Source organism: Elaeis guineensis, chromosome 14 (genome assembly GCF_000442705.2).
Source record: "Elaeis guineensis isolate ETL-2024a chromosome 14, EG11, whole genome shotgun sequence".
Taxonomy (NCBI): Eukaryota; Viridiplantae; Streptophyta; class Magnoliopsida; order Arecales; family Arecaceae; genus Elaeis; species Elaeis guineensis.
Genome location: NC_026006.2, coordinates 50,109,577 through 50,181,665, shown reverse-complemented (window position 1 = coordinate 50,181,665; position 72,089 = coordinate 50,109,577). Strand labels below are relative to the sequence as shown.

At 35.2% G+C, this 72,089-nt stretch overlaps 1 protein-coding gene across 1 annotated transcript; it reads left to right on the top strand.

Moving 5' to 3' along the window:
* The first annotated feature begins 28,092 nt into the window (after positions 1 to 28,092).
* On the top strand, positions 28,093 to 40,978 carry LOC105057770 (probable pectinesterase 29). The gene is made up of 7 exons (XM_010940462.3): positions 28,093 to 28,246; positions 29,195 to 33,280; positions 36,330 to 36,496; positions 38,254 to 38,479; positions 39,179 to 39,379; positions 39,607 to 39,842; positions 40,648 to 40,978. Exons 3-7 carry the CDS (start codon positions 36,465 to 36,467, stop codon positions 40,802 to 40,804), a joined length of 852 nt encoding a protein of 283 aa, XP_010938764.1. The 5' UTR covers positions 28,093 to 28,246; positions 29,195 to 33,280; positions 36,330 to 36,464; the 3' UTR covers positions 40,805 to 40,978.
* Positions 40,979 to 72,089: the final 31,111 nt, after the last annotated feature.

Below are 72,089 nucleotides of genomic sequence, written 5' to 3'. Positions count from 1 at the left end.
CTGGCACGAGCAGGAGAATGAGATGAACTGGGTGGCTGAGAATGCTGAGATGCTAGGGCTGATACCATGAGTCTGATAGAATCAAGTACGTTTAGTGCTCTGAAAACAGATTGAAGTAGAGCAGTGAACTGAGTGGTAGCATGCTCACTCGATCCTCGGATTTCTTTCCTCAGTAATTCATATCCACCTTCTAGTGCTCCTCTGAGCCTGCCAGCCTCTGCAGTGAGGTCTGTGACCTCAATAGTAGACTCCTGTGGCTGGGGATGGGCCAATGCAAGGACTTGCCCCTGCAAGTCAAGAACTCTGCCAGTCAGTCTCCAGACTGTGTCCTCAAGCTGCTGTATCCTGATGGACTGATCTGAAATCATCTGAAACACAGAGGAGATGTGGGGAGTAATGGTCTGATCAGAAGAGGTGGCTCCAGGTGCAAAAGAAGTACTGCCCCACTGGCTAGACAGCAAAGAAGCCACACGCTGAGATATATGCTCGATCTGATCGTCAGCCAGTCTGAACTCTGAATGAGGTGCTCTGCTCTCTGGCTGATACACTGGTGTGGGCATCCTAGTAAACTCAGAAGGGCCAGCCTCAGTATCAGGAATAAACTGGGTATCTGGTGATGCTGCCCTGAAGTCATGTACAGGAGAAGATGGACCTTCTTCTTCTACTCTGCCTTCAGTTCTGTCTTCAGCTCTTTCCTCAGCTCTCTCCTCAGCTCTTTCTTCAGAGCCCTTGATCCAACCACCAACAGTCTTTGTAATTCCCATTCGGTGCAGGTTGTGTTGGTTGAAAGTGTCCACATGTGAGAGGCTTGGTAGGTGTCTCCCCCTCACAACTAACTCCAAACCTCCTAAATACTCTAGTAAGGGCCATACCATAAGGCAAGTGTGCCTTGGATCTATTCAAAGTTTCTCTCATGGCCTCTATCATAAGTGCAGGGAGGTTCAGGGGGTCTGAGTGATGATATGAAACATGACACATACATCTCTGCCAGATAGTAGATCATGCCTACCACTCCTAGGAAAGAAGAGTTTTGTTACAATCTGATGCAGGATCCTCATCTCAATGGATAATAGCTTTGCTTCCAATTTGTTTAAATTTCTGAAAAAGCTTCTCCTAAGATAATTCTGATCCCTTCTTCTTTAATTGGGAGTTCCATATATGAGTAACCTTCACTAGGCAACTGAAGTATATCTCCCAATATCTAGAATCCAAGCATATATCAATTCCCTTTACAGTTGAAGTCACTGACCCGTTTCCATAATGTAGGTTCTGGTAGAACTCTCTAACTAGATCAACATAGGTGACTTCCTTAAGGGAGCAGTAAAGTTCCCATCCTTGATTTTGATCTTGTAGCAAAAGTAAAGCCTTCTTTCTCAAAGAACCGAAAATCTATATTTTTCCCGATTTCTACTTTTCTATCAGAAAGAGGATTCACACTGGGGCTTATGGAGGATTGAGAGGGACCTTGAGCAGGTACTGAAACTGGAGTGGGAACACTGGAAGACTGAGCATGCCTTTTCTTTCGGACAAATTTCTCAGGCTCACGGATTGATTTTCTTCTTTGAGGAAGTTTCATCTTTGGAGCCACATCCAATAAAGTAGCAGACAAGAAGACTTGAATTTAGAGGAGGAGGGATCACAAGAGAGTAAAGAGGAATTTTAGTGGAGAAAAGAAGTGGATTTTGGAAGTTCGGTGAAGTGCTAGGGCACGTTCCAACCGCGCCAAGCAATGCGAGAAAGCACGAGAAATCTCTTTTCCAAGGAGGCGATTTTTGGTGGAGAGTAGGAGGGAGAATTGCCTCGAGATAAATCCTTGGATTTGGAGCAAAAAGAGTTGGAAAGAACGGCTTTCGGAAGGAAGGTGATGAGAAGAGTCATCTCACAAACAGGGTCCCGTTTAAAAACAATGAGCCCGTGGAAAGTTTGTGGGATTTACAAGTTTGCCATTGAGTCGACTCATGGGGTCGACTCATGAAGTTCAAAAATTCAGGAAAAATGCAAATAAATTCTAGAAAATTCAAAATTTTGGGAAAAGGAATTTTATTCAATGATAAGTTTTTAGAGTGATAAATCTGAGCTTTTGGGATCAGGATGGATGTTGAAAATTGAGCTCTAATCAATTCTTTGAAAATTGAAAAATTTTAGGCAAATGGATCTAGAATTCCTAGATTTCTCCTAATTTCACAGAATCTATCCTCACTAAGGGCCTTTGTAAAGATATCAGCTAATTGATTCTCAGTGCAAACATATTCAAGAATTATATTTTATTTTGAACATGTTCTCTTATAAAATGATGTCTTATTTCAATATGTTTGGATCTTGAGTGTTGTATTGGATTTTAGATAGATTTATGGCACTTGTATTATCACATTTATTGGTGTTTCATTAAGTTTGATTCCAAAATCTTCGAGTTGTTGCTTAATCCACAAGATTTGAGCACAACAACTTCCGACTGTAATGTATTCGGCCTCAGTCGTAGACAGTGCCACCGAATTTTGTTTCTTGCTAAACCATGAGATTAGGTTTACTCCAAAAAATGGCAAGTTCCACTTGTGCTTTTCTATCTAATTTACATCCAGCAAAATCAGCATCTGAATATCCTAACAAATTAATTTGTGAGTCCTTAGAGTACCATAACCCTATAGTTTGTGTACCATTAAGTATCTAAGGATTCTTTAACAGCATTCAAATGAGATTCCTTAGGATTAGATTGATATCTAGCACATAAGCAAACACTAAACATGATATCAGGCCTACTTGCAGTTAGATATAATAATGAGCCAATCATACCTCTATAGTATTTTAAGTCTACGCTTTTACCTTCATCATCCTTGTCAAGCTTACTTGAGGGACTCATTGGTGTGCCAATTGGTTTGCAGTTCTCCATTCTAAATCTTTTGAGTAGTTCTTTGGTGTACTTGCTTTGGGTGATGGAGATTCCCTCTTTTGATTGTTTGATTTGAAGTCCGAGGAAGAAGGTGAGTTCTCCCATCATGCTCATCTCGAACTCTCCCTGCATAAGCTTAGCAAAGTCTTGACAAAGGGATTCATTAGTAGATCCAAAAATTATGTCATCAACGTAAATTTGTATAATTAGCATATCATTTTGGTTTCTTTTAATAAATAAGTTGTATCTACATTGCCTCTTGAGAAATCATTATTTAGTAGAAATTTGCTTAGCCTTTCATACCATGCTCTAGGTGCTTGTTTAGACCATATAAAGCTTTATTTAATCTAAAGACATGATTGGGAAAAGCATGATTTTCAAATCCAGGGGGTTGTTCTACATATACTTCTTCAGAAATATATCCATTTAAAAATGCACTTTTAACATCCATTTGAAATAGTTTGAATTTCATAAAGCAAGCATAAGCAAGTAAAAGTCTAATGGCTTCTAATCTAGCAACAGGTGCAAAGGTTTCATCAAAATCAATTCCTTCTTCTTGATTATATCCTTTAGCAACCAGTCTTGCTTTATTTCTAATTACATTTTCATGCTCATCTAATTTATTTCTAAAGACCCATTTTGTGCCAATTATTGAATAATCTTTAGGTCTTGTTACTAAGGTCCAAACATTATTTCTTTCAAATTGATTAAGTTCTTCTTGCATAGCATTAATCCAGTTATGATCATTTTCAGCTTCTTCAAAAGTTTTAGGTTCAAGTTGAGATACAAATGCACAATGATTAAGTACATCTCTAAGTGAAGAACGGGTTTTTACCCCATGCATAGGATCACCAATTATTAACTCCTTAGGGTGGTTGTGAACATACCTCCGTTCTTTGGGTAAGTCATTTGTACCTTGAGGTTGTTCTTGAATTTCTTCACCTTTCTCATTTTGTTCGTCTTCTTGATCCTTGTCTTCTGGAGTTGCTGAATCTTTCAGAGTGATCTCCTTTATACCTTCTATTAGTGGATCTGCATCATCAACACCCTCATTCTTCCTTGAAGGAAGATCGTTAGATTCATCAAAGACAACATGTATGGACTCCTCAACTACTAAAGTTCTTTTGTTGAACACTCTAAATGTTTTACTAGTGGAGGAGTAACCTAGAAAGATTGCTTCATCTGATTTTGCATCAAATTTACCAAGTTTTTCTTTGCCATTATTTAATACAAAACATCGGCAACCAAAAACATGAAAATATGCAATATTTGGTTTTCTTCCTTTCCAAAGTTCATAGGGGATTTTTTTTAAAAATTATCTAATTAAAGCACGATTTAAAATGTAACATGCTGTGTTAATAGCTTCTGCCCAAAAATATCTTGGAAGGTTGCTTTCACAAAGCATGGTACGGGCCATTTCTTCTAAGGTTCTGTTTTTTCTTTCAACTACCCCATTCTGTTGGGGTGTCCTAGGAGCAGAGAAGTTATGGCCAATTCCATTTTCATCACAAAAATTTTCAAAGTCATGATTTTCAAATTCTGTTCCATGATCACTTCTAATATTTTGAATTGAAAACCCTTTTTCATTAGTGACTTTTCGATGAAATTTAGTGAAAATTTGAAAAGTTTCATTTTTGTGAGCTAAAAAGAAAACCCAAGTAAAACGAGAGTAATCATCAATTATTACAAATCCATATCGTTTTCCTCCTAGACTAGTGGTTCTAGTTGGTCCAAATAAATCCATATGTAAGAGCTCTAAAGGTCTAGAAGTTGAAACAGTATTTTTGGATTTAAATGATACTCTAGTTTGTTTACCTAATTGGCATGCATCACAAATTCTATCCTTTTCAAAATTCAGTTTTGGCAAACCGAGAACTAAATCCTTTTTAATTAATTTTGAGAGAGAATGCATGCTAATGTGTGCAAGTCTACGATGCCACAGCCAACTAGTCTCATTTATTTTAGCATTTAAGGAAACTAGGCATTGCATGTCTAATTTAGTTAAATCATTCAAGTCTACCATATAAACATTGCCATGCCTATGTCCTATAAATTTAATGCCATCGTTAATAGGACTAGTCACAATGCAAACAGATGATTCAAAAACTACTTTATACCCTTTATCACAGAATTGACTAATGCTAAGCAAGTTATGCTTTAAACCTTTAACCAATAAAATATTCTCAATGTATTTGGAGGAGTGATACCAATGTTACCTATCCCGATGATCTTTCCTTTACCATTATCTCCAAAGGTGACCATCCCTCCATCCTTAGCATCAAGCGTGATGAATTGTGATTCATCACCAGTCATGTGTCTCGAGCATCCGCTGTCAAGATACCATTTCCTGTTTCCTTCTTGGGATGCTAGACACACCTGCAAGCAAAGGTCAAGTTTCTGTCTTAGGTACCCAAGCTTTCTTGGGTCCTTTCAGGTTAGTCAGAATAGTTCCTTTTGGAACCCATATTTTTTTTGTGTTTGCATATTTGTTAATAAGACATGTGTATGATTTATGTCCTATTCTTCCACATTTAAAACAAGTAATATTTGTAGACTTGTTACTTGAATAATTTACATAAATATCTTTCAGAAATTTTTATTTCTTCAGGGGTTTATAGCCAAGTCCAGCCTTATTATATATAGCTTTCTGATTTTCAAGGATCATATTTAGTTTGTTTGAACTTAAGGTGAACTTATCTACTATAGATTTCAGCTTGTTCATTTCATCCTTTAAGTTTTGATTTTCTTGAATCAAGGTGAATTTTTCAATTGAAAGATTTTCAGCTTGTTTCACTAAGGACTGATTTTCTAATTTCAGCTCTTTGTTTTTCTTCCTTAGTTTCTTTAATTTCTCAATTGAATCATAGAGAGCTTCATGCAATTCTTCAAAAGTAAATTCACTAGTGGATTCAGAAGTTACCTCATTTTCGTGTGCCATCAGGCATAGGTTGGCTTGTTCTGTTGAGGTTTCCTCGTCGGAGCTTGAGTCATCACTCGCACTCCAGGTCGCCATCATTGCCTTCTTTTTGAACTTCTTTGGACCTTTCTTCAATTGTGGACATTCGGATCTGAAATGTCCTGGCTTCTTGCACTCGTAGCATATAAGGGGTTGATCTTTCTCCTTTTCTTTGCTTTGATCCCCTTTTGTGAATTTCTTTCTCATCCCCTGTTTTCTTTTTCTTAGAAACTTCTTAAATTTTCGGGTGATGAGAGCCATCTCTTCATCCTGATCTTCATCTTCAGAGTCATCCGTTTCATAATCAGGCGAAGTTGTGGATTTGAGGGCAATGGTTTTTTTCTTTTTGACTTCATCCTCTTGATGTTGCTTCATGCTAAGTTCATGAGTCATCAAGGATCCAAGAAGCTCTTCTAGAGGTAGAGTGTTCAAGTCCTTTGCTTCTTGGATGGCAGTCACCTTGGCTTCCCAAGTTCTTGGCAGTGACATGAGAATCTTCCTTACAAGTTCACTGTTAGTATAAGATTTGCCAAGACTCTTTAAACTATTGATTATATCAGTAAAACGAGTAAACATAGCAGTTATGGACTCATCATGCTCTATTTTGAACAATTCATATTTATGTACAAGCATGTTTATTTTAGACTCTTTTACTTGATTTGTTCCCTCATGGGTTACTTCTAACATATTCCATATTTCTTTAGCAGATGCACAAGTAGAAATGCGATTAAATTCACTTGCATCTAGTGCACAATAAAGAGCATTCATGGCTTTGGCATTTAATTGTGCCAATTTCTTGTCAACCTCATCCCATTCTTTCTCGAGTTTGGTTGATTCCTCACCATCTATAATCTTGGTGGGTGTGTGAGGACCATTCACTATGATACTCCACATATCATAGTCGAGTGCTTGTATGAAAATCTTCATCCGAGCTTTCCAATAGGTGTAATTAGACCCATTGAAAAGTGGAGGTCGGTTTGTTGATTGCCCCTCGGCTAGAGAAGTACCAACATGGGTTGCCATAGATCTTTGGCTCTTTGATTATTAGATCAAAGAAGGGCTAGAGCACCGGCTCTGATACCACTTGTTGCCCAGCTATGCAACCCAAGAGGAGGGGGTGAATTGGGTTTCTAAAAATTTTAAGCCCCAACTGATTACTTATGAAGAACAAAACAAAGACTTTAATTCAATATTAATTACCTAAAGCAGGAATGCAAGAATATAATAAAGAAATAAAGTGAAGCGATAAAGCACACCACAAACACAAGGATTTATAGTGGTTCGGTGCTAACCTTGCACCTACATCCACTCCTCAAGATCCTACTTGGGAATTTCAATCCACTATCCTTTGTATTCAACCCGAATACAAAACGTCGGAAACTCCGACACTAGCTATCCCAAGCTAGATCACTTATTTTCCGGGTACAAGTAAATCCAAAACACTCCGATTTCAGGTTCGGATCAACCTTTCCTTGTTTTGAAAATCCTCCAAAAACAAGAACAAAAACTCACAAAGAGTTAGAAAATTTTGAGCACAGATTAATACAATAACAGCTCCTTTAAATGAGCGAATATAACAATAAAAGCTTTACTCAAATGAAGAACCCCTTTTTCAGATTTTCTCAAAGTGGATGAACGCTTGAATGCTTGAGAAGAGGTTGATTGTTGATTGAAGATCTCTTGAAAGCTTTGAACGATCTCTAGATCAAGGTTGAAACAATAGGCGTGAAGAATTCTCTCCTTGAAAGCTCTTGCTTTTCTCTTTCACACTCTCTCTGGTATATTGTGGATCCTCTCTCTTTTTCTTTTTGGATTTTTCGTTGATCTCAGGCTTTTTCATGCAGATTTCGGATCCTCTCTTCTGTTCTTCTCGTTTGATCTGCCGATCTCTCTCTTTGATTTCACGTTTGATCCGCTATTTAATCTGCAATTTCTTTCACCATTTTAAGCATTTTGTAGCATTAGAAGCAAGAGAAAACAATTTAGGTAGATAAAGAGCCGTTAGAGCAATTTTAGGAAGCATAAATGGCAATTAAAACGGGCAAAAAAATAGCCGTTGCTGACATTTTTCATCGCAGGGGTCGACTCATGAGTCGACTCATGCATCAGGAGTCGACTCATGAGTCAACTTCTGTTGTACAGACCAGAAGGTCTGATTTCTGGATTTTTCGGCTCAAATCAGCAGAGGTCGACTCATGAGTCGACTCATGCCTTGTGGGTCGACTCATGAGTCGACTCACAAGTCGTGCCAAGTCAAAAATCCAGCGTGCCATGGGAATTTTTTGCGTGCCAATCAGCTCATAGTGCCTGAGTTGACTCATGAGTCGACTCATGCACTTCAAACCTTCGTAACTTCAAAAATATAAGTCCAAATACAATGAAATTTTCACCAATAGTTTACAAATCATTTGTTCTATCAAATGATACTATCAAATCAGGATTTTAGTGAAATTATGATTTTATCCTTGAAGAGCATAGGACTTTTTTTATTTTAAAATTATTTGTATCCCTTCAATCTGCTTTGTAATCATCAAAATCAATTTAGGAGCAACATATGAAAATCAAGATAATGAAATGGCGGTCATCATCACAACATTCTTATCTATTGACAAGAGCTTGATAATCATTTTCTAGATATATAAAAAGCTATGGTTATAGATCTGATTTTTTTTTTTCCGAAGGCAGACGACAATAATAATTTGCAGGGGAAAAAGTTAGGAGCCTGATTGCCACGCTCGGAGCGCAAGTGATGTCTTCTTTTATATGCACTTGATAATTAGATCAGAGTAGAATCATTTTTGTTAAACTTTTACATACATCGGTATGTTACTGAATTCGATAATGCTAATGGGTATATGCCCTTGCATGGCCTTTATGCATGTGTTGTATGTAGAATACTACTAAATAAATAATATAGCCAGATATGCCTGTTGATATATATATATATATATATATATATATATATATATATATATATATATATATATATATATATATATATATATATATTCATTGGTAAGTTTTTTAAAAAAAAGTTTCTGGTGCTAACTTGATACTAGCACAGCATTTCACAATAATTTCATCAAACTTTCTAGAGCGGCTCTGTTCCTTTCACGCCAAAAAGATCTAATAGTGTGACTCACTGATACCTTGTAATATTACTTGAAAAAGGAATATGCTAATAGTATAAATGTTAATACAAATGTCACGTAGCAATTAAACAATAGTTGATGTGTTAGCAATAAAACAACTGAGATGCTTTTTTTTTTTTATAGAAAAGAGGTTAAACCTCTGTTATTTATTTAAACTGAGATGCATATATTATCATAGTATTATATACTAGCGTAGATGCATATATTATCATAGGTTTTTTTTTGTGCTAAAGTGAAATAGAGAGAAGGGAAGAGGCACACCAATGGTTATATAGAGCAAACTGAACTATATAGTAACCTGAAACAAATAGACGTCAGCGACCCAAAATCCAAAAGTGCTATGTGTGCAGAACTCCAGCGAGATACCCGGTGTGAAAAAAATCCGAAGTGCCCGGCTTGGCTTACAATGATGACCAAGATCGGAGATGTTCAGGAGATCACCGACGAAGGAAATAGAGAAAAGATCGGTTGCTTGTGCACGGGAGCGATGGTGGAGGGAATAGGAGTTCGACATGGAGGGGATTTCTAGTGATGCGATCTCTGACGATGATCTCCAGTGAAGATGTATCGATGATTACGAACGACAATAGAGTGGGATTAGGGCTTTCACGAAATTTAGGATGCCGGTGAGAGGAACGGGAGCCGAATACGGGAGAAGAGAAAAAAAAAAAGGATCGGATGGCTTCAGTGTACCCGTTAACCCATTAACTAGTTTAGAGATAAAAATATAATTTCACTTTTTTATTAATTTTTAATTTACAAAAAAATATTTTTAGCTAACGGCATTACGATAACCGTTACATGGAGGGTAGTTATGCAAAAATAGAGTTTTCTGAGGGTATATATGCAAATATAAAGTTAAAGAGGGTATTTATGTAAATTTAAATTTTTTTTGGAGGGTATATATGCAGAAATCCCAATTATTTACATTTGGACTATGGAACGGTTACTAATTGAACTGTTATACCGATAGCATTATGCTCAATAAAGAACGGGGTTTATGTAGGATGTGGAACCACTTCAAGGGCGTATACATTTGGATGACAAGAGACTCAGCTCCTTGTATTGACGGTAAATATTTACTGGTTGTCATGCAGATGTTTGGTTACTGGTCTTCATCCTCAGAGCTTATATTGTGGAGATTAACAGCCAGTCTGACAGGGTGTGAAAGAATCATCCAGCTTATAGCCCACGTAGCAGTCTCTACATGCCCGAAGTTTCTCGTAGCCATCTCAGTCCGGTCTTTTCAATTAGAAGATTTGGACTCCAACTATTAGTAAGTTTGAATGGTCCTCCGAAATAACAAAGAACAATCTTAGCTTAGGGGAGTTTCTATCTCTCTACTCTCTATTTTTTCTTTCTCCTTCACTTTTCCTTAGCAAAACCTTTATTGATTTAAGCATCAGAGAACCGGTCAAAGCCAATCCGGCAAGCCTTCATCCATTGTCCATTGTCTTGCAGGTCCCCTGATTGGCAACAATTGATTGGTGTAGTCCCATGGGAAATGAAGGCAGAAAGGACATGAGATGTAGAAGTGACAATGGTGTAGGAGCCATTCAACAGGAGTCTAATGGCTCTCGGAGCGGTGCCCTAAGATCTCCACCACTACGATTAGGCACAAAGGCCACTGACACAAGGCAGCTTGGCCTATTGATTCAGTAGGTACAAGCTCTCATTATAATGGTGAGGGAGCTTTGGCAATGGGTCCCTCCTCTTCCAATAGGTCTACCTAATCACTAGGATGATCCTATCCAAGGCAGCATTCGTCTCCACCCTAAAGAACATGAGAGGATCTAAAAGTAGAACCATCCCCACTCCCCTTTTGAAACCAAATCCGGTTCTGATGATCTCTCTCCACACTGACTAGAGTGGATCTCCAAAAAGAAGATGGATTTGGCCGACAGAATCGAGGAGATGGCAGCTAGATTAGTGCCCTGCAAGAATGGAAGGTTGAAGCCAGAGATGACTTTGAGGTGACGAGTGAGCCCCCTTACGTCGGAGAAATCATGAAAGAACACTTTCCGAGGAAGTTCAAGGCATCTCAACTTGAAATTTATAATGATACCACTGATTAATAGATCATCTCAAGAGCTCCAGAGCTCTCATCTTGCTACAAAGGGCTTCGGAAGCTATGATATACAGTGCCTTCCTAGCTATGCTCTTAAAGGTGGCATGGCTCTAGTACTTGAGCCTCCAACTGCACTTGATCTTCTTTTTCAGTTAGCTTGGTAACTAATTCACCAGTCACTTCGTTAGCCACAGAAGATGAAGGAAGACTTCCACCAGCTTGTTTGCCATCAAGAAGAGGGTAGATTATTTCCTTCAAAGCTATATTAGTCAATTCAATGCAGTGACATTGGAGGTGCACGAGTTGGATCGCCCATCATGATATCTGTGGTGATGAACAGACTAAAAAGCTCATGCTTTAGGTTTTTCCTTGGAGAAAAAAATGTCCGAAGGATCTATCCTAGCTTTTGACTCGGGCAAACAAGTATATCAATGCTGAAAAAGCCATTGCTACTTGGAAAGAGGTACCAGAAAAGATAAGCAGCAGGCACAAAGAGCATGAGGAGGAGTCGCGAAGAAAGTGCAACCGAGAAGAGAGGGGTGTTGTGTGACCTCGGAGCCCACCACAGAGGCCCGAGAGGTATGCCTCTCTCAATGTTCCAAGAACCCAGATTCTGATGAAGATTCAAGATCGAGGCTACTTACATTGGCCTCCAAAGTTTCAAAACTTTGCAAAGAAAAGGGACATGGGCACCTACTGCCAGTTCCACAAAGACTATGTGGGCACGATCCCAAAGAATGCCTCCAACTGAAATACAAAATTAAAGTAGCCATTTAGTGAGGATACCTCAATCGATACGTTAATGACCACAAAAATTTTAGTCGAGATAGATGTACCCTTAAGAGGTAGAACGGCAGTCTACCTCTCACCGAGATGACAGCCACCATCTCCTGAAGATCTATAGTAGAGAGCTCAAGCCCCTTGGTCTCAATGAGCTGATCATTGAGCTCGAGGTACAGGTAGAATACATCCATGCCCAGTGACCGAGCTGGACGAGTTTGAAGTTTTGTAACAATAGGATGTAGCATCAGTAATATTTGAATTCTTAAATCTTTGTACTCTTTACTACTAAATTGTGTTCCAAATTCCACTCTAGGGGCAAACGTGTTACAGGCTGTGTTAATCTATGGAAACCAGCAACCTCGATAGATTTTATATTTGAAAATCCTAGCCTAGCTTACGAGGCACACTCGGCTTGAACATCTGAAGTATACGCCAAATCAAGGCCCATTGGCCCTCGAGATTGGAGTTGGCTCACTGGCTCCTATACTCATCCTTGTGTATTCTCAAGACCCGTTGGCCCTTGAGTTGTAAGTAGACTCATTGATCCTTATATCTTTTCTCATATATTTTCAAAGCTCATTAATTTACCTGTGAGGCTTAAGCAGTCTTACTGGCCTAGGAGTGAAAATGGTATAGATATTATTTGTTTGAATCTATTTTCATATCTAAATCAATTCGGATATGGATAGAAATTTGAGGATCCGACTAATATATACATTCGTATTCACATCCGTCAAAGAAAAATATATATGGATATAGATAGATAACTATTGCATCCGTATTCGAATATCCGAATTTATATATATATAATTTTATATATTATTAATTAATTTTTAAAAAAATATATAACCATATAAATATATTATTAATTTGATTTATCATCTATTTAGTAATATCTTTGATTCTGTCATTATAAAATTTAATTATCTAAGTAATATCCATAATTATGTCCATACTTTCAATATCCAAATTATATCTATATCCGTTTCAAACAAATATGGATATAAATTTTTGCATTCGAATAATATCCATTTCCATATTTATATTCATCAAATAAAATAGATATCGATATGGATATGCTGGTATTTGATCCGTATCCAATCCGATTTCAGCCCTATATTGGCCCGTATACTCGTCTTTGTTTATTCTTAAGCCCCATTGGTCTTTGAGATGTCAATAGGCCTATTAGCCCTTATATTTGCCCTTATATATTCTCAAGATCCATTAGTCCCAAAGGTCCGAGCAGACCACCTGACCCTTACACTTGACTTTAGTTAAGTATCTTTTCTTGTCGGAGCAATACTCATCTCGAACAAGGCGAGTTGCTATTATTCATCAAGAGAACTATGGATTCTTTGCTAGGTTCAATCACTTCATGAAATTTTTATGCCTTTTGTTCGAAAGTTATTTCAGATTATTTCCTTGATTTATATCATTATGGTCTCTCTCCTTTGTATATAATCTCATCTTCATCTTGGCTTATCCTTAAGAGCATTATGACATTATAGCCTCACCTTGCAATGCTTATCTAATCTTGAACCTTCACGGGCTAATCTCTTTATGATTTATTATAGCTTTCTAGTCTTATTCACTGATCTCAAAAACTTATATCTTTAGCCTAGCCTAATCTATCTCGGCATCCTTGTAAGATGACTTTGAGCAAACATTTTGGACAATAGGCAATATGACACTACTACAGATAGAGCCTATTGTGGCGCACCTAATTTACTATAATAGGATGAGAAATCACCATAACAGGTCTATTGTGGTGTTCAAAACGACACCAAATGAGCTGGCACCACAATAGATATTTGTGACGAAAGTACAAACCTATTATGGTGTGTGCCATTAGCTAAAATAGGTAGACTATAGTGGCCATGTCATTCGCCAGAATAGGTAAGCTATTGTGACGTAATGCTTCATCAAAAAAAAAAATATTTTGGCATACTTGCTTCATCAACATAGAGTTAAACAATGATGAATTCTTCATCTATTGTAGCATATTTGATTTGCCAAAAAAGACTATTTTGATGAATAAGGCTCACCAAAATAACTTATTTTGACAAATTTGAGGTGCCACAATAGAGGTCTCTTTTTTTTTTTTTTTTTTTCAAATTCCTGCATAATTCAAAACTCCTCACAACATAAGTATCAAAATAAACTACCAAATGCATCCATTTTGTTGAATAATTCATTTCATTCCAAAAGCTACTAGGCATCCATTGTTAATTTAAATTATCAAAACTAATTTTCTTCTAAAAACTACCGAACATCCATTGTTAATACAAGTATCAAATACAATTTTCTTTCAAAAACTATCAAACACAAGTTACCAAAAGTAAACAAACTAACTAATAGATTCTAAAGTCTTTTAGGATGTGTTGTCCAAAAACTAGCCAAATCTACACGCGATCATGCATAAAAAAAAACATCAATCACATCTGCAATCAATAAAAATAAATATAAGATAGATGAATTAACCAACAAATTCAATACATATATAAGGCTTTATACATATATATATATATATATATATATATATATATATATATATATATATATATATATATATAGAAAATAAGCAGCATCCTAGGCAATCTACACAGTTAGTCTATCTATAGAGTAAATAATCATCCATAACCATTATACAGAAAAAAAAAAAAAATCCCATAATTAATCCAATTGGTGTCGTTCAATCACACAGAAAAAAAAAAAAAGTAAATAGTGTACATACCACATGAACATACACTTATTGCTATTCCTAAGATAAATAACACCATACCTCACATACATAAATCAAATCAGAAACTTAGCCTGATCTACAAATATAACACCAATAGCATAAGAATACCCATAAAAAAATAACAACCTAATAGGATTCAAAGCCCAATAAAGAGATCCGTATTAGGAAAAGAGACTAAAAAAAAAAATCTACAAAACAAAAAAAAAAGTTTCAAGAACAGGGATACCACAGAGATACTCGAAAGGGAGGTGGCGTGTATACCGCGTTGGAGGATTGTGCTTAGGGGCTGAGCGCGAAGAGGGCATCCACGATGAAGCGTAGTTTTTTTTTTTTTGTATCCATGGGATCCACGGATGTGGAATAGGGGAAGCCAGGGTACACGGAGGATGAAGCACAGAATTTTTTTTTTTTTTTTTTGTGGGATCCACGGACGTGGAATAGGGGAAGAGAGGGTACACAGAGGCACGTGAGAGAGAAGGTTTTTTTTGGAACAGGGGAAGGGAGGGTAGATAGAGGATGAAGCGCAGGCTTTTTTTTTTTTTTTTTTTTTTTTTTGTGGGATCCACGGACGTGGAACCGGGGAAGGAAGGGTACATGGAGGCACGCGAGAGAGAATCTTTTCTTTGGTGGAGGACATTTGTTTTTTTTTGTGGGAGACCGGAGAATGCGAGGAGGCACCGCGGAGAAGGGAGAATGCGAGAGAAAGGAGGCGCGTGATTTTTTTTTCATGAAAAAATTAATTCATGCTATTTTTTAGCGTTTGGATAATAGAAAATGATCACAATAGATGAGAACTTTATTTTGACGATTGGTATAATATGCCATTGTAGGAATTTTTATTTGGCGATTGTACATGCGCCACCGAAAAACTGCCATGATACTTCAATTTTGCAGTAGTGTGAGAGTTATACACAAAAAAAACTTCTACATTTCATTTAAAATAATGTGATTATAATAGATCAAACACCGAATCAAACAACTAAAAGAGAGAGATTCTGGTGTTAGCCGAGCTCTGGTCGATGACTTCCGAGTCCAATGCTTGCATGGTGGTGGGAAGAAGCAAAAGAGGAAGGTTTGTGGAAGCTTATTGCCTGGGGCTTTCCAACCCACCACCCTCTCCATCGTTGCGTTGCACTCAGGGTTCATCATCGCTATCCATGTTGGATCAAGGCCACTGAAATCCATCTAGAGGATGAGCCTCGACACCCAACTATGGCACTCACCTAAGCCCTCCATGAAGCCCTCAATTATAGTCCAGATTAGTTGTGCAACGACCGCTCCCTGACGCCTTGAATGACTCTATCGTTTAGAGAGGCTTTCTCTCGGCCTGGGCGACTTAGAATCAAACAATTTTTAGCTCCTGATCTACAGTAGCCACCTAGAGCATTGCCACCTGAGCTGGTCCTTCTCAACCACCAGCCTGCTTTTGAGAGTCCCGACCTTAGCCTTCGCTTTGGCAGCTTTATCCTGGTCTCTTGTAAACCTAGTTGAAGTGTCTCCACCCAGTTCTAAATACACCACTCTCGGGAGAATCTATCCCGTAGGAAGAAGCAAGGAAGCTACCGACTTAGGAGAGAGAGCAATAGAACTACCTCCTAAGTTTATTTTTGGAACATGCAGAATGTGAAGGATAATTTCTTTTCTCGTTTCATTTCATTGTCCTTCTATAAGAATATATAGATTACAATTGTAGTCTAGACCAGCTATTACAAGAAGAGCATTTTAAAGTACATACTATTGTAGTCTAGATCAGTTATTACAAGAGAAGCATTTTAAATTATATGCTAAGTAAGGAGGCCAGCTATTACAAGAGGAGCATTTTCAAATTTCATGCTAAGGAGGGGCCAAATATAAGAGTTGAGTTGTGCATTGATAAAAGGCCAAATATAGATGAATCAAATATGAAAGTTGAGTTGTGTGTTGACACACCTCCTCAAATTGGAGATTCGCGATCATGAATCTTCAGCTTGCCCCATAAGAACCTGAAATATGAGGTACCCAAAGGCTTGGTGAGAATATTGGCAAGCTGATCTTGGATGGAAATAAACTGAATAGATAGTTGACGTCGTGCAATATGTTCATGAATAAAATGAAAGTCAATCTTGACATATTTCATACGAGCATGAAAAATAAGATTGGCCGAGAGATAAGTGGCACCAATAATATTGTCGCACCATAGAATTGGGGGCCATATAAATGATGGCCTAGTTCCTGAAACAAGGACTCAAGTCAGATTAGTTTAACTGATGCATCAGCTGAGGTCTTGTATTCAAACTCTATGGACGAGCGAGCAACTATCTTCTGTTTGCGAGATATCCAAGAAATGAGACTGGGATCGAGAAAAATTGCATAGCACCCAGTGGAGCACCGATCAGTCCCACTACCTACCCAATTTGCATCGAAGAAGGCTTGGAGAGAGTGACAGATCGACTGGCTAATCTGTAACCTATGATTAGCTGTTGCTTTAAGGTACCGTAAAATGCGCTTGACCATAACATGGTGATCAGCACTAGGAGACTGCATAAACTGACATACGTTATTCACTGTAAAGAAAATATCAGGGCATGTCAAAGTAACATACTGAAGAGCTCCAATAATGGAGCGATACTGTGTGTGTAGTTCGGATGGAGAGCACCCCTTGAATCAGAACCCTATGGTGTAGCCATTGGAGTTTGAACAGGTTTACAATTAACCATGTCTGCCTTGAAATGTAGATCTCTAATGTAGCGCGTTTGAGATAATAATATACTGATAGAATTTTTGAGCAGCTTCAATTCCAAAGAAAAAATGGAGATCACCAAGATCCTTAATGAAGAATTCTGTAGCTAGCTGACGAAGGAGTAGAGAGACTTGACTAAAATCACTACTGGTTACCAAACTATCATCAACATAAATGAGCACATAGATCACATGAGAGATCGTCCTCAAAATAAATAATGAAGGATCGATCTTGCAGGCAACGAACCCTAGTCTGAGAAGAAATTGGAAGAGATGATGAAATCAGGGATAGGGTGCTTGTTTTAACCCATATAGAGATTTATGGAGATGACAGACATAATCTAGATGGTCGCGGTCTTCAAAACCTAGCGGTTAAGACATATAGACTTCCTCTGTCAGGTTGCCATGTAGAAATTATTGTGAATATCTAATTACTAGATGGACCAACCCTGAGAGATTGCAAGATTAAGAACAGAATGAATTATGGTAGGCTTGATGATCAGGCTGAATGTTTCATCGTAGTCGAGGTCAAGTTGTTGGTGGAACCCCTTAGCTACTAAGCGTGCTTTGTAGCACTCGAGAGAGCCATCAGCCTTTCGCTTGATTCTGTACACCCATTTACATCCAACTAATTTTTTTTTATGAGATGAATGTGGTACGAGAGACCATGTACTGTTGCAAACTAAAGCATTAAATTTTTCAGTGATTGCAGCACACCACTCAGGGTGTTTAGATGTTTGTGTAAAATAAGTAGGTTCTTTGGTGAGGATATTGGTGGTGAGGGTGGATGGCTGGTTTGGATGGGATCGAAGCACCATGGGATGGATACGGGTGGGTTGAGTAGGTGAGTCAGAGGAAGACGTGTCTAACTGAGAACCAATTATTGGAGAAGGTGTAGGAAGGGAGGATGCTGTTGATAAAGGATTGCGATAGAGATCGGTAAGTAATCTGATCCGAATAGATGCAGATTCGTTAATACTAGAGGGACAAAATGGCATTAAGATAGATCGAGATATAGGAGATGCTACTGATGATGAGATAGATAGATGGGGCAAAGGGGAATGGAGAATCGGTAGAGGAATGGATGGTAGTGGTAGGGTGGGTTTTTGTAGAAGTTGAAGAGATGTAACACCTCAAGGAGGGGAAAGGGGGACATGGTTGCGGTAGAGGATTCAATAGAGAGTGAGATTGAAAAGAAAAGAAAGATTCATCAAAGCGAACATGCCTAGTGATATATGTACGATTTGTTGTCAAATTGAGACACCAATAGGCACTGTGTGTCATGCCCCAAATCCAGGATATAACATGGCCATGCTACCGAGGGATGGAGCCCACGATAACACGAAGCCAATCCATCATAATCATCTAAAATCTGTCAAATAAAAAGATTCAATTTCATTATTCATCAAAATATCAAATCAATATTGGTTTAGAGCATCTAAATCCAAAAATAAGTACCAATCCGAATCTCAATAGTTATAAATAACTACAAATCCGTGATTATAAAATAACTAAACTTCTGCTACCAAATTTTCAAGCTTGCTATGTAGATCTTCAAGCTTGGATTTCTTTTGCCGATCCTAACCTTATTCCTCTGTTCAAACAAAAAGAAAATAAAAAGAATATGAGCTACACTAGTCCAATAAGTAGAACTTGCACTTCCTTATCGGATCAAGCATAAGTTTTTCATGATAATGTAATATTTAAAAAATAATAGATAATACAAAATAAAGTATTTCATAGAGCATATAACAAAACAAGTTATAAACTCATCATACATGCATAATCATATATATTTCACAATCATGAATCGTAAATCATTTTCATCATGTATTCATGTCATATTTCAAAACATTGCTCACAGATATTCGTGCTAAGGTCACTATTATACCCGTGACAGGGCCATATTTTTTAATCGACAGAGTTCTTAATTTATGTGCTAACTTTATACCCGCTGGCAGAGCCATGTTTCGTGTGGATGCTAGCTCCAGATGTCGACCTTCCCGAAGGGATTCATTCATAGCCATCTGAGAGCTTTTGAAATCTTTATATCTTTTTTTTTTAAACATACATATACATAGATGGAAAAACAATGAAATTCATGCTTCATAATCATGCTATTTTCATAAGACATATTCATGAAATTAATGCTCATAATAAAACATGCTTTTTCATATCACATATGCCGATCCTTATTTTATGAAAAATTATGATTTCATCAATAGCAATTCTTTGCATAAAAATATGATCATTTAAAAATAAATAAGGAGCATAAGATCTACTTACCTCGTTTATTTTAGATCTTCAGACTTTGTTAAAAGAATCAGCTAATCCTATTTAAAATATCAAATCATCATCAATTTTTGTTCCATAAATATAATAAAATTAAATCATAAGGAAAGAGAACTGTTGTCCAGATGTGTCGGACCATCCAGATACCAGGACAATTCAGAGTCTCTGATCTGAGGGTCAGATTTAAGTGACTTGATCAAAAAATCGTGAAGCACATATCAAATTAAGGTCAAGACCAATCAATAGGGTTCTTTAATAATGGGTTTGAAAAATACTTGATATGGCCAAATGAAGTTGACATACAGCACGGATATCAAAGCAACTTCGGATCATCTTGTTAGAGTCAATATGAGCCTCTAAAAGATGAAAGCATGATGCGATACAGGATTCATAGACCTTCTTAGAGAAAGAAAGTCGGTCATGAGAGAGAAAGTAGAGAGAGAAAATGGAGAGAGAATCTTCATATCCTTCAAAAGTGGCAATCATGGTTGAGATCATTAGAGGTTATATCAGAGTGACTTAATATAGATTAACCATGATCGATGTTATCAATTTCGAATATGGATCGAATCGAGATCCAATCTACTGCATGAATTTCGAAGCAGTCTCAGGTCATCATATTTTCATCTCTAGTTTATCCTAGGGTCTATGATACAATCAGAGAGAGAGTGACCCTAGAAAGATAAAATCCATAAAAAGAGATAAAAACTCTAGAGAGAGAAAATAGAGAGAGAATTTAGAGAGAGAAAATATAGAGAGAAGGTAGAGAGAGAAAGTTCAATTCTAGAGAGAGAAAGACTTAAGAAAGAGATGAGAGAAACTTTCTCTCACATGTATTTATTATTATTTTTTTTTTCTTTTTTTTTCTTTTTTTTTTCTTTTTTTTTTCTTTTTTTTTTCTTGTTCCCGTGGCCTTCTTTGGCCGAAACAGGGGACCTAGAGGTCTTCGTGCCTTTGACCGACCGATCATGGCCATTCCCCACCTGGTGGTGGCCGACGGCAAGGGGCGACCCTCCCGTGCTCAAAGGCCGAAGCCGGCTGTCGGTGGTGACCATCGGTGCCATAAAAAAATCAGAAAAAGAGAGAGAAGAACAGGGCTTTCTTCTTCGATGAAATCTGACGGCTCCTGTCGTCGGCAGTCGTATCCACAGGCATGAAAAAGAAGACAGAGAAGAGAGAAAGAGGAGGAAGAACTTACCACGACCTCCGATGACCCCCACCGACGTGAAATCACGGCGAGCACGAGTCAAGGGGCCGCGGCTTCAATCGAAAAAATCGGAGAAGAACTCCGGCAATCGTCGGTGACTATTGTGTCCTCTCTTAGAGGAGAGGAGGGGAGATTCTTATAGGGCTCGTCCTAGGGTCTTTTAATGGCCCTAGGACTCCGATTTCTGATCGGAACTGGAGAAGGGGAAGACTCCGATCGAAAGTCTTCTTTCCTATTTTTTTTTTCTGGGTGGGCTTGTGGCTTTAGGCCCAGTGGGCCGGGTTATCACATTCTACCCCTCTAAAAAAAAATTTTATCCTCAAAATTTAACATACCTTCATTTTCAAATAAGTGTGAATATCTCGTCTTCATATCATCTTCAAGCTCCCATGTAGCCCCTCTCTCTTCATGATTACTCCAATGAATTTTCACATATGGAATGATGCGCCGTTTTAGAACTTGCTCTTTTCGATCAATAATTCGGAGAAAAAATTTTTCATAGGTTAAGTCTTTATGAACTTGCAATGGCTCATACTTTATCACGTTATTTGGATCAGGTATAATTTTTTTTTTTTAGTAGTGAAACATGAAAGACATTGTGCACTTAGAATAAATCTGGTGGTAAAGCTAGTTCGTAAGCAACATCTCCTACTCGGCTCAAAATTTCAAAAGGTCTAATATATCGCAGACTCAGCTTGTCATGTCTCCCAAACCTCATGACACTTTTTGTAGGTGATACTTTTAGAAAAATATGATCATCAAAGTGAAATTTCAATTCTCTTCTTTTTCTATTTGCCCAACTCTTTTGTCTATCCTGTGCTGCTTTGAGTTTTTCCTTGATCAGATAGATTTTCTCTCTAGCATCCATTTATTATCAGTAAAATCCTTCCTTATTTACAACTAACATATTTCATAATATCTTTTGATTTAAAGGATTAATTTTTTAATCAATTCAGACCATCACACTTTTACGGCGCACTCTGATCTCAACTTACCAAATTATCTAAGTCTATCAAAAATAAAAATATCTTTGTATATTAAATCAACCAAAGATAGATTCAACTTTCAGATTTCATATACAATTTAGGATAAAATTTAAGATTTCCTTGTTATTACTATCTCTTAGGCATAGCACATCAAAATTAAATCTTCATCCACCTTCTATGTTTGAACTTATTACATAAGCTTCACTACTCCTCAAGAATCCAATATATCTAGAATTAATTTGAGTTAACCTTCGATTTACCTTACAATCATTTAGACAACTTTCAAACTAACTTTTCTTTACAAAAAAATTAACATCAAAATCAACAAAGTTATCACGTCCTTTATCCATATAGGTTTAACATTCCAATGTCATCGAATATACCCAACATAATATATCAATACCTCTCACTTCATTCTAGGGTCAGCACTTCTCGTACTCGGGTCAACTTTGCTAATTGAAATCTAAGATATAACTCATCAATTCTATTATAGACGTCATATGCCACTTATGCATAAATTTCATCATAATACCTATTGATTCGAAATCAAATTATTGAACCTTTCTTTTATATCTATCATGTTTCTCATGATCTTAGCCTCAAGTTCAAATATCACTAAAGTCACAATCCCGAATAATGATAACCTTAAGTTCAAATACCACTTAAGTCATATTCTCTAGTGATCATAACCTAACTTTATATCATTCTATCATGTCCTTAATGATCATAATCTTAAGCTCTGATATTATCCATTATACTCCACTCGGTCACATCCTATTGATCATACATAAAATTTTGATATCACTTTATAATCTCAATGATCTTAAACCTAAGCTCTGATATTATTCTTTCATATCCTAATCATTTATATCATTTATATCATAATTCTCAATGATTATAACCTAAGCTCTGATACCATAAAATGTCACGCCCCAAATCTGGGACATAACACCACCATGCTACCGAGGGATGGAGCCCACGATAACACGAAGCCAATCCATCATAATCATCTAAAATCCGTCTAATAAAAAGATTCAATTTCATTATTCATCAAATAATCAAACCAATATTGATTCAGAGCATCTAAATCCAAAAGCAAGTACCAACTCGAATCTCAATAGTTATAAATAACTACAAATCCGTGATTATAAAATAACTAAACTTCTGCTACCAAATTTTCAAGCTTGCTATGCAGATCTTCAAGCTTGGATTCTTTTTGCCGATCCTAACCTTATTCCTCTGTTCAAATAAAAAGAAAATAAAAAGAATATGAGATACACTAGTCCAATAAGTAAAACTTGCACTTCCTTATCGGATCAAGCATAAATTTTTTATGATAATGTAATATTTAAAAAATAATAGATAATACAAAATAAAGTATTTCATAGAGTATATAACAAAATAAGTTATAAACTCATCATGCATGCATAATCATGTATATTTCACAATCATGAATCGTAAATCATTTTCATCATGTATTCATGTCATGTTTCAAAACATTGCTCACAGATATTCGTGCTAAGGTCACTATTATACCCGTGACAGGGCCATATTTCTTAATCGACAGAGTTCTTAATTTATGTGCCAACTTTATACCCACTGGCAGAGCCATGTTTCGTGTGGATGCTAGCTCCGGATATCGACCTTCCCGAAGGGATTCATTCATAGCCATCTGAGAGCTTTTGAAATCTTTATATCTTTTTCTTAAAACATATATATACATAGATAAAAAATAATGAAATTCATGCTTCATAATCATGCTATTTTCATAAGACATATTCATGAAATCAATACTCATAATAAAACATGCTTTTTCATATCACATATGCCGATTCTTATTTTATAAAAAATTATGATTTCATCAATAGCAATTCTTTGCATAAAAATATGATCATTTAAAAATAAATAAGGAGCATAAGATCTACTTACCTTGTTCATCTTAGATCTTCAGACTTCGTTAAAAGAATTAGCTAATCCTATTTAAAATATCAAATCATCATCAATTTCTATTTCATAAATATAATAAGATTAAATCATAAGGAAAGAGGACTATTGTCCGAATGTGTCAGACCATTCAGATATCAGGGCAATTCAGGATATCTGATCTGAAGGTCAGATTTAAGTGACTTGATCAAGAAATCGTGAAGCACAGATCGAATTAAGGTCAAGATCAATCAATAGGATTCTTTAATAATGGGTTTGAAAAATACTTGATATGGCCAAATGAAGTTGACATACAGCACGGATATCAAAGCAACTTCGGATCATCTTGTTAGAGTCAATATGAGCCTTTAAAAAATGAAGGCATGACTCGATACAAGATTCATAGACCTTTTTAGAGAGAGAAAGTCGATCATGAGAGAGAAAGTAGAGAGAGAAAATAGAGAGAGAATCTTCGTATCCTTCAAAAGTGGCAATCATGATTGAGATCATTAGAGGCTATATCAGGGTGACTTAATATAGATTAATCATGATCGATATTATCAATTTCGAATATGGATCGGATTGAGATCCAATCTACTGCACGAATTTCGAAACAGTCTCAGGTCATCATATTTTTATCTCAAGTTTATCCTAGGGTTTATGATACAATCAGAGAGAGAGTGACCCTAGAGTGACCCTAGAGAGATAAAATTCATAAAAAGAGATAAAAAGTCTAGAGAGAAAAAATAGAGAGAGAATTTAGAGAGAAAAAATATAGAGAGAAGGTAGAGAGAGAAAGTCCAATTTTAGAGAGAGAAAGACTTAAGAGAGAGAGATAAGAGAAACTTTCTCTCACATGTATTTATTATTATTATTTTTTTTCTTTTTTTTTCTTTTTCTTTTTCTTTTCTTTTTCTTTTTTTTTTCTTTCTCTTTTTCTTGTTCCTGTGGCCTTCTTTGGCCGAAACAGGGGACCTAGAGGTCCCCGTGCCTTTGACCGGCCGATCACGGCCATTTTTCGTCCGACGGTAGTCAGCGGCAAGGACCGACCCTCCTGTGCTCGGAGGCCGAAGCCGGCGGTCGGCGGTGACCGTCGGTGCCATAAAAAAATCAGAAAAAGGGAGAGAAGAATAGGGCTTTCTTCTCCGATGAAATCCGACGGCTCCTGTCGTCGGCGGTCACGTCCACAGGCATGAAAAAGAAGGGAGAGAAGAGAAAAAGAAAAGGAAGGACTTACCACGGCCTCCGATGACCCCCACCGGTGTGAAATCGCGGCGAGCATGAGTCGAGGGGCCGCGGCTTCAATCGAAAAAATCATAGAAGAACTCTGGCGATCGTCGGTGACTATTGTGTCCTGTCTTAGAGGAGAGGAGGGGGGTTCTTATAGGGCTCGTCCTAGGGTCTTTTAATGGCCCTAAGACTCCGATTCCTGATCAGAACTAGAGAAAGGGAAGACTCCAATTGGGAGTCTTCTTTCCTGTTTTTTTTTTTTTTTTTTCTGGGTGGGCTTTGTGGCTTTAGGCCCAGTGGGTCGGGTTATCACACTGTGAGAAGGACTATAGCCGAGAAACACACACGGTTGAGATCGGTATTTCATTTTATGACGATTATAAGGATGAACATAGGGATAGTGTAGACATCCAAAAATTTATAGAAAAGTATAGGATGGTGGTTTGTTGTAAACGGGTTCAAAGGAGGATGCACCACTAGTTACTTTGGATGGCATCCTATTAATGAGAAAGATAGTTGTTTCAAAAGCATAGTGCCAGTACAACATGGGCACAAACCCATAAGCAAGAAGGGAGAGGCTGGTCTCCATAATATGATGGTGATGACATTCGATAGCCTCTTGCTACTTATGGGTGTAAGGAGCAGCCATACGATAGGTAATACCAATTTTACTAAAAAAATGAGAAAGAGAGTGAAACTCTCCTCTCCTATTAGTTTGGATGGATTTGATAGTGCGAGAGAACTGCCGTTCAACCAAAGCTCAAAATTATAAGAAAATAGAAAATACATCAAATTTGCACATTAATGAATAAAATCAAATAAATTTGCTTTGATCATCAACAAAAACTACATAGTAACGGTGTCCTAACAAAGATAAAATAGGAGAAGGACTCCAAACATCACTATAAATAAGGTTTAAAAAAAACTGACTACGACGATGGGATGGAGACAAATGCAACTTACTAGATTTGCCTAACTGACATGAGAGACAAAGAGGATGAAGATGTGTAGATTTGTAGGGAAGATTATTTATTTTCACCATAGAACGAAGCAAGCGATAATAGAGATGGTCCAAACGATTGTGCCAGTCATCAAGAGTGGTATTCTCAGCTACATGAACAGATACAGACAAAGAAGAAGGACTGAAACGGAGAGTGTATAATCCTCCTTTACTTAAACTGGATAACACTGTGGACTTAGTGGTTTGATCCTTCACAAGAAAATAAGATGGATAAAATTTAAAAAAGATATTATTATCTTTTGCAAACTGTTGTATGAAAAGTAAATTTTTAGAAATAAAAGAGACATGTAAGATATTAGATAACTGAAAAGAAAGAGAAGAGTGAGGAGATAAAAGAGAACCATGATCAATATGTGATATGTGTAACCCTTTACCATTGCCTACATGCTCCTGATCAGAACCAGTATACTCATCATAGGAGGACATAGAATGAATGTCAGGAGTGAGATGGTGAGATGCGCCTATATCGGGGTACCAGATGAGGGCAGTGGAGGGGTGGGGAGTTGGGAGAAGTGGTTGATCAGGGTGATGGTAAGATGGATTTAGATTTGAATATGATGAATATGAGAAATTGACATTAGGTTGTAGAGAGAGAAAGTATGGGTAGGGCTGCTGATGGTGATAGAAGTAGTTTTCATTAGAGTGGTTGCTGCAATGACAAAAGAAATACTATTGAGAACTACGACCATCAGGAGGATCAAAACGATCATGACCTCGACCAAATCGATCATACCCCCCATGACATCGAGTAAAGTCACGATCAATAGAGGACCCTGGGTTACTAGAGGAATGGGAGGACTGTTGAACGATATTTGCAGTTGGATTGGTAGAAAGGGTGGCATTAGTAATAGTTAATTTTCTGAATGCCCGCATACTTTCATGGCTAAGTAAGAGCCTATGAAGTTCAGTATATGTTGGAGGAATGTTTGGATTGAGAATGGCAGGGATCACATCTTACAGATCATCACATAGAGCATGTAGCACATGGAGATTAAATTCGATTGGCTTAAGAGCATTACCAGATGTAGCAAGTTCATCAACCACAGCTTTTGCACGTCGGAGAAGAGAGGTGATTGTCTCATCTAGTTTTTGACGAAGATTCTACAACTCTAGATGCAGAGACATGAGTCGAGTAGGAGATGCGGAACCAAAGACTTTATGAAGAGTGCTTCAGCACTCAAAACTTTTCTCTTTGTCAAGAAAAAGAAGAATCAAGTCTTCAGATAATGAAGTAATAAGAAGACTTACGAATTGGGCATCTTGTTGTTGCCAGACAGCAGCGATAATAGGATTAGTGGACTGTGGATGAGAGCCATCGAGTAAGCCAAACAGGTTCTGACCCTTTAAAAAAGGAGTAATTTGCTTTCTCCAGATCAAGAAGTTGGACGCATTCAACTTGATGGATAGAAAATGCTGCGTTGATGGAAAGATGAGAGGAGTCATTGTGTTTGATGGAGAAGAAGAAGAGAGACTGGAGGAGGTGGAGATGGATGAATCGATGGCCATAAAAGAGCATCGAAGGAAGAAGGGATGCTCATTGGAGCTTCAAGGCTCTGATACTATGTTAAGGATAATTTCTTTTTTCATTTCATTTTATTGTCCTTTTATAGGAATATATAGATTATAATTGTAGTCTAGGCCAGCTATTATAAGAGGAGCATTTTCAAATTTTCATGCTAAGTAAGAAGAGGCCAAATACAAGAGTTGAGCTGTGCATTGATAAGAGGCCAAATATAGATGAACCAAATATGGAAGTTAAGCTGTGCGTTGACATAGAAGAATTGGCCATGTGAAAATCTCCTAGAACATGATAGAAAAAAATAATCGGTACCTCCTTAAATGAGGCAAGCTTGTAGAGATATCCATCATTTTTTATAAAGCCTTGAATGGTTCAAATAAGCATTGATAGTATGCTCACGAAATATATGGAATTAGTTAATCTCAAATGGTTCTACTCACCTGGTTGTCTTAGTTTGGAACAAAAATTGTCATATGATAATTGATATATACCCTATTCCATCTTCACAGTTAATAATTTTTATGGCTCTTAGTTGACAACAGATTAATCTTTTTGAACCATAATAGGTGTACATAGCGTATAAGAAAAATCTAAGAAGAGAGTTGGCTTCTGTAGTGTTAGGATAATGTTCATTTAGGATAATACCGTGCTGCCCTCTTCACCGTTCCATGCCCTGACGCCCCCTTCTCCATTCTTTCGTGCCGTGCCGCATCGCCCTCCTCTCCACCATTCCAAGCCCTCCATTTGTGTTTCATCTGCTGGTAAAAATGATAATATGTTTTTCTAACTCTTTTTCTTAGGGTGTCCAACTCCATTTGTGTTTGTTCGTATCATGTTTATAGTGTTATTTGCCATTTTATTGTTTCATGGTTATCTAACATGTTGTGATTATGAATAGGGATTTTAATGTAATATTATTTGTTGATGATTTAGCTTATAGAAAATAGTTAAGGTTCTTCTGATTTCTTTTATAATATTTCTGTTGAAGAAGAAAAAAGTGAAATAAATAGCTCCTATATACAATTTATTTGGGTTAATTTCTATTGGAAGTATAAGACCACTTGCAGTTTTATCTTGGTTATGGCCAAGATTGAAATAATTCGGTTTTGATGTTTCGGACACAACTTGAAGCATGCGATTTACTGGTTCAGCTTGCTAATTTTTGTTATGCCACGCGAATGCTTTGTGGAACCTTTCCTTTCCCCCTTCATGGAATGGTTCCACGCTCCTCTTCTGAATATTGATAAAGATGGCAAACAGCCCATGGCTGCTGCTACTCAGAAAACTCAGACAAAATCCCAACCCCTCCCTCCACCTTTCTACAACCTCATCATTCCACAGCCTTCTTCCTCCTCCCTTCACTTGTTCATTATATCCTGATTTTTCATGCTTTATTTCATGTCCTGATCTTTTCTTTTTGCGATGGTTGTTAGACGTTGCTGTCCATTACTGGTTATTATTATTTCAGTTAAATATTTTGTTAGTTCCAATGTTATCTTAATGAGTTTATTAGTTCCCATAAGAAGTTGGTCCTTCAAGGTTTTCATTAATGAGTCTATTAATTTCTCAATGTGATATTAATGAGTCTGTTAGATTCTCTAAGTAAGAGTTGTCAATTGTCATGTATTTAAGTTACGTTGAGATCAATGAAAAATGTGACGTCTTCATTCCAAAATCTGATAAATTTTCTAATTCCATCATGGTATCAGAGCTTCAAGGATCTTAAGGGGCAATCTTGGTCCACCAGCACCAGCAACAACAACAACAGATTAACTAGAGCTTGCAGCCTTCAGTATAGCTTCAACTAGTTCAGTTTCACTTCCAGCCCTACCAGTATTCAAAGGAGAAAGTTATGATTTTTGGTCCATCAAGATGAGAGCATTTCTTTTGGCATATGATCTCTGGGAGATAGTAGAAACTGATTATCAACCTATGGAGTTGGGTGACAATCCCACGATTGCTGAGATTAAGCAAGCTAAGGGGGAATCCACCAAGAACTTCAAGGCCTTGTCTTTCATTCATTCAACAGTAACAAAAGTAATCTTTTCCCAGATTGTTGGTGCAACAACAGCCAAGCAAGCTTGGGACATCTTGCAAGAAGAGTTTCAAGGTTTTGAGAGAGTCAGAACTATCAAGCTTCAGAACTTGAGACGAGATTTCGAGCTATTGAGGATGAAAGAAGAAGACTCAGTCAGGATTACACTTCTAAACTCGTAGAAGTTGTAAACCAGATGAAGTTATATGGAGACACCATTATAGATGAGAGAGTAGTCCAAAAAATTCTTATTAGTTTACCTGATAAATTTGATCTGAAAATAGCAGCAATAGAAGAGTCTAAAGATCTTTCCAAGCTCTCTATCACTGAGCTTGTAGGTTCTTTGCAAGCACATGAGCAAAGAATCTCTTTTCGAAGTGAAGGTTCAGTTGAGGGGGCTTTCATGGCCAAGCACAAAGCTAGATATTCTCCACAGTAGAAAAATGACAAAAGAAACAACAAGGAAAAAAGCAAATATACTGATAAAGGCAAAGAAGAAGAAAAGAAGTGATCTTTCCCTCCTTGTGATATTTGTAAGAGGACTAACCATGCAGAGAAGAATTGCTACTGAAAAGGAAAACCACAATACAGAATATGCAAGTATTTTGGCCATCTTAACAAAGATTGTAGAAGAAAATCACAACAGCAGCAGATCAACAACAAAGCCAAAATCAACAAGCATACTTCACAATAAATGACACTAAAGAAGATCACCTTTTTTTTTATGTGTCATGTTGCAGATTCTAGCAGTCAGAAGTCATGATTGTTAGATAGTGCCTGCTCCAATCATATGACACCAGATCCATCAAAATTTAGCAAGTTGGATTTGGAGTACAAAGAAACAGTGAAGATTGGCAACAAAAATAGTCTTGCTATCACATGCAAAGGTACAGTTCAGATTCAGACTGAGCATGAAATGAAGTACATTGATGATGTGATTCTTGTTCCAGAAATTTGCAAGAATCTTCTAAGAGTTGGTCAGATGATGGAAAATGGCTACTCCTTAAATTTTAAAGGCGATGCATGCAAGATTTATGATCCATCTGATCAATTTTTGATGACAGTTAGAATGAAAGGTGGAAACTTTTCTCTTGAATTAAAGCATAGAAGCTTTACTGCCATGCATGTTGACTGCAGTGAGTCTGATTTATGGCATAAGAGAATGGATCATTTTAATATGAAAGCTCTAAAGTATGCATCACAGAATCAGTTAGTGACTAATTTGCCTTCAATTATAAATTGTAATAATGTATATGAAGCATATCAGTTAGGAAAGATGAACAGACAGCCATTTCCAAAGGAACATAGCTGGAGAGCAACCCAGAAGCTGGAGTTTATGCATACTGATATTTGCGGCCCTATGAGAACTCTATCTCTTAGTGGTAACAAGTATTTTATCTTGTTTATTGATGTTTTTACCAGAATGTGTTGGCTTTATTTTTTGAGATAGAAATCAGAAGTTGCTGTGATGTTCAAAAAGTTTAAAGGCTTTGTAGAGAAGCAAAGTGGATGTCCTATCAAAGTTCTTAGATTGTATAGAGGAGGAGAATACACCACTGATGAGTTTGATAGATTTTGCGAACAAGAAGGCATGGAGCATCAGGCGACAGTAGCTTATTCTCCTTAACAAAATGGAGTTGCAAAAAGGAAGAACAGAACTGTGATGGAGATGACCAGGTGCATGCTCAACGAGAAATAACTTTCAAAGAAATTTTGAACTGAGTGAGTTTATACCTCAGTTTATTTGCTCGATAGACTTCCAACCAAAGCAGTATATGGAGCTACACCAATAGAAGTTTGGAGTAGCAGGAAATCAAGTGTTAAGCACCTAAAAGTATTTGGTTCTCCTTGCTACATCCATGTGCCAGATGAAAAGAGACAGAAGCTAGATGAGAAAGCTGAAAAAGGTATTTTTTTGGGCTATAGCAATCAGTCCAAAGGATACAGAATTTTCAACTTGAAGATCGAGAAGATTGTAGTTAACAGAGACATTCAAGTTGATGAGCATGCTGTCTAGGATTGTAAGCAAAAGGTTGAAGAAAGGAGTTATTTCAGAAGTGAAAGCAGAATTGCAGGAAGCTTCTCCTCTAACAGAAAATATAAATTCTGATGACAAGTCTCTAGTAAGAAAAATCAGATCACTTGCAGACATATACAATTGCAACATGGTCATTTTTGAACCTGTTAATTATGAGGATGCAGCCAAAATTTTAGAATGGAAAGCAGCCACGGAGGAGGAGATAAAGATGATCAACAAAAGTGACACATGACAGCTCATTCCTCAACCAGAAGATAAGAAGCCCGTAGGAGTGAAGTGGATTTTCATGACAAAACTAAATCCAGATGGTTCAATCAGCAAGCACAAAGCAAGACTTGTTGCAAAAGGCTATTCCCAGCAGTATGAAGTGGATTATTCAGAAACATTTGCTCCTGTTGTGAGATTGGACACCATTAGAGTTTTCTTTGCAATAGCAGCTCAAAAATAATAGCAAGTGTACCCACTAGATGTTAAATCAGTATTTTTAAATGGCTTCCTTCAGGAGGAGATCTATGTTGATCAACCAGAAGGATTTCAGATCCAAGAAAAGGAAGATTGGGTATACAAGCTCAATAAAGCTTTGTATGGTCTGAAACAAGCTCCTCGAGCTTGGTATTCCAGAATTGATGAATATTTTCAGCAGCAAGGATTTGTTAGAAGTCAGAATGAGCCTACTCTTTATGTTAAATCAATTGGTGAGATTGATATTATTATCATTTCCTTGTATGTGGATGATTTGCTTGTTACAACAAGCAATGCAAAGTTGATTGATGAGTTTAAGAAGAGCATGAATGCAGAATTTGAGATGTCAGATCTTGGAAAGCTTCATTACTTCCTTGGAATGGAGGTGCATCAGTCAAAGAAAAGAATTTTTATCTTTCAAAAGAAGTATACAGAGGATATTTTAAAGAAGTTTAATATGCAGTATTGTAAGTCAATTGCAACCCCTCTTGCTCTCAATCTTATTCTCTCAAAGAAGGATGGAGATAAGCAGGTTGATGAGAAGTTATATAGAAATCTTGTTGGGAGTTTGCTACACTTAACAGCAACTAGACTAGATTTGATGTTTGCTGCAAGTTGTTTGTCCAGGTTTATAAGTTCTCCAACAGAAGTGCATTTTGGTGTAGCAAAGAGAGTACTAAGGTACATCAGAGGCACTACAAATTTTGGTGTCATGTTTTCTGCAGAATCAAGTGCCAAATTCACTGGTTATTCAGACAGTGATTGGATTGGATCAGTTGATGATATGAAGAGTATATCAGGTTATGTGTTTATGCTTAATTCAGGTGCATTTTCATGGCATTCTAAGAAGCAGAAAACTGTTGCACAGTCATCAGCAGAAGCAGAGTATATTGCAGCTTCTGTAGCAGTTAACCAAGCCTTATGGTTAAAGATGATTTTAGTAGATCTGAAGTAAGAACAGGAAGGAGCTATGAAAATTAAATGTGACAATCAATCAGCAATTGCTATGGCCAAGAACCCAGTTAGTCATGGCAGAACCAAGCATATCAAGATCAAATACCATTTCATTAGGAAAGTTGAGAAGTCAGGAGAAGTAAGCTTGGTGTATTGCAGATCAGAAGAACAGCTGGGAGACAATTTCACCAAGGCTTTGCCTAGGTCCAAGTTTGAGTTCATGAGAAGCATGTTAGGAGTTTGCAACAATGGCAGCAAGGAGGAGTGTTAGATGTTGCTGTCCATTACTGGTTATTATTATTCCAGGTAAATATTTTGTTAGTTCCAATGTTATCTTAATAAGTTTATTAGTTCCCATAAGAAGAAGTTGGTCTTTCAAGGTTCTCATTAATGAGTCTATTAATTTCTCAATGTGATATTAATGAGTCTGTTAGTTTCTCTAAGTAAGAGTTGTCAGTTGTCATGTATTTAAGTTATGTTGAGATCAATGAAAAATGTGACGTCTTCATTCCAAAATCTGATAAGTTTTCAAATTCCATCAATGGTTTCCTTGCAAATATTTGAACAGAAGCCCAAACATAATGGTGATATCCAATCCAATTGATCTTGAAGTGCAAAGCAGTGTAGAATTTTATCATACTACTACACAAAGCAAGACAGAATCAGATTCCAAGCCACTGATGTCATAGTTTCAGCTAATAGCTTATAGGCAGAGATCAATCAGACTCATGAACCCCATAGCTTATATGCATTATTGGCTTTCACATAGGTTTACTAAAATCAGAATGCTAGATATCAATTTGAGCTTGCAATCAGCCAACTGAAACTTACAGGCATAATTTAGATCATTACCTTGAAGCCTCTTCCTTCTCTATTATTTTTATAGTTATTTTGTAATCCAGTCTCCCATATTCAGTATGCAATAAAAAATAGTTTTGCATAATCAAGTATATCTCTGTTTTTCTTCTTCCTTTAGACAAGGTGTAAATTTATTTCTATCAAGAGCTGATTTTAAGCAATATATTTGCTCTGCAAATTATAGATACAAAGGTAAGCAAGGGCATCTACCAATGTGAACAATCCATCAATACAAGGATAAGTGATGCAGAGTAAAGTCTAGGGATGATAGATTTAAAATTAGAACTAGTGTAACGCGAATCCTAAATGTACAAATGCAAAATTGAAATATGAATTTGACGCAAGTTAATTTTGATAATAAAATCTTATAAAAATACTAATAGTAGGAACCAGAAAAATAGAATTAAACAAGAAAAGAATAGGAAAGGCTAAAAATTTACTGAGGCTCGCAAGTATATATTGTTGTTAATTCTGCTCAAGTATGGAGTTCATTTATGTTCCTGCAAAGTTTAAGCCTCCGCTTTTCCATTAGGTGTCGGATCCAAAGATTTGAAGGTTCAATATTTTCAGACTTGGTGATCAAAATCAAAAAAATTGGCATGCCAAAAATTATTGAGCTATGATCTGGATGGCATGGTAGTAAGTCAGTGTCGGTTTTATGTCAGGATTGGTGCTAGATACAACTTGGCTTAGGGGAGAATGAAGTGAACAAAATAGTCAAAATGAATTTGGAAACCACTCCGATACGGCCTCATTCGACACAAAGTGCAAAGGCAAACATTTAAGAGGGAACTTTTCTTTTTTTTTTTTCTTCTTCTTCTTGAATACAATGCACCTTTATAGACCATTAGCTTAACAAATTTATGAAACTAAGCAGATAACAACTAAATAAATTCAAAATAACAACTTGAAACAAATTCCTAACAGAATATCAAAAATAATAATTTAAAACAAATCGCTAACAAAATATCCAAAATAACAACTTGAAATAAATCCCAGCAATTAATGAATCTAATCACATTCATCGAATGTGGACGGACTCAACCAGGAGTAATGGGTGTGAGCCCGTCATCAAGCTAGATGCTCGAATATCGAAGGCAACGGTGCACGTAGGTTCAAAATGTACCCGATTTTGCATCAACAAGCATGGACAGAAGAATGATGAAAAATTAGTAATCTGGTTTGCTAGAACAACATGTTAAGTCTATATCATGGATGTAGACTTGTTCCAATCTTTCTCTGAAAAGGATGACTAGTGTTTCAAATATAATTTTTCTCTTCCTAAGTTTTTAGCTTTTTGCTGGAGTATATACTCTATCATTGTCTAGAAAGTGTTTCAATTGAATCATCAGCATAAAAAATCTGTGTAGACCTTAAGTCACAGCCGTGACTTATGTCCTAGTGATTCATTCATGAAATCTTAGTATGTCCCAATCTTGCACCTAGAGGAGGAGGCAATGAAAATTATATGGGAGTACTAAATCAAAATTATTCATCTACAAGTTTGCTATGTCTGTACCTTATGCAGGTAGAAGAATACATAACCAAAATGAGAGTCATTGGAAAAGAAAAAGACTTATATTTGATCTGTTTTCCTGACAAGTTTTAGATGAGTGGAAAACAAAAGAAAAGAATATAAGCAAGAAAGCAAAAGAGAGGACAAAGATGAAGAAAACGATGGGGAAGAGAAGCTAAAAGGGAAAAATGAAAGAAAGAGAGGAAGGCAGAGATAAAATAACCTCTTCTCAAGGGAACCTCCTCTCAATAATTTTCATGAGAATAAGTCCGAGTTCATGCTCAACCCTTTACCCTTTCTAGAAAAACTTAGACCCCCACATATAAGCCCAATTGCAGTTGCAGGTGGATCTAGCTCCTTTAGAACATTATTTAAACAAGAAGAACTTGAATAGCCAGCCCATTATGATATCCTACTTCATGCACAAAATCTGCATAAAAAATTCTGAAAATACATAAAAGGTTTTGAAAAAAATATGAAAGTCCATGAAAGCAGTTGTTTTGCACGTGCGTAGAACTGTTTATTCAAGATTACAGATAAGTTATCCCAGTATTTAAATAGTAGATTTCTTTTGTTCTATTTTTCTTTGTATAAACACATTGTTTATGTAATTATCTATTCTCTACTTCTTTCTTATTTTATCTATTCATTCTTAGAATGATATTATTGTTGGAAACTAGTTTGATCACTTTCCAAACATGGCGTCCCATTCTTGGAAGAGAATTATGACAACAGAGAAATTGGATCTCCTTATATACCATGATTACTTTCCTGTATTGTCATTATATGATTTCTCCATAGTTGTTATAAGTTCTCCTTATTATTGGGATTCCATTCTTTGCCAACTTGTATATATGGTCAGCATTTTCAGGAATAAGATGAGGGATTGACATCTGAAACAATACATCTGATAGATCTGAAAATTTGTTAGCAATGCAGTCTCCTTTCTTCTTATTCTTCTTCTTGTTCCCCTTGACACAGATTTTTCTCTGTTATGATTTTGTTGATGGATCTGCTGTGATCGTGAAAAACATCACCGTTGATAAGTCTGGGCATGGAGACTTCACAACCATTCAAGGTGCCATTGATTCAGTTCCAGACTACAATACCCAATGGATGAGAATTCATGTTGTAGCAGGAATTTATAGGTTTGTTTATTTCGCATTCTAGTTATATGTACTTAGATTATGTCAGCAAGATTATTCTATAAGCTCATGTTACTTTTGGTTTCTTAAGGTTTTTTTTTTTCATTAAATCACATAAAACATTAACACATACGTTTGACTATATTGGTCATCTCTCTCTCAATGGGATATACAAAGGTAGAATAAATATTTGTTGGCCGTTTGGTAGGTGGGGACGTCCCCTGTGGTCACCACATATAATATGGGATTAGGGTTTCCCTTTTTTTTTTGACCAATCCATGCGCACCAAAAATGTGAAGGAATGGAGATGTGAAGACTGACCTTGATGATTCTTTCTCATAAAAGGAGCAAAAAAAAAAAAAAAAAGGCATCTTGATGAAAACTTAGACATATTTTTGTAGAAGTTGATATCGGATTAGGCGTGATTAGAGTTGTGGCAGTTAAATGCAAGATGCTTGTGTTTATAATTGATCAAGTGCAAAACATGTGTGCAAGTGCAAGTCGAAATCTATCACAATGTGTACATATTTGAAATGGCATAAGATATACATCAAGGCTATAGAGAAGAAGTATTTTGGATAGCATAAATGATCAAGTGTGTCAAGGGGCTAGGTTGGATCTAATAAATTCTAGGATCATGCTTGGTGGGTAAATAGAGCACAAAGAATTGGTTTTCATTTATAACTTTAAGTTAGTCATCCTTTGTTTTCGAAGTTGGCATTACCTGTGTTCTGCCAAATCTGTCTTGGAGCATGATTCATTGTGGGGAAGACTTGCTTCCCTTGCTTCCTCTGCTTCTAATTAGTTGTTATCCTGATTACTATCTGTACTTTGAGCATCTTTGGAGTATCTTTGGATATTCGTGTCCTGTCTTGTAAACTTTTTGGGCCCTCCGTGGGTTTGTTTCACCCTTCTTTTGTAAATAGCTTCTTTTCTTAATAAATTTGGAGGTAGCACTTTGCTATCTCCTTCTTCCATCAAAAAAAAAAACTTAAAGTTAGTCATCCTAAAATGCTTTGTTCAGGCTCGTGAGGCTTGCTGGACCTAATTATCTATCCGATACTATCATTAGAGCAAAAGAATCCATCCTATTCTAAATTTGTGGTGATTAAAATAATAATTAGTATTTGTTGTAGTAATATACATGATCTTTCCAAATTGTTTTGCAGAACAGCATCCACAAATACATATCTCCCATCGAGAGGTAGTCACACAATCATATTTGTGATATTTTGAGAAATTACGGAGCTTATTTGAATGGGATTGGACATATTAGTCCTTTTTCAACCTAATCTAAAACAATCTTCTTTCTTTAGAAAAAGATATTTAGCACCCAATCATGTAATATGAGCAAAACGATCCTTTCCATCCAACTAGAGACCAGCTCCACTGATATTTTTCTATTGAATGATGATTATAAATTTAATTTTACTACTATTATGTCACAAGCATTTTTGGACAAAGGAACCACGTTTACTCCCTCTTTAGTAGTAGGAAATCTCAATGTTAATTATAATCGTTATTAAGAATAATAGAGCTGGTCTTTAGTTGAATAATAGAGATTATTTATCTAACCCACCAAAAAATGAGTTAACAAAGGACTAGCAGACTAAGCACCTTATTATTGGCAAGTTTAAACAAGAAGAATCGGTAGTAAGTTCAACTTTAGATCTATTAGTCAACCCAATTCATCCCAATCTAATTTTGGCACCAAGTATTGTAGAAGGAGCAACATCTTATGTCTTTCATTGCTTGCACAGGGAAAAGGTCCACGTATCACTCCGAAAGGCATTTATTTTGCTAGAAGGCGAAGGGCACCAACAGACATCAATTGAGTGGGATGAGGCTATTAATTCCACTAATTTGATTAAGAGGAACACCAATCTGTCAAGTTCTATACTTGATGATGGTGATGATGAAGGAGTTGAAGGTGTTACATTCACCATCTTGGCAGATAATTATGTTGTCAAAGATATTGCATTTAAGGTAAGCATACATGGACACCTCCAATATCCACTCATAAAAATCTGAGACAGTTATACACTTGTTTTTAAAATCTTCTACAACTAAGTTTATACATGTTTTGCACTCCTACCAATTTTGATTTTTGTCACAAACAAGGCTAGTGAGTCACTAGTTGGTCATATTTTTGGAGAAATTGAACTAGAGAAAAGGGATTGTGAAGACTAGAATTGGCAGTCATGTAGCTTTTTCTCATTTGAGGAACATGGTCCAAAAATTATGTAGATGGGAGTTTTTATGGTATGATTGAAAGGGTCATCAGAAAACAACAGCAGGAAGAACAAAAATGCCAGCAACAATAAAATCTAGCCTTACACCATAGAGAAGCTACCTAATTGATCAGGATATATTGTTCTCAGTTTAGAGCTCAGAGCTTATATAAATCTAGTAATAATCTTGTGGTAGTTTTCCTGCACAACACTTGAATGCCATTAAAATTTGGATTAAAAACAAGGAGTAGGCTACTTTGCCTTCCTTAGGTGTCATCCAAATATTAATAGGTACAGACGAGCTTGGCAGATGGAAATTAGTTCAAAAATAATGTCATTCTCATGCACCCAAAGATAAAATTCTAGAGAATGATCAGGAATGTTCATGTTTTCTACATTGTATGAACCATATATATTATTGAAAGAAATCTTAACATAATGCTCTTCATGGCAGAATACATACGACCACAAAAAAAATGGAGCCAAGCTGGCAACAGCAGCATTGGTAGGAGGAGACAAAGGCTCCTTTTACCGGTGTGCATTCTTTGCCTATCAAAACACCTTGAATGATTACAGTGATCGACACTACTTTGAAGAATGCCAGATCGAAGGTGCTATTGACTTCATCTTTGGAAAAGCCCGATCTATCTATGCGGTATTATCCTTGTTACTCATGCAATTAGTACTTTCAAATCCAACCTTTATATGGACTTGTTGAAAAATCTTTACGTATGTGTTGTTTATGGGTCCCAAATGTGGATTCAAGCTCTCAAACAAGTTACTTAGGAAAGACATAAAATGAGTGGTCTAATTGGACCCTCACCTAAGTATGATTGACAAGATCTATACATCATGTATAATGTCCTTTGTTTTGTCATGCAGAATTCCACTTTGCATTCCATCATGGAGGGGTCACAACCAGGATGGATAACGAAACATGCCAGGTTTGAACCCGACTTGCAGGCTGCCTATGTGTTCAAGTATTGCACGGTGGATGGGGCCAAGACATTTTTAGGAAGACCAGGGAATTCCAACTCCACCGTGGTGTTCTATGAAACATACATGGCAGACAATGTTGTGCCTGAGGGATGGGATGTTTCGGATATCGGAGATGATGTGTAAGATCCATCTACCGCTCAATGCTTTGATCTAAAATTTAGTGGTTGCACTTTGGTAGACCAAAGTGACTCTTGGGTGGACCTTCATAAATTAGAGGGTTCCTAGTTTAATCTTTCATGTTAGATGGCTTGGACTAGCTAAAATCTTAGACCTATCAGATTAATATTTGTTTCCCCTAGCTCATTCAACTTATGCAATAGCAAACTTATTTGCATCCTTACATACTCTTCCAAGTAGGCCTATTCAACGAGAACTTGAGTTACATAAGATTATTTTAGCAATAATATCTTACGGGATGCCGAGATGGGGTACCATCTCATATGTCGAAACAGGGCCGTCCTGCTAGTATTTCAGTATTCCGATTGGGACATGTTGGGACATCTTCTATCCCAAGTGTCAGGATGGAACGGGATAGTAGTACATGCTATTCTGTGGGAAAATCGGGACAATCCCATTTCATGGGATTTAAAACCTTAAGCATATGTTTCAATAAAAGTTTAGATAGGCCCTCCCTCCCTCCCTCTTCCTTCTTCCAAAAAGAAAGGGGGGGGGGGGGGGGGAGAGAGAGAAGGGGTGTGTGGAAAACAAAAATCATGGCAAGTATTCATACAAATTTGTTATTAGTTCTAGATCTGTGGGTAAGTTTGGTTTGTTAAGATTGGTGAAGGAAGCATTTGCAATCTGAAATGATGTATGAGATTTCACTTGAAATGCTAAGGTTGAGAAATTTTCATTATTTTCCAAAAAATAAGAATGCCTCAACATGCATGTATGCTGACATACTAACTTTAATGTGGATTTTAGGAACCCAACAACATTTGCAGAGGATAGTTGCAGTGGTCCAGGTTCAGATACCACACACAGAGTGAAATGGGAAAAGAAGCTTTCTCCCCAGCAATTGGAGAATTTTATCAGCATCCAATTCATCGACCAGGAAGGCTGGTTGTCTCAACAACCTTGACAAGATATTCTCATGCCACGGGATAAATAAAAAATGGGATGAATATAAAAAAAAAAAAAATCAATTTTAGGTGTTCTCGTATTATGTAAAAGTGTTTCATAGGCTCAAACAACCTACTCATGAAATGACAAAATCGTAATAACCATTTGATTTCCATGGTCTTTTATTTATTTATTCATTTACTCTTATTTTCATCATTTGCCTCAATGTGTTAATGGAATTAAATTCTCAGACTACTGATGGATAACTTGATTCCTCAATCTAATTGAAGATTATTTCTTATGATTCATGTAGTTTTGATAAGCGTTAATGTTTGTTTAAAAGGGCAGCATAGGTAGAGCAAGTCAAGTTGGACAAATTCCATAACATATCGAGCCTTGCAAATGGAGGCGACTCTTATGGTTGGGTATTTGAAAATGGCAGATATCTTTTCTACCTGTTCTAATGACAGATGCGTAGTTGTACAGAAAAGGTTTGTGTAGGTTATCCTTGATTTTAATGCTAGGAATATCTCAAATTTATATCCTTGGAAACAATTTGGGATATTAATCAAATGTAGACTAATTTTAAACTTGGTTTATGTGACATTGTTCATAAGATTCAAAACAAATCATGTCTCTCCCTCTGAAAGTATACACAGAACCTGTTGTTGTGTTAGCTATGCTAAACTACTTCCTACTTGCTCTCCAATGCCAATTGAATAATCAAAGAAAAATATGGGTTAGCATACCTTTACATATGGTCCACCAATGCTGTGAGGAGGTTGCTATATATCTCCAATGTTTCTTCAATTTCTTGGGGAAATAGTAGTTTAGTATTGTTGGGGTGCAGCAGCGCTTAGTATATCTCTATAGAAATCTTGGTAATGCAATGCTGTCCAACGCAAAAGAGAATCCCATGTTGTTTGACCTTTTCGCAAGTAATGATCATGAATATTTAAAGCTTGTGATATGTATTTCAATCATTCAAGTATAGTGTTTTTTTTAAATTAGTATGCTAGTCTGATTGCGATAGTGTTGATCGCACAAACATTTGGCTATTGGGAGACGAGGGAAGAAATTTAGCAATTCAAGGCTTCTACGTGCTGTAATAAGGAAATCAAATGAAGGAAATGGTTAGAACTACATATTGTATTGGAGTGTGTTATATCTGCGAATGGAAAAGAAAATGCAATTAGGGTTTCTTCGGAAGCCTCATCCAATTGGCTCGATGAGGGATCCAGGGATCTCAATCCCACAAGTCTTCACCAACAATCGATGTTGGTTTCCTTGGGGAGGTCGGATTTGGGCAAATTAGAGGCACATGTCTCCACGACAATGTTCGGCTAGCAATTGTTCGCAACCCTTGGATGTTGGCCGTTCCTGATCTCAAATCATTTAAGGAGTTCGAGGGTTTCCCCGAAAGAAGTTGCATGCTTTGGAAGATGAGATCACTACCATTCAACATTATTTCATGGAGGTGGTGCTGTTCTCACAAGCTGAGATGGAGTCAGCTAGGTCCAAATGCAAGATGGCCATACTTGGTAAGATTCTTGGTCATGGATTTTCCTTTGATTTTCTTCTAAATAAAATAAAAATCAACTCAATACAAGTGCAAGGTGGCCATACTGCAGATTGCTGCCATAACTAGTGAACCACAATTTCTTGATGAATGGATGAAAATGACCATGGGCCGACTGTGCTAGGGTCTGTGTTGAGATGGATCTACTTCGACCTATCTATTTGGGAATCACTATCATAGTCCAAGACAATTCCATCTAGTAGGAATTCATGTACAAGAACCTACTCGATATGTGTTATAACTGTGATATGATTGGCTATTTGGTTGAAAGCTATGATTTAGAGTATATGAAGGAATTCGAAGATGATAAGGTTATTCGTGTTCTTTTGATTCATGCAGTAAGGGTGTCATGTCCGATAGTTCAATGGGTGCTAGTACATTCTATGCGGTGGGGAGCTAGAGGTCACCAACCAAAACAAACAATTGGAGCATTCCAAAGAAGTCGGCCTCCCACGCACACAAGCACCTTCAACCGAGGATGGGGATGCTTACCCAGGATCTCTTTTTGGGCCACTACAGGTGTATGATCCTATTGAAGGGGTGGGACTTCAACCAATGGAGTAAGGACCTTCTTCATTGCAATGAGGTAGACTCTTATGCATTACTCAAAACTTTAAGCATAAGTGATCTCCACCTAAACCATAGGGTGCTGGTCATTCAAAGGGATCTGACTCTCCTCCATAAATGAAGGTTTTTGTTGTTGTAAAATAGGGTAATCAACCCCAACCTTCCAAGATTACATCTTGGAAGTAGCAAATGGTAGCTTTTGAAGTAGCGGCACAAGCATCCAACTCTCAGATGCAGCCAAGTTAGATTAATAGATCAATTCCTATTGGGTATTGGAGAGAATCATAGAGTACCACATTGATAGGAGAATATTCTATATAATGAAACAATTCAAAATATTTCCCTATTGACAAGAGTTATGCAGCCCAAGAATCATATGGAATCATATTGATTGCGAGCATCTTACATATTATGCAACAATTCAAAATTTTTCTTTATTGGCAGGATGATGTAGTCAAAGAATCATGAAGAATCAAGCTGACTAAGAGATTCTTTCATATAATATAATAATTAAAAATCTTTTTTTATTAGTAATATCATGCAGCCTAAGAATCATGGAGAATCAAGCCGATTAAAAAATTCTTTCATATAGTGCAACAATTCAAAATTTTTCTTATAGTATGAAAGCACACCTTTTTTATAAATTATTTTCTATAATGATATTTGGCCCAATGTACAATAAATTTATAAGTAATGAATGAATTATGTGTCGCCTTTTTTCTTCGAATATCTAGCCTCAATAATTCTTCTATGGTATAAGAGCTGTATGCTGAAACAAATCAACAATCTAAGTCTTATTTTCTGTCCTTGGCAGAAGAAACCTTTTCAAGTGCCTCCAATCCTATGATTGTGTCCAATCCTCTATCTTCAATCCCAAACAATATTCATGTCTCTATAAATGCTGCAGCCCAACTACTGCTGACACTCATAGCTATGAACTATTCATCGTGGCATGCTCAATTTAATGTGCTTCTTGTTGGCTATGATTTGTTGGGATTTGCTGATGGAACCATATCCCCTCTATCCATGACTGTTGTCAATGATGGGACAAGGAGGCCAAATCTGGCTTATCTTGATTGGCTTTGACAAGATAAACTACTGCTTCATTCAATAATAGCCTCCACTCCTGACTCAATCAAGCCTCTCATCACTTCTACAAAGATCTTGCATGAAGCATGGGAGAAGCTAGTACGTCTCTTTGCAAATAGGACATGTTCGTGTGTTATGAGTCCTAAGGAGCACCTAATGCTCACTAAGCATAATACTCATATGGCGATTGAATACTTACAACTCATGAAAGGTGTTGCTGATGAACTTGCTCTTATTAATACTATTATTAATTAGAATAATTTGATCATTCATATTCTCAATAGCTTGGGGTCGGAATTTAAGGAGATTTCTACTGTAATTCGAGTTTGAGAGACTCGTTGCCTTTGAAGAACTTCATGGCAAACATATTGAATTTAAATAGTATTTGAAGAGAGAAAAAGTAAGAAGTGAGGTTTTTATAGCCACTACCAACTATATAAAAAAAATCCAATATTTATCGTCATCATAACAAAGTCAAAACTGGCCCAATACAATCAATCTTTCCAATCATCCAAAGCACCGTGGTCCTCAAGCTGATCATCCAAACTAAACTTCAAGGGTGACATATCAAATTCATGATAAGTTAGGCCACACACCAAACAGTGTTATCATGCCAAACAATATTTTTTTTCTCTCAGCTGGTTGCTACTTGTGCCACTTCCTCTCATACCTTCGATAAAAGTTCGTTCATGGACTTGGCCACCTCTCACCATATAACATCCAATATATGGAATTTATCTCTTCACTTAGTTATGGTGGTTCTGATGAAATAATCATTGATCATGGGTTAGATTTGGAGATTACAGATACTAGTTCTATAATATTTTTTTTCTACTATGCTTCGTATTCATTATCTAATGTTCTATATTCTTTTTATCCAAAAAAAATTAATTTCCATCTCTAAGTTTTGCAAAACTACTCAATCTTTTATTGAATTTTTTTTGATTATTTTCTGGAGAAGGATTTCCACATCAAGGCGATTCTAACTCAAGGCCTAAATAATAATGATGTCTATGAGATGCCATCCTCGGTGCATGTATCTAAAACTTGGCCATCGGCTATGGTTGGTATTTGTGCATCACCATATGATTGGCATAAGCATCTTGCCCATCCTTCTGCTTGAATTCTTCAACATTTTTGAGGTCTGATTTACTACCCTCTTTTTCAAAGTCCACTCCTACCTCACTTTGTAATTTGTGTCAATAAAAGTCATTGACTTTCCTTTGATGTATCGAGTCTGTCAAGTCATCGTCCTCTTGATCTTCTTTATACTAATGTATGGGGTCTGGCACCTATGCAATATATTGATGTTTCAATTATTATATAATTTTTGTTGACCACTACACCAAATATATATGGTTCTATCCTATTAAAAACAAGTCTGATATCTTTTCACTATTTCTTAAATTCAAAAAATTGGTTGAAAATTATTTTTTTACTTCAATTATTTTAATATATTTGGATGGGGTGGTAATTTTCAATTTTTTTTTTTTATCTCATGGCATCACTTACCTTTAAACCTCTTTTCACACATCCGAACATAATGGTTTTGTGGAGTGTTATCATAGACATATTGTTGAAATTGAACTAATACTATTAGATCAAGCACTTATCTTTTTGGTCTATGCTCTTTAAACAACTATCTATTTAATTAATCATCTACCCACATGAGTTCTTGATCTCAAATTATCCTTTGAAGCTCTATTCAATGTCCATCCATCTTATATTAAACTTCGTATCATCGGATATCTATGTTATCCTTGTCTAAAGCTATAAACTAAAAATAAACTTGATCCTCGATCTAGACTTTGTATTTATTTTAGTTATTTATTTTATCAAAGTACTTATAAATGTTATGATTCTAGCACCAAGAAAATTTATATCTTGCATCGTGTTATCTTTGATGAATCTGTATTCCCTTTTTCCATTCATTCTCAAAATTCCTCATGTGATCCTTTGAATCTCTAGATGGCCGGCTTCCTCACAAATCAACCAACCAAAGATTGGTGTTCTTGAGCAATAATACGCCATTATATGGCACTTTGCATGAAGCATCTTGACCACCACCAACATCATGCGCAAGGCCCCAAAGTGTAGCTCCTCCACCACAATTGCATGGCAACTCCTCATCTCTAACTAAGTCTCCATCTTCACCTATAAGTCCTTCTTGTGTGTCCCCCACATGTCCACCTTTGTCATCCACCCATAAAATATCCAACCAACCTCTTCCTTTTTCCTATCACCCATTTTCATTTCTAATACAATCCCATACTGCACACGTTCGATGATCACAAGGTCCCTTTCAAACTAGAACAACTATATAGTATCACCAAACATCCCCTTCCACCTGCTCAAGAACTAACATGTGTATCTCAAGCTCTAAAAGATTCTAACCTGGTGGGCTGCTATGTCAGATGAATTCAATACTTTTCTTTCGAAGGATACTTGAAAATTAGTTTTATCTCACCAAAATCAAAATATAGTGCAATATAAATAGAGATTTTATATCAAGCAAAATTTTGATGGCAGTATTACTCACTATAAAGTGAAAATTATTATCAAAAACTTCCACCAAAGACTTGGCCTTGATTATCATGACACATTCAATCTAGTATTAAGACTAACTATAATTAGAGTTGTTCTCTATATTACTTTAGCAAAAGGGTGGACACTTCAGGATGTGAATAATGTATTTTTGCATGGTAGCCTTATTAAAGAGGTTTATATGCAACAACTATTAGATTTTATTGATCCCTCTACCTACATATGTATACTGACTTAAAAAGGCCATCTATAGACCAAAGCAGGCTCCTTGGGCATGGTATCATGCTCTTAGCAGCTTTGTTATTGAGTATAGCTTTATTCAAATAAAATTCGATCATGATGGCATTACTGCATACTTTCTAGTCTGTGGATGATTTAATTCTCACTAGCAGTGACAACTCATTAATTTTCTTACAAGTTTGTTCAAACTCTTTTAAAAAATTCTTTTTAAAAGAGTTGAGGGACCTTCATTATTTCTTAGGTGTTGAAGTTTTACTTATATCTTTTGGTCTTTTCCTCCCTCAACACAAGTATATTCGAGATTAACTTCGTCATATGCATATGTTTGGAGTTAAGGAAGTTGCTACTCCCCTGTGTACAACTAGTTGTCCTAGTCTTCATAATGGTTCTCCTCGAATTGAAGATATCGAATGTAGACAAGTTGTTGGTGCTTTACAATATCTATCTTTTACTCGGCCAGATATCATATTTATAGTCAACAAATTATCTTAATTCATGCATAAACCCTTAGAAACTTATTGGAGTGCCATCAAATGTGTACTTCGATATCTCAAGGGAACTATTTATCATGGCTTACAGCTTAGGCATTATTCTTCTCCCTCTCTTCATGTCTACTTTGATGCTGATTGGGTGGGTGATAAAAATGATTGCACATGTGCTACGACTTACATTGTATTTTTTCAAAAATAATCCTATCCTATGGAGTTCATAGAAGTAACGATATGTCATTTATCAAGCTGTTACTGCTACAACCTCAGAATTAGCTTAGGTTCTCTCATTTCTATATGAATTGGATGTCTCTATTCTCACTTCTCTGAAAATTTATTGGGATAATATTGGTGCCACATATGTATGTACTTATCCTATGTTTTACTTCAAGATGAAATGTATTGCTATAGATTATTATTTTGTGTAGGATAAAGTTTCCCAAGGTTTTTTAAAAGTCTCTTATGTATCTATCCAACACCAATTTACAGATGTACTAACTAAACCTCTGTCTTAACAATAGCTCACCTTTCTTCATTTCAAGATAGGTGTCTTCAATGGATCCCCTATCTTGCGAGGACATATTGGAGAGAATCATTGAGTATCACATTGATTAGAAAAATCTTGTATATAGTACAATAATTCAAAATAATTTTCTATTGGTAAGAATCATACAGTTCAAAAACATGCAGAATCATATTGATTAGGAGATCTTACATATAATAGAGTAATTCAAAATCTTTCTTTATTGATAAAATCATGCAGTCCAATAATCATGGAGAATCATGTCAATTAAAAAATTCTTTTATATAGTATAACAATTCAAAATCTATTTTTAACGGCAAGATCATGTAATCCAAGAATCATGGAAGATCAAGCCAACTAAGAGATTCTTTCATATAGTGTACAAATTCAAAATTATTTTCTTATAGTATGAAAGCATATCATTTTTATAATCCATTTCCTTCAATAATGTTGGCCCTATGTACTATAAATTTATAAAAATGAATGAATTATGTGTGGCCTTTTTCTCTCAAATATGTGGCCTCAATAATTGTTTTACTGGGGATGTTCCTTTGGCATATGATGTAGAGCCACTTGCACATAAATTACATTCTCCTATCGATTCTGGTAACATTTCTAATTTTTACTCCTTGTACTTTGGTTAATTACAATATATCCTAGAGACTAATCAAACAGTAGTAGTGGGGGGAGGGGGGTGGGTCAGTCGGGAACCATTCCAGAGAAACAATGGAATCTAGTGATTCTCACCATGCGAGCCCCCTACGATCCCCTATACATGGAGCTCTTCATTCACCATGAACCATGTAACTTGGGATTGTTGGGTGCATCAAAATGCCCCTTTGTAAATTATGCTAAGTTGCTTCTTAGAACCCATAATCTTGATGATTGCTATTTTTTGGAAACTCGGCTCTCCATGAATGCATTGTCTCGAGTCCAAAGGTTGATGGGTCCGACAAGCCATGATTCGACAAGCCTACCTAGTAATGGCCTTGTCATCATTCATATGAAGCATGATTTTTTTATCTCTTGCATAAAACTAAGTCGCATTATGTAAATCGAATAGGCAGTATGTAGAGAATATTTTTCAATAGGAAAGTTTTATATGATTGGCTGGTGCAACTTCAAAAGAATCTCACCTTGATGGTTTGTCACTCATTAATCATTTCCAACTGCTTCATACACTCCAGGACAACAATGCTAAACTAAAACTTCAGGCAATTTTTTAGAGACAAAAATCTCAAATTACATGGATCAAAGAGGAAGATACTAACTCAAGATACTTTCGTAAGCCCAAAATTAGCTAGTGTAGGAGGAATAAAATTTTATTGCTTCAATAGCATAACGGGAGGCTAGGAGATCATAAGGTTAGTATTTGTGATTTACTTGTACAACACTTTCATGCTCAATGGACACAACGTAATTATTCTATATATGTTAGATCGGTTGCCTCCAATTTTGGTATTGGTAAGTGCTGACCAAAATAATTATTTTATTAAACCAATTATAGATCGAGAGGTCGAAGATGTGGTCCATGGGATGCACCCAGATAAGCTTAAGACATTGGGCCCCGGTGTGTTCCTACCTCTCTTTTTACAAAAATTCTAACCTATTATTAAGGCAGATGTTATTCTCACTATCAACAAATGCTTTAGTTATATATGAAACTCATCCTTTAACCTGAAAATAAACCCTTATTACCTTCATTCATAAGAAACCTAATCCTAGCCATGTAACTGATCTAGAACTACAAGCTTATGTAATACAATCTATAAATTATGTCGAAAGTTTTAGTGCAAAGACTTAAGCCACCCATACCTAATTTTGTATTTCTTTAAGGACAAGCTTGGGACTAGAAAAAGGCTCAAAGGCCTGTTTCTAGAGAAAAAGGGGCAAAGCCCCTGTTCAAAGCTAACACAGAGATGGAATCCGTCTCCTACTCTGACATCGGTAGGATGCACTGGCTATTTAGCCACCCCACCACTCCCTCGAGAGGCCTCGAACTCTCTCTCTCTCTCTCTCTCTTCATTTATCTTGAAATTTTTCACCTTCATCATGGCCAAAACTTGCCCGTGACAAAGTAATGATGATTGTTCTCTCACCTACTTGGTTGTCCCAACTATCTCTACCTATTTTGACTCATTATTGGTTGGATTCCATCAAGAAATCATCGGATTTCACCTAACAACTATGCCTTTATTTCTCCACCCACTTCTCTCTTTCTTTTTCTTTTTTATTTTTCTGACCATTTCTAGCATCGGCACCATTATAGCATTGCCCTCGGCCTCTCCCCTGCATTTGCCTTTGTCTGCACAGTGTCTCAACCACCGATGAGCAAGCTAGAACACAAATCAAACCGAGCCAAGGAGACTCCTGCTCTACCTTTTTTTTTTATTTCCTTTTCTTGCATTGCATGACCATCTTTCTGTTGTCGTGCCTGACCGTGGGACTTTGGGTCGTGAAGCCCCACCACTATTGGCTCCAACTACTTCTGCCTATTTGCCCTCTTCCCTTTTCTAGGAGGCTAGTGCCCTTCCCCTGTTTTGCCAAAGAAAGTAGAAGAAGCAAAGAAAAAGAAAAGAGAAAAAAAAAGAAGAAGAAAGAAAGAATTTTCTCTCTCTAGACTCTTCTTCTTCTCTAGCTCTCCCCTCCGCCCCCCCCCCACATTGTTGATGGTGGACCCTAGATGATCCCCCTTTATACCCTATAATGACCTTGGTAAGGGGGTCCTGATCCCTTGGCCATTAGGCAACATGCTAGCTCCAACCCGGCCCATGCTGGACGTCACTAGATTTTCCTATCAATACTTTCTATAGTGTTATTTATATCATCATATGACTCTTAATTTATAGTTGATAAATTAGATAATCTAGATTGGACTGATCGGAATGTTAGGTGCCACTACTTCTTCAGCCCTATGAAGATTTTGAGACTTAAAAATTTTTTATTCTTAAAATAATTATGGTTAAACTTTAATAAAAATATAATTTCAGATATTTGATTATGAAGAAGAATCTTGGAATTAGTTAGATTTATCCACTCATTATTCGTGCAAGATAAATAATAATCTATTTTTTCTAGATATTTTGTTAAAATAATTTAATTTTTACATTAGATAATTATTTATTAATTTATATGCAATTAGTGAGTTTTATGAAAATATGTTATTGAATGAAAAGAAAGCATGTAATTTTGAGATAATATCTTTTTGGAATACTATTAATTTACTGATTTTCATAGGATATGTGTGTTTTGATAGGATTATTATACATATGTTATTTTAAAAAGAGAGCATTCATATGTTTATATTTGAACTCTTAGTTTGACTATATTCTGGATCTTATCAATTAGAGATTATGTATCGACATTTTGACTAGCTATTATTAAACTGATTGTTTCAATTTTTGACCCCACCATAAGGTCTAAATTTGATATTTTGGCCCATGCCGTAGTGTATTGGTGTAGTATTTAGGGTATAGGTGCAGTTATATTTCTGTTTCTAGTCTAACCATAAGGTATAAATTTGATCATAATTAAAGACTGTTGAGTTGAATGTAATTTATTTTGATTTTGATTTATAATTATGTATATGAATATATGAAAAATATTTACTTTACTAAATTTATATTTTGAAATAGAATAGATTATATCTTTATACTAATTCATGGTAATTTATATTTGACTATTGTATCTTATGATATTATATGAATTATATAGTTAAGGTATTCATTAGTTAATGGGTTGTTGAACTCTTCTCTCTTTTTTTTCAGATTCAGTTATTTAATTATTGACATAGATATTACTCTAGAAGTTAGACTAGAAGCGAGATTCGACAATATCAATATAGTTTAGATTAAAAATTATTATAATATTTTATAAGACTATTATTTGAGATTTAATTAATATAAGATTTTTAAGTTTTATTCATCAGTTAGATTTATTAAAAAAGTTAAATCTTAAAGTTTAGTTATTTAAAATTCTTTTAATTCTCATGCTTTCGATATCACATTGGAATACCTTATATACTTGTGCAGAGAATTTTTCATGAGTATATGCCCTGTTACTATGTTTGCCTTTATCATGATCAAAATTTATCGATGATGAGGTAATGACAACTCTTCTGCCACTTATTCAATCATCCTAATCATCCCTCTCTATTTTGACTCATTGTTGATTGAATTGCATTGATGAATCATCGAATTTTAGGTAACAGTCATGCCCCCGTTTCTCCACCTATCTTCTCTTTTTTTTTTAATTTTTCTGGCCATTTCTACAATCGATATTCATTGTTAGTCTCACCCCTGCATCCGCCATTAGCTTGTGTTAGTGTCCTAACCACCGGTGAGCAGGCTAGAACCTATAATCAACTGAGCCTAAAAAATCCTTGCTTGGCTCTATTTTTTTTATTTCCTTTTCTTGCATTACTAGGCCTTTAGGTTGAGTAGTCCCACCACCACGTATCCTCCCTTTGCCCTTTTCTAGTTAGGAGGAGACCAATGTCCTTCCCCTATTTTGCCAAAGAAAAGAAGAAGAAGAAGATAAGACAAAGAGAAGAAGAAAAAAGAGAAGAAACAAAAAGTTCTTTCTCTCTATAACTTCTCTCTCTCTCTTTCTTTATTGTTGATGAAGAGTGGACTCCAAAGGGTCTCCCTTTATAACCTATGCTAACTTTGGTAAGGTGGTCCTAATCCCTTGGCCGTCAAGTAGCATACCAACCCCAAGTCGGTGCATGTTGAGCATCCCTAGATTTCACCAATAATATTTTCTATAGTGTTATTTATATTCTAATATGATTCTTGATTAGTAGTTAATCAATTAGATGACCTAGATTACGTCGATCAGGATGTCAAGCACTACTACTTAGTTGGCCATATTAGGGTTTTAAGACTTAAGATTTTTTTTAATCTTAAAATAATCATGCTTAAATTTTCATAAAAATATAATTTAGGATATTTAGTTTTGAAGAAGAATCCCAAGATTAATTGGATTTGTCTGCTCATTGTTCCTGCAAGGTAAGTAATATCTATCTTTTCTAGATATTTTATTAAAATAATTTTATTTTTTTATCAGATAGATTATTCATCGATTTATATGCGATTGGTAAGTTTTACAATTTTTTTTTTTTGAATGGAAAGTAAGCATGTAATTTCAAGATAATATTATTTTTGGAATACTATCAATTTATTGATTCATATAGAATATGCATATTTTGATTGGATTGTAATATATATGTTATTTTATAGAGAGATAGCTTTGAACTTATAGCTTGACTATATTTCGGATTCTACTAATTGGGAGTTTCGCATGCATTGGCACTATGACTATTATTGAGCTCATTGTTTCTCTTTTTGACACCACCGCAGAATATAAATATGATATTCTAGCCCATGTCGTAATACATAAGTGTAGTATTTTGATCCATTCTGTAGTGTAGAGGTATCTTGCATTTAGATTAGCACTGGCCACAAAGATAATAGAGATCTTTCTACTTGTTGGATGGTACGGATCCAATCCAATTCTGATTATATCTCTATATACATGTTTTGATAAGATATGTTGCCTTTTGAGGTATAAGTACTTTTCTAAGATTTTTTTTTGCCTTGTACTCTGTAATCTCTAACTTTGAAGATAGTGAAAATCTCTGTCTATCTCTGCAATGGCTTTTTCTTGATCTAAGGATTTTTCACGTAAATCCTATGTATTTGTATTGATTTTTGTTTCTTCAATTTTTCTTTTATTGATATCTTGCTATAATATGTAGGATATAAGTGCAGTTCTATTTTTGTTTCTGACCTAACCATAGGATATAAATATGATCATAGTTAAAGATTGTTAAGTTGATCGTAGTCTAATTTGAATCAAATTTTTAATTATGTATACAGATATTTGAAAAATATTTATTTTATTGGATTTGTGTTTTGAAATGGAATTAGTTGTATCTTTATATTGATTCATGTTAATTTACATTAGACTATTGTGTCTTATGATATTATATAAATTATCTAGTTAAGGTATTCATTATTTATTAGACTATCGAGCTCCTTATCTCTTCTTTTTTTTTAGATTAAGCTATTTAATTACGGATGTAGTTATTATTCTGAAAATAGTACTAGAAGTGAGAATTGACAATATTAATATAGTTTAGATTTAGATTTATTATAATCTTCTACAATGCTATTATTTGAGGTATAATTGATGTAAGACTTTTAAATCTTATTTCTTAGTTGGATTTGTTAATAAATTAAATTTTAAATTTTAGTTATTTAAATTTTTTTTATTGTGATATATTTGATATCATATTGGAATGCCTCATATACTTGTGATAGGAGTTCTCCATAAATACGCAATGATTGCCATGACTCTAGCTTGCGATCTTTGGTTGGAGGCATTACAACTAAAGGTGCCCTTATTCATGGTCGTAGAATTGGACAATCTCCTAGTCATATAAGAAATTAGGCACTCGCTTAGTCAGGGTCAAAAAGCTTAATGCTTATTAAGGTTGATATGAAAAAACTTTTGATCGCATCCTTTGGGGTTTTGTTTTGGGGGAATCACTATAGCTTTCATCCTCATTTCATTGACTGGGTGCATGCTTGTGTTATGGACCCCAGTTTATCTTTACTAGTTAACTAGCAAGTAACCCGTACTATACAGCAGGCTCTACTTAAATGATAAAATAAATAATAAAATATAAAAAAATAAAAAAATAAATAATTTTTTAGAACATATATTTTTTTTATAAAAGATTATGTTGGTCATATTTTTTTTCTTTAAAAACATACAAACATTCAATGCAAAGTAATTGCTACTTAATAATGGCTCAATAAGATGCTATATACATCAAGTATAAGACAATGAGTATTATCCCTATCTAGAACTTCATCTTTGGAGAACTAAACTAAAATTTAAATTTATGCTATATAGATAAAGAATGAATTTATTTATTTATTTGTAGATAAAAATTTAAATTTATACTTGGAGTTAAAAGATGCTGTAGTTGCAATCAGTACTGCAATATTGTAGCTATAATTTTGCTGTGAAGAAAAAAAATAAATTATTACAACCATTCCATAAAAACTAATAAAAATAATAAATAGCTAAATATATAAAATAATTGTTAATTTTTTTTTCTAACTATGTACAACATATTTTTTCCTGCAAAAAAAGAAAGCATATCCGAAATCACATATTTTTAATTTTTTTTAAAAAATTATGGAAGATAATTTTTAAAAGACATTGTAATAGCTTCCGTAATTTTTCATCAAGAAAAAAAATAAATTATGACAATCATTCCATAAAAATAAAAAAATTTAATAAGCAACTAAACATATAAAAAAATTGTTAATTTCATTTTTTTTTAACACGTACACCATATTTTTCTCACCATGTACACCATATTTTTCTCCTAGGAGAAAACAAAGCACATCCAAAATTACATATTTTTTATTTTTTTAATAAAAATTATCAAAAATATTTTTTAAAAGATATTACCATAGCCTTCATAATTTTTTTGTAAAGAAAAAAATAAATTATTACAACCATTCTATAAAAGTAAAAAGATCAAAGAGCAGCTGAATATATAAAAAAATATTAATTTATTATATTATTTTCAAAAAATATATATATACCATGTCGTTTTGTTTTGAAAAACTTACATAAATTTCAACTGCTGCCACAGTTTTTTTTCTTCACTTGTACTGAAAAATAAAAAAATTTATCAATATCTTATTCAATCGATATTAAATTTCAATAAACTGATGTTATTATTACAATATAAATAGAAAACCATAATTTTCAAATTAGCCAATGTGGAGTCTTTTTTTGGGCAGTGATTCTGGCATTGCTCTGTACATATAGGATAAAATAATTTTCTTAAAAAATTATAAATAAATGATAAATTTATTAAATTAAAATTTATCACTAAATTCTACCAAGCTTTTTTTTAAGGGGCAAACTCATAGTACGGTAAGAACTATAATAACAAATTTATACTATACAGATAAAAAATAAATTAATTAATTTATCTGTAAGTAAAAATTTTAATTTATACCTAGAGTTAATAGATGCTGAAGCACAATGAGTGCAATGTTATGGCTGTAATTTTCCTGTGAAAAAAAAATAATTACTACAATCATTTGATAAAAATAAAAGAACTAATAAACAGCTAAATATATAAAAAAATTTACTAATTTTTAAATTTTTTTAACCATGCATACTATATTTTTTTTCCTACAGAAAAAGAGAAAGCACATCCTAAATTATATATTTTAATTTTTTTAAAAATTATATAAAATAATTTTTAAAATACATTGCAATAGTCTCTGAAGGTACGTTATCAATCTAAGTTTCTCTCTTTTTCTAAAATATATCATTTATTATTTTTTTTAAATTTTTTCTCCTTATTTTTCTTCTCCATGTTCTTCTACCGTCTCCCTTGTTTTTTTCTTGTCCAGGCTCTTCTGCCGTTTCCCTTTTTTTTGGGGCGGGGGCGGTTCCTTTCTTTCCTGACCCATCCCTCTCTCTCTCTCTCTCTCTCTCTCTCTCTCTCTCCTCCCTCCCTCCATCCTTCTCCTTTTTTAAATTTTTTTCACCTTCTTCCTCCTCAGTCGTGAGAATGGAAAAAGCAGAGGAAAAATCCGGAACTGTGGAGTCCATCCCTCTTCTTCACTAAAAAAAAATCTTTAAAGAAGTCATCGTGGTCCCGCACCGGTGTACACATACTCTCATTCCGCCGATTACACCAAACTGGTTCCCTTAGCAGCCGAACGACCGGCCTAATTCAACCCTCCGTCGACACCGACATGAGGCTCCTGAGCTCGAAATCTTCGAATCCGGGGAAGAAATCCGACCGGAAGCCCCGGATTCAGAAGGCAATGATCGATCCCAGCGGGGATTCATCCGGAAACACCGATATGAGGCTCCGGAGCTCGAAATCTTCGAATCCGGAGAAGAAATCCCGACCGGAAGCCCCGGATTCAGAAGGCAACGATCGATCCCGGCGGGGATTTTGAGGATTTTGTTTTCGAGAGGCACCCGACGATCAGAAGACAATCCGGAACTGAGGGGCGTCAGACCCAGTGGCCGGGATGACTGCCCACCGGCACGGTTCGAGCTCGTCGGAGACCGAGCAGTACCTGGCCAACGTCACTTTGTCGCCGGAGGCCGCAGCCGATCCGAACTCGAACACGGTTGCGTCCAACGGCCGCCGCAGTTCCACCGCCCCGTTCATCCCGATGGCCTCCCCCGCGAATGATGCGACTCGGGAGGACACTGCGGGCAAAAAAAAAAAAAAAAAACTAAAATTTAACACGTAGCATTATGGGAGGTTATTTTATAATCTAACTAGCTTAGCATTGCACGGCAAATATTTATTTTTTTAAATAATATTTTTATAAATTAAAAATTTAATATAATATAAAAAATATCATCGGTGATATTAAATATTCTTAATGAAAATATAAATATTTAAAATATTTAAAAAATATAATATTTAAAAAATATTTTATTTTATTTAATTATTTTATTCTATTTATTTTATATATATTTTAAATTCATGCCAATTTTGAGATATTAAAAGGCAGATTAAATTCAAGAAATATGCAGAAAATGTGGGACCTTTATCAAAAATATCTTCTTGATAATTAATTCGGGATGGTTGTCTTAGAGAATGATCCATGACATGAATCATGGAGCAGATCCCTCCAGGAGTGAAGTCCAATTGGCTCTTAACCCTTTTCTCCAGGTACTGGATCCTCCATTTGAGAAACCTCTGCTTCTTCTCCTCGTTGCTGAAGGCCTTGGCATAAAGCTCCTAGTTTTGAAACTCTCCGTAGACGTTATAGCACACAACGTGGCCCTCCTTGTCGAACCCGTGCATGAAAACCACCTTCTCCATCTCTGACAGGCTAAGGTCCTCTTCGAGAAGGGTGTCAATACCGAACTGCTTCCTCCAGATTATGGCATTCTTGATCATGGCCATGGTCTCCTTCACCTTAAACTCCTTGGCACGGTGTCGCTCTTCTCGTCACCCACAAGGGGGATGCCCTAGATGAACACCTCCTTCGGTGCCATCACGACCGTCGGTGCTTCACCAGAGGCCTCTTTTTTCGGCTCTGCAGTCGGCACTGCTGGAGTCACCTCCTTCGTGGTTGGCGGAGTGATGGGGACCACGGTCTCCTCGATCACCTCCATCGTCTTGGCCCCATCCTCATCCACCATGACGGCCTTCTCCTCCGTTGGTGGCGACGGAGAAGCCATCTCCTCGACCACCACCATCTTTGGGGGTTCTTCCGATTCTGCTGGCTTCAAGAGCTCCTCCTTTGCTTCCACTACCTTTGGAGGCTCCTCCGACTCCTACTCGGCTGGAGCAGGGGCGGACAGCTCCTCAACCTTAGCCTCCTCCTCCTTCGGGGCAGCAGCGGTGGCTGGAGGTGGAGGTGGCGGGAGAGGGGAGGCTTCGGGTGGAAGGCTTGAAACGAACGAAGAGGAAACACGTGGCTCCCCCCCACCCCCATAAAATACCACATGTTAAACCGAGGAGGAAGCGAGAGAGGGAGAAGGGACTCGTCCTCTCGCTTTGTCCAGGCAACACTCCATCGTGACGCATGACGGCCCCAACTCCTTCCTTTCGATCCTCTTCTGTGGGTGCTTATGATGATGGAGAGGGGGAGGTCGCTGCCGACGATGCACGACAGCTACCGCGATGATGAATGATGGCCGACATGTCGATCTCAACTGGCACTTTGATGACGGCCCCAGCTCCATTTCCGTGCACTCCGACGACAACACTACAAGAAAAGAATATTTTTGCGATGGAATTATTTGCGATGCAAATAAATTTCGTCGTCAATACAGTATTTATGATGAAAAATATTTTTCATCATAAATAATAAAATATTTATGATGAAGATATTTTTTTATCAAAAATAGTTTTCTATCAACGACAGAAAAAAAAATTTCATCATAAATATGAATTATTTATGATAAATATTTTCATCATAAATAATAAATCATTTATTTTAAATTTAAATTTCTAAATATTCATGATAAATTTTTTTTATCATAAATAATTTCAGTATTTATGATGAAAAATAATTTTTTATCAACAATAAACTTATTTTCAATGAAAATATTTCATCACCAATATTTGAAAAGAAATAAAAAATTTAAAAAAATTCAAAAATTATAGATTATTTATGACAAAAATAATCCATCATAAATAATCAAGTATTTGTGACCAAAAAATATTTTCATCATAAATACTCAATATTTATGATGAAAATATTTTCATCATCAATATTTAAAAAAAATAAAAAATTTAAAAAATTCAAAACTTATAGATTATTTATGATGAAAATAATCCATCATAAATAATTGAGTATTTGGAATCAAAAATTATTTTTATCATAAATACTAAATTATTTACGATGAAAATATTTTCATCATCAATATTTTAAAAAAAGTAAAAAATTTTAAAAATTTAAAAATTATAAATTATTTATGATAAAAATATTCTGTCATAAATAATTGAGTATTTACAACCAAAAATTATTTCCATCATAAATACTAGACTATTTATGATAAAAATATTTTCATCATCAATATTTCAAAAAAAATAAGAAATTTAAAAAAATTTAAAAACTTCAAATTATTTATGATGAAAATATTCTGTCATAAATAATCAAGTATTTATGAGCAAAAATAATTTTTATTGTAAATACTTAATTATTTATGATGAAAATATTTTCATCATTAATATTTTAAAAAAAATAAAAAATTTAAAAAAATTATAGATTATTTATGATGAAAATATTTTATTATAAATAATCGAGTATTTGTGATCAAAATTTATTTTCATCATAAATACTCGATTATTTATGATGAAAATATTTTTGTCATCAATATTTTAAAAAAAATAAAAATTTAAAAAATTTAATATTATACATTATTTGTGATGAAAATATTCTATTGTAAATAATTTAGTATTTGTGACCAAAAATTATTTCCATCATAAATGCTGGATTATTTACGATAAAATATTTTCATCATCAATATTTCAAAAAAATAAAAAATTTAAAAATTATAGATTATTTATGATAAATTTTTTTTATCATAAATAATCAAGTATTTATGATAAAAAATAATTTCCATCATAAATAGTCGATTATTTATGATAAAAATATTATCATCATCAATATTTAAAAAAAATTAATAATTTAAAAAAAATCAAAAGTTGCTTATTATTTGTGATAAAAATTTTTCATTGTAGATAACTATTATTTACGATGAAACTTTTATTTTCATCATAAATACTCGATTATTCATGATGAAAATGTATTCGTCGCAAATACTTAAAAAAATTAAAAATTTAAAAAAATTAAAATTTATTATTTATGATAAAATTTTTCATCATAAATAATATTATTTATGATAAAAATTTTATTTTTATCATAAATATTTTTATTTACGATAAAAATATTTTCGTCATCAATATGTAAAAAATCAAAACTTTAAAAAAATTATAAAATTTAAATGATTAAAGAACCCTAGACACTTAGACATCAAATGATTAATCAATTCAAAAAATAGGTTAGCTACTGGTTCACAATACTATGACTTAATATAATTTTTATGAGGATTTTAATGGTCTCATGCATATTCTAATATAATCAATTACAATGATGCACTATTATAGTTGTATCTAAACATAACAACTAATCATGGCATCTAATCATATCTCTAAGATATAAAATCATAATCATGCAATATAATTACAACATAGCAACTTAAGCATATCATATGCATGAATACAAAATACTTCTTTCACTGTTCTTCTTCTTGGGACATCACTATCGCACCCCTACATGCCATAAGAGTACTCCATAGAATAGGAAGAGAGGGTCTTTGAATCCTACTTGCTCTTATGACTAGACGGCCTAGTGATGAACCCCAATTCAAGTATTAGGCTACTAAAAAAGATTCTATACATACATCATACATTTAACTAAAAACATATCTCTAAGATATGCTAGGATTTGGATGTTCAATTGGGTTCAACCCTTGACCCAACTTGAACCAAACCAAAAATTCAAGCTTGATCACAATCAAGATAATATTTTAATCTTTAATTATATAGATCAAGATAGGCTCTGATACCACTGTTGGATTTTGATGGCGCAGCAGAAGGATTAGGTGTTTAAAATTTTTATTTGAAAATTTTAAATACTTGATGCACCAGAAATCCTAATGCCTATGAATCCTTGACTATATCAATCAAAGTATAATTAAATTAAACTTGGATAAGAAGAATACCTGTAGTGCTAATTTAATTTTCATAAGACGTCCAAGTATCAACCCTCTAATGGTGATCCATACAAAAATTGAACCAAAGACAGCGCTCCTTCTTTACCTTACTTCAAGAGTTCTAGTCTCTAGAACTCGACTAGCCTCGTACCGATCAGATTTCTTCAATAACCTGACTCCACCCTTTCAGAGCCTCTTCTGAACTTCTGATTCTTCTTTTGATGAAAAAATATTTTTCATCGTAAATATGAATTATTTATGATAAATATTTTTATCATAAATAATATATCATTTATTTTAATTTTAAATTTTTAAATATTCATGATGAAAATATTTTTATCAAAATAATTTTAATATTTATGATAGAAAATATTTTTTTCATCGATAATAAACTTATTCCCCAAGAAAATATTTCATCACCAATATTTAAAAAAAATAAAAAATTTAAAAAATTTTAAAATTATAGATTATTTGTGATAAAAATATTTTATCATAAATAATTAAGTATTTATGACCAAAAATAATTTTTATTGTAAATACTCGATTATTTATGATAAAAATATTTTCATCACCAATATTTTAAAAAAAATAAAAAAAATAAAAAAATTATAGATTATTTATGATGAAAATAATCTATCATAAATAATTAAGTATTTGTGATCAAAAATTATTTTCATCATTAATACTCGATTATTTATGATGAAAATATTTTTATCATCAATATTTTTTAAAAAAATAAGAAATTAAAAAAATTCAAAAATTATAGATTATTTATGATGAAAATAATCTATCATAAATAATCATATATTTGCAATCAAAAATTATTTTTATTTTAAATACTCTATTATTTATGATAAAAATATTTTCATCACTAATATTTAAAAAAATAAAAAATTCAAAAAATTCAAAAATTATAAATTTTTTATGATGAAAATAATTCATCATAAATAAATGAGTATTTACAACCAAAAATTATTTTCATCATAAATACTCAATTATTTACGATAAAAATATTTTCATCGCCAATATTTGGAAAAATAAAAGATTTAAAAGATTTAAAAATTATAAATTATTTATGATAAAAATATTTCATCATAAATAATAGAGTATTTATGATCAAAAATTATTTTTATCATAAATACTAGATTATTTATGATGAAAATATTTTCATCACTAATATTTTAAAAAAATAAAAAATTTTAAAAAATTAAAAATTACAGATTATTCATGATGAAAATATTCTATCATAAATAATTAAATATTTATGATTAAAAATAATTTTCATCATAAATATTTAATTATTTATGATGAAAATATTTTTATCATTAATATTTTAAAAAAATCAGTACTTTAAAAAAATCAAAAGTTACTTTTTATTTGTGATAAAATTTTTTATCATAAATAATAATTATTTTTGATGAAACTTTTATTTTCATCATAAATACTCGATTATTCATGATGAAAATATTTTCATCGTAAATACTTAAAGAAATCAAAAGTTTAAAAAAATCAAAACTTATTATTTGTGATGAAATTTTTCATCGTAAATAATGATATTTATGATGAAATTTTTATTTTCATCATAAATACCTTTATTTATGATGAAAATATTTTCATCACCAATATGTAAAAAAATTAAAATTTTTAAAAAATTATAAAATTTAAATTTCTGATTTTATGTAAGACAACTGCATTTATTTCTTATAACAGCTGTATATATCTTTTGTCCTTTTGCATAGTAAAGAAGCAAATATGAGTTATGATCTAGATTGAACTTTTTGTATGAAAAAATTATATGAAAGTGTGTGATATTCGTGAATTAGAATGAATAGATTTTTTTGAATGAAATGAGCTATACGTTGATTTGTGACGTAAAATTTATCTGCTCATCGCTGTCACTATTACTAGTGATATCAATGAATCTTTCTGATGGAGTTCTGCCTTAAGCTGCATGAAAGGAGCCTCCACGATCGTTTTTCGCATCGATTGATGCTCAAATGTATCTCTGTAGGAGTTTCAATCATGAGAAGACAAACAATATCAGCACTCATCTTCCTAGCAATGCAAAGTGTAAATATGAGCTTGTGCTTTATAACATCACTTGCACTATCCATAGGTTTGCTTTGATTTTAGTTAATTGCTAGATCTTTAATGCTCACATAATTCTGTGATGTTCTCGTACTCTGACTTCCAGAATGAAGACTCTAAGAAGAAGACGAGCTCCTTGGAGATCGAAGATCTCAAAGCTATCGATCTCTCATAGTGCCCATTCCATTGTGGAAGTTGAAGAGCTGTTCTTATAACAATTATTAGCGATGTAAATTAAACTTTTCATCGAAATTATATTTTTTATATACATATTTTTTTTAAAATAAATCATAGATTAACTATTTATATAAATTTATTTTGATAAATAAAAAATTAAATTTTTTGATGAAATTATTTTAAAATATTTTTAGATAAAAAACTTTTATATTAAAAAATTAATTTTATTTTTCATTATGAATATTTTTTTAACATCATTTTCTATTGTTAAATTTTTTGGATGAAAAAATTTCTTGGTAAGAAAAATCTAAAATTAATTTTTTTATAAAATTATTATTGAAAAGATATTTAATTATTAGTGATATAAAATGAATTTTTATCGTAAATAGTCTTTAAATTTTAGAAACCTTTTTTAGTGAGAAAATTAATTATTGATGATAGAAATTAAATTTACATTGCTAATAAGCTTATTAATGATGAAATTTTATGTTTTCATCGCCAATAATTTTTTTATAATTTTTTTAGAAAAAAATTTTAGTAAAATTTTTTTTGATGAAAATTATTAACGACGAAAACTAAATTTTCATTGCTAATAATCGTATTAAGGACTAAATTATTTTTTTCATGATAAATAATTTTTTTTAGATGGAAAATTTTTTTTAGTGGGAATTTTTTTTGGCGAGAATTATTGAAGATGAATTCTAAATTTTTGTTGCTAATAAATTTATTAATGATGAAATTTTTTATTTCAGTGCCAATAAATTATTTGGGCAAAAAAATTTTTTTAATAAATTTTTTTTTGACAAAAATTATTGACGATGAAAATCAAATTTTCATTGATAATAATATTACTAATGATGAAATTTTTTTCATCATAAATAATTTTTTTTCAGGAAAAATTTTTTTAGTGAAAAATTTTTTTGACAAAAATTATTAGCGACGAAAATAATTTTTTGTTGCTAATAATATTATTAACTACGAAAATATTCATTGCTAATAGTTTTGCATTCAATGCATGTCAACTCGACGTCCCGTCGTGCGAAATCCTCTCCCCCCTCCTCTCTCCCCTCTCTCCTCTCCTCTCCTCTCTCCCTCTCTGTGCTCTCCCTAAGCTCTTCCCTCTCCTCTCTCCCCTCTCCCTCTCTATGCTCTCCCCCCTCTCTTCCCGCCGGTGAGCTCAGCCCCACCGTCTCCGTTGTCGTCCGCCGTCTGTGTCGTTGCTGCACCACCGTTGCCATTGCCGTCCACCAGAGGTAGGGTTCTTCCAATCCTTTTTTTTGTGTTGATCGGGCCAACGAGGGGCGAAGGGGGTTGCAGGGGGAGCCGTGGGTGGCCGACGGCGCCATGAGGCTGGGGAGGGGGTCAGTCGGCAGAGATGGGGTCGGTGGATGGTCGGGGGTGAAATAGGGGTGGGGATGGGTTCGAGGGCGGCTGGGGGCGAGACGGGGGTGAGGAGGTGGCCGTGGGTAGCCGACAGCGCCATGGGGCTGGGGAGGGGGTCGGCCGATGGAGATGGGGTCAGGGGGCAGTCGGGTGCGAAATGAGGGTGGGGATGGGGTCGGGGGGCGGTCGGGGGCAAGACGGGGGAGGGGAGGTGGCCGTGGGCGGCTGACGGCACCACAAGGTTGAGGATGGGGTTGGCTGGTGGAGATAGGGTTGAGAGGCGATAGGGGGCGAAATGGGGCGGGGATGGGCTCGACTGTGACACGGCGGTGCCATGGGGCTGCGAAGGTGGTCAATCAGGGAGGGGGGTCGATCGGGGAGGTGTGGGTGATGGCAGGGAGGTGGTCGGCCAGGGAGGGGCGGGTGACAGTGGGGGGAGGAAGGGAAGAGAGAAAGGAGGAGGGGAAAAGGAAAAGAAAAAAAAAGAAAGAAAAATAAAAAAAATAAAAAAAATATTAATCAAATATTTTATTATTTGATTAATAAAAATTAAATCTGGATCATGATTTAAATTGGATCGAGGTCAGGATTCGGATCGAGATCCTGATTTGGATTGAGATCCAGATTAGGATCTGATCAGGATCCGAGTTGGAATCTGGGTCGTGGAGGGTTGGAGATGGCAGCGGTGCCGCGGGAGGTGGCTTGCGAGGGGTGGGTGATGGCGGCGGTGCCTCAGGAGCAGGGGTCGTATGGGCCGAGTCCGGACGGCATGGGGTGTATGACAGCTCCGGCACCGTAGGAGCAGGGGCCGTGGGAGGCCAAGTCCGGAGCTCGTTTAGGAGAAAAAATATTTTAAAAAAATATTTTTAGGTAAAAAATATTTTAAAGAATATAAAAAATTATTTATTATTTTTAGATAAAAAATATTTTAGAAAAAAATAAAAATCATTGGATCCTCAGGATTAGGTTTACACATATGTTGATTATTGTGATTCGGAGGAGGATCTACATATCGAGGAAGATATGAATATTGATGAATAGATCTATATTCTTTGTTCAATCTTCTTTTGCAATAATAATATACGATATAATTCTATTCATTAGAATATAATTTATTTATTATTATTATTATTTAATATTATATTTATTTATATGTCAAAAAAAATTGTAGGAGACAGATGACGATGTTCGCATTCACAGTCTACCCTAGAGACTGAGATGCCTTCACTAATTTTCACTGCCACACCAGCTCTGTTGCCAGAGGGTCCTGCACTAGCAGGTTCTAGTGAGCCGGGTCTGAGTGATATTATGATACTTTTTATATAATAAAATTTATTTTTTTTATTTGGATAGCTATCATATTAATGATTTATTTATTGTTGTTTCAGATCAGTCTCTACCAGTAGTGAGGCGAAGGCGAGATCCATCGAAAAATCTCGCTCTAGAGTATTGGAGATGCGACCACCCGAGACAGCGTCTCCATATTGAGATACCATCTGGCTACACCATGCCCATTAGGGGATGGTGCGAGCCATGGCAAACTGAGCTGGGCATCATATGCTGTAGCTATGCCCCCGTATTGCTTTTTGATTAGTATCATGTTATGCCGACTCAGAGAGAGATTTTTTACACAGAGAGAGATTTATTTATAGGTAAAATAAATTATACTGTAAATATTTAATTAGCACGGTATTCTTCTAATATTTGTTATTGACAGGATGTATTTGATATTATTGATTTTAAGGAGGATCGCATGCGGCGAGCCGTGGATGCTCATTTATCTTTATATTTTAAGGAGTATCGTCACTACATCCATCAGCATTGGTACCATGTGATGCAGGATCATGGGGTGAAAGCAGTGCGACAGCGGCCCTATGACAACATCACTATAGATGATTGGACTGTTATATGCCGGCATTACGAGGATCTGGCATATCAGGTTACACATCCAAACTTTTTTTTTAGAGTTTAATGATTGAATCATTTATTTTTAAATTCAGTTTGTTACCTACTAATTTGACTGCTAACTATACAAAGAAGATGTGCCCAGAATGCCATGAATCGAGCTAGACAGATTGTACCACATTATGGGGGTTCGAGGTCGTTTGCTCGTCACATGGAGCAGATGGTAAGTAATTTCTAATTAGTATATAATTCTCTAGCTATTTAAAATTTTTTTAATTAATTAATTATTTCTAAATTACAGAGAGATGTTGAGAGTGGCGAGCTTCCTGATAGGATTGATATCTACCAACGGATCCACCAACGACGGTCAGGAGAGTGGACGACGGGGAGCCAGAATCTCTTTGTAAGTTTTTTCAATTATTTTTTTCATTCGCAGTTTAATTTTCAGTATGAAATTAAAATAGCTATAACTTTAATTTTCAAGACCGTATGATAGACATCAGATTCTAGCCTACCCCTGAGGGCTCGACTGCATCCATAGATGACAAGATCTGTGATCAGTTGCTTGGTACGAGATCCTGTTATATTAGAAATCTAGGGCATGGGATCCCTACTCTCTCATCCTCACGCTCGTCCAAGGCTGACATCCATACTGTTTGTGATGCTCGGTTGGTGGAGGTGCAGAGGCAGACTGAGCAGCGAGCTGATGAGTTGATTGTACGTGTCAATGAGTATTAGCGACTCCAGATCCAGATGATGGAGCGGATGGCATAGAAGGAGTAGATGATGCAGTTGATGAGGCAGCAGCAGGCTGGTCCGAGCTTATCTGAGCGCTCCCCTTCTCTAGTCCGTTCTCTTTCTATAGATGCCGATATTTGACGGCCTATTTGTGTAGCTTTTTATTTTTATTTTAGATCTCTTATAATTTTAATTTAATGTAATAAAATGATGAAATTTATTTATGAGTTTATTATGTAATTTTTTTTAATTTTATATTTTTAATTTATAAAAATTTATAAATATAAATTAAATATATATATTTATAAATTATTTTTAAAAAAAATATCTATAAATTATTAGCAATGAAATTATTTCTGACGAAATATTAGTCACTAAAAAATATATTAGCAATGAAAAATTGGTCATAAATAAAATTTTTAATAAATTTAAAAATATTAAAATTTTATATTAAATTAATAATGATGAAAATATTTTTATCATAAATAATTAAAAATTTATTACTAACAAAAATTTACATCAAAAATTGAAATATTTATGATGTAAAATTTACATCGCTAATATTTTTTTAAATTTGATTTTCATAAAATATTTTAATTAAATTAATAATGATGAAAATATTTTTATTGTAAATAATGATATTTGTGATGAAAAATTTACATCACTAATATTTTTTTAAAATTTATTTTTATAAAAATTTTTAATTAAATTAATATTGATGAAAATATTTTTATCGTAAATAACCATAATTGCAATGAAAAATTTACGTCGCTAAATTTTTTTAAAATTTTATTTTTATAAAAAGTTTTATTTAAATTAATAGTGATGAAAATATTTTTATTACTATAATTTAATATTTATTAGCGATTAAAATTTACTTCGAAAATTGTAATATTTGCAACGAAAAATTTACGTCGCTAATATTTTTTTAAATTTAATTTTTATAAAAAATTTTAATTAAATTAATAGTGATGAATAAAATTCATCATAAATAATTAATTTTATCATAAATTATTTTTTTATGATTAAAATTTTTTATCGTAAATAGTTTTTGAAAAAAATAATTTTTTATTATTTATGATGAATTTTTTTTCCATCATAAAAAATTATCAACGATGGTATTATTTGCAACAAATATTAGTGATAAAAATTTCATCGCTAATAACCATTAGCGATGAAAATCGATTATTAATGATAAATTTTTTTATCGCTAATATCCTGTTTTGTTGCAGTGCAATGCGCGATGGCCTTCGCTCCTTTTCCACGAGCATTTTTTTTTTCTTTCTACTACCTTTGGAGGCTCCTCTGACTCCCGCTAGGTTGGAGCAGGGGCAGACGGCTCCTCGGCCTTGGCCTCTTCCTCCTCCGGGGCGGCAGCGAATGTGGGAGGTGGAGGTGGCGAGGGAGGGGAGGCTTTGGACGGAAGGCTTGAAATGAATGAAGAGGAAACACGTGGCTCCCCCCCCCCATAAAATGCCCTACATTAAACAGAGGAAGCAAGAGAGGGAGAAAAGACTCATCCTCTCGCTTTGTCTAGACGACACTCCATCATGATGCACGATGGCCCCAACTCCTTCCTTTCGATCCTCTTCTACGGGTGCTTACGACGATGGAGAGGGGGAGGCCGTTGCTGACAATGCACGATGGCTACTGCGATGATGCATGATGGCTGGCACGTCGAGCTCAGCTGGCACTCCGACGATGGCCCCAACTCCTTTCCCGTGCAACAGCAACGCGTGATGGCCTCCGCTCCTTTTCCGCAAGCATTTTTTTTTCCTTTTATGTGGTAACATGGCCAAAGGAGGCCCTATATTGCTACCACGTGATGAACGGAGGCTTCTCCATTGAGAGGCCTCTATTTTTATCCCCCATAAAATGCCACATGTTAAACGGAGGAGAAAGTAAGAGAGGGAGAATGGACTCGTCCTCTCGCTTTGTCCAGGCGACACTCCATCGTGACGCATGACGGCCCCAACTCCTTCCTTTCGATCCTCTTCTGCGGATGCATACGATGATGGAGAGGGAGAGGCTGCTAACGACGACATGCGACGGTTGCTGTGATGATGCATGATGGCCAGCATGTCGAGCTCAACTAGCACTCCGACGACAGCTCCAGCTCCTTTTCCATGCAACGGCAATGCGCGATGGCCTCCGCTCTTTTTCTACGAGCATTTTTTTTTTCCTTTTACATGGTAACGTGGCCCAAGTAGGCCCTATATTGCTGTCACGTGGCGAACGGAGGCTTTTCTATTGAGAAGCCTCCATTTTTATATGTATATATATTAGATGTGTCAATACAGAATGCCATCTTTATTCTATATATTATTTTATTATTATTATATAAATAGATCCCTTCTCGATTTAACCCATCAATCGGCCTTAGGCAAGGAAGTTTCTTGTCTCCTTATTTGTTCATTCTCGTCTCTGACATCCTTTAGAGATTGTTAAAATTAGCTGTGCTGCATCAATTAATAAGGGCCTATAGACCAGGGCGGCAGGGGCTTTCTATCTCTCATCTATTATTTGCTAAAGACCTCCTATTGGTTGCCTATGCTATCACAAGAGATTCTATGTGCCTCAGAATGATTATGGATCCTTACTGTGCTTTATCGGGGTAGGTAATCCATATTACAAGTACAGTTACCTCTAGTCCTCTTGATCACATAGTTAAAGGTCAAATTAGAAGACTCCTAAATATGAATTTGGCAGTATTTAGGTGTGCCAATGGCTGGTAGCAGGCAGCATTGATCTTATTTGCTACCAGCATTGATCTGATTTTAACTTTTTGATTGATAGAATAGATGTTCATATAGCTGGATAGCAATAGAGGGCTTTTTCCTTTGCAGGAAGAGCAACCTTGTTCCATCTATTCTAGCTTCTATTCCTATCTATACTTTGTCAACTATACATATCCTCTTTACAGTTCTACAGCTGTTGGAAAGGGACTTCAAAGCATTTCTATGGGGCCATTCCGTGCGAAAAAGGGGCATACATCTGGTTTCATTGAATTTGATTTGTTCACCTAAGTCTCATGGTGGGCTAAGGCTTCAATCTTTGTAACTCAAACAGCAGATGCTTTCGGCTAAGCTGGCAGCACATGTGGTCTTACAACCTCAGCCCTTAGGGTTACAAGTAGTTGCTGCTAAGTATAAAAATTTCTTGGGTTTTGGGTTATGTATAGTAGTTCATGCAAAACATCAATGATTTGGCACCGAGTTTGCTTAGTGGCATATCTGGTTCAGCTGCAATTTATTTGGTCTTTGGCGGATGGCACTCGAGTCAATCTTTTTTAGCTAATCCCATACTGTTCTTCACTTCCCCTCAATGTGTGGCCTACATTCTTTAATATGGATGTGGATCTGCCTCATGTGCAGGTTGCTAATTTTATACAGTCAGATCGAAAGTGGGACAGTGGGGCTTTTGCAAGGGTGTTCTCAGTTTAGATGATAACCCACTTGATCAACAATCCCATTGCGCAAGGTCCATAGACTGATATGATCAGTTGGAGCACTAGCCTATGGAACCTACTAGTATGTTATGGAGTTAAGGTTTTCTGTTAGAAATGGATCATATCTAAATTGCTTTGCAAACTGCTTTATATGAGAGGCATTATAACATGATTAATTCTGTTGTGATCTTTGCTTTCATATAGTGGAACATATTGAGCATATTTCAATTGCTTGGGTTTTCCCTAAGGAATGTTGGTGGCTTCTAGCACTCTACTTGATTTTATGTGGTAACACTTAGAATCCTTTGCCTGTGCAAACTATGCTGTCAGTGGCCCAGGAAGAGAGGCCGAAGATGGCTGCCATGGCATATACCTCATGGTTCATATGGAATGCTTGGAATCTCAAGCTGTTTCAGCATCCTACCATGTGCTCCATGTAGTTGGTAAGGAATGTTATGTATTTCTATCATGATTTGCTTTTATATGTTGACTCGGTTGGGTGATAACATAGTCGAGGCATTGGGGAACTTCTTCTGGTTCTTTCTCACATTTGTCTTGTCACTTTTAGCGTCCTGGACTTCTCTGCTACTTAGTGTTCTCAAAATCAACTTTGATGGATGTGTGATCCTATCTGCAGCTGGTGCCGGTTAAAGTTATGCTACCATGGATTCTAGTGAGGCCTTAGTTGGAGTGGTAGGCATGGGGCTTAATTCTTGTATCATCTCTCTTGCCAATCGGTGCGAGCCCAGGCTTCGTTCAGGATGTTGTCTGCTTGTTTTAGACTAACTAGATTTGGATTGAGGGCGACTCTGCCACTATAATGCAGGTAACCCTCTTTATCTGGCTAACTAGAAACAATCTATGGTGGTGTTCGTTGTTTCGCATACTTATCAGGAAGATAATCAGGCAGCAGATTGGGTTGCCTCCCAAGCACTCCACCAAGGTTTGGTCCTTATAGCATCCGGGCCTCTTTCTTCGCACTTCATGGGTATTCTCTTAGCTGATGGTATATGTGATGCAATTTTATTTATTTTGGACTACTTATACTGTTTGGTTGTACATTTGCTTGCACCAAAAAAAGCAAGAAAGAAATGATTGTCATCATCACCAAGTTTCCAAGAGCTTGACCGTCTTTTTCTAGATACATAAAAGCTAAGATAAAAATGAGAAATATCATAATATATATTGAATGATTATTACATTACCTAAGTGCATGTGGATAAGTAAAATGACCTA

Excerpts from the sequence above, each read along its gene's own strand:
- LOC105057770 (XM_010940462.3), top strand. The coding sequence starts at position 36,465 with ATGAGAATTCATGTTGTAGCAGGAATTTATAG. Across the intron at positions 39,380-39,606 it reads AAGCCCGATCTATCTATGCG|AATTCCACTTTGCATTCCAT; the intron begins GTATTATCCTTG and ends TTTGTCATGCAG. Across the intron at positions 39,843-40,647 it reads TCGGATATCGGAGATGATGT|GAACCCAACAACATTTGCAG; the intron begins GTAAGATCCATC and ends TGTGGATTTTAG.